At 30.1% G+C, this 72,089-nt stretch overlaps 2 protein-coding genes and 1 pseudogene across 2 annotated transcripts; 1 reads left to right on the forward strand and 2 right to left on the reverse strand.

Moving 5' to 3' along the window:
- Positions 1-30,455: 30,455 nt before the first annotated feature.
- LOC101204947 (extensin-1) lies at positions 30,456-32,371 on the forward strand. Its single transcript, XM_031889571.1, is given in 7 exon segments — positions 30,456-30,665; positions 30,668-30,885; positions 30,887-30,944; positions 30,947-30,989; positions 30,992-31,080; positions 31,484-31,701; positions 32,012-32,371. Coding segments are annotated over 7 exon segments (906 nt in total). The 5' UTR covers positions 30,456-30,485; the 3' UTR covers positions 32,112-32,371.
- An 8,909-nt stretch (positions 32,372-41,280) lies between these two features.
- On the reverse strand, positions 41,281-55,641 carry LOC116405788 (annotated as a pseudogene).
- A 1,654-nt stretch (positions 55,642-57,295) lies between these two features.
- On the reverse strand, positions 57,296-58,732 carry LOC116405797 (probable carbohydrate esterase At4g34215). Its single transcript, XM_031889577.1, has 2 exons — positions 58,163-58,732; positions 57,296-57,547 (listed from the first exon to the last, which is right to left on the reverse strand). Exons 1-2 carry the CDS (start codon positions 58,730-58,732, stop codon positions 57,296-57,298), a joined length of 822 nt encoding a protein of 273 aa, XP_031745437.1.
- Between the last annotated feature and the right edge of the window lie 13,357 nt (positions 58,733-72,089).

The following is a 72,089-nucleotide window of genomic DNA, read 5'->3' on the forward strand; positions in this document are numbered from 1 at the left end:
ATTTTTTCGTAAATTATCTATATTTTAATGTATATAATTACTTTTAGTTTTATACTAAAAAAAGGGCCAAAGAGGATGACAGAGAGATTAATTAGTTGGAGACAAATGCAAGTGTGTGAGAGAGAATAATTTTATATGAAAAATACTAAGAAAGAGATGTTTAATTAATTGACCATTTCCCTTCATTTAGTTATACATACATATTTCTTTAATAAGATAATAACAACTTACGTTATTGATAGGTTAATTTTGGAGGATTGAACGATTCAAACTTGTAATTGTTTTATTCGGAATATTTGTTTGTGCACTCTATAGTTTAAAATATTTGTACTATTACAAATATAATTAAAATAGATGTCCATAGTCAAGTGTCAGTGTTCTCCGCATCAAATTTTTTTGGCATATGTTTTGAAGATATTAATTCTCAGTGGTCATTTAATCCATCTCATGTTTTGTTAAATGGCCAATAAATAATGGCATTTGATGGATTTTGTTAGACAAATATGGATGAAATTTCCAAAAAAATTGGGAGGAAGTGGAATATATTAGTGGGACTTTTACGGAATTTGAACTTTTTTCTTAAATTTTTTATTTTATTTCCTCTAAAATTATATTTTTTTAGATTTTCTTATTGTTGTTGTGCCACATTTTTACATTATCGGCAAGAGCTCTTATAATTTTTTCTACTAAAGTTAGGTCCTAAAGGTATGCCGTATTTTTCCTACACGTTATAATTAATAAATATTATTTTTCTTTTTAGTATGCATTAAAATTCTAATATAAATACAATATTATTTTATAATAGTGTTACCTTGAAAATAAATAAAAAATTAAAATTTCTACTATTTGATACTAATAGTAATAATTTTTTTTATCATGAATACTTAATACCAAAATACGTCGAGATGCCATTAAAAATATGAACATAAAAAAAAAAAAATTATTCTTTCTAAAGCTCGTTATAAAGGGATGTACTTAAGGCTCCAAAATTTTAAATCAATATTTTAGAGAGATTTTCTATGTATCAGATATGCTCTTGTAGTAGCAATATTGAGAGAAATATTTTCAAAACTATTATGCACTATTTATCTAATGTGTTCACATTGATGAATGAAATAACAAGTTATTGATTGAGAAATTATGAATATAATATCAGTCAAGTAAAGAACCTAGATTTTCTAAAGTGAATGTTGTAAATTTTAATAATGGTAGATGAAGAATTACGAATCTTCACCAATCAAAACAATCAAATTTCCTGAGGTGGATGTTGTAATTTGACAATGGTCCATGATCAAGGTTGTGAGCGCATTGAAGGAAAAAATAATTATTTTTTATGGTTGGTTGTTGTCATCATCTAATGTTCAAAATTAAAGAACCATATGAAAGGATGATCATAAAAGAAAAGCTCTAGAGGAAAAAGAGAAAAAATGTGAAAGTAAATTTTGCATATCAGATTATAATATATTTGGATTGTCCAACATGACAAATTCGGATGTGGTATAATTTGGAAAGAAAATTGACATATTTGAAAAAATAGCAAGTGTTTCTTTTGTGATTATATTTTGTTTAATATATATATATATATATATATATATATATATATATTTATTTATTTATTTATCTCTTCTTTTTTTTTTATATTCTAAGATTTATTTCTCTCGTTGTAATTATTTTATTTAATAAAGAAGCATGGATAGTTTTCTTATGCTAAACAACTAAAAAACGAGCAATGAATTAAGATATATGTCTGTTAGACAATGTCAACTACCCACACAATACTGATAAGTAAAATGTGTTACACTACAAGAATCAAGATCTTTCGCGACGCAAAAAACGTCGACAAAAACACATTCTGCGTCAGAGAAGGTATTTTCGACATCAGACGCGACGTCGACATTGACGTCGGGACACTTTCCCTAATGCATGACACGTCAACGTCAGTGTCACGTTCACTGAGCGATGTAAAAAAAATCCTTATCCCCGACGTGCTGACAACATGTCGAAAAAAGGCTTTCTCAACGTCAATGCTCAACGTCAGGTTTGTCTCTTTCCCTGACATGTGATATACGTCGGAGTACATTTTAATTTTTAAAATTATTTTGTTAGTTATTTAACTATTAATTTTTTTTTCTTTTTGTAATTATTGTTTTCGGTTTCGCTTCGCAAGACAATAAAAAAAAATTGTGGTAAATTATGAAAATTATAATATTTCAATTTATAATAAACAAGGTACACGAAAGATGTTCAATACAAAAAATTACATATAATATAAAACAATTACACGAACATTAAAAAATCCTACACCTATCTACTATGCTCTAGTCATGGACGCTAAACCTATAAATGACATAAAAGTAGAGTTAGAACATCACATATACAAAATTAAACAAATTAAATATTGAAATTAAAGTACGTACCCCAAGTGTTCACGGTCCTTTTTGTGTCCGACTCATCTCCTCGATCATTTGCTTCATCCGCTCCATTTGTCGTGCATGGTATGCTATTTGTCGGTCTCGCTCCTCCTCCCTCAGGTGCTGCTCTTCAATCATGTGGTTAGCATTTTCAAGGCTTGCCTTTAGTTCGCTAACCTCTGCCATGTGTGCCTTGTAGACATAAATATTGGAGGAAGAAGCAGAAACAGAGCTATTCTTGGACTTGTGTTTTGAGCCCTAACCAAGACTTTTTTAGTAGCCCGATCATCTACTCAAAACAGTCTCGCATATCTTATCCTCAAATAGTGGTTGAGAACCCTCTGGGACAGCTGAGACTGAAGTTCCAACATTTGATTATGCACAATAGAAGCTTGTAAGTTTGAGAGATGATCAAACATAAAACTAAAATTGAAAGTAAAACAAAAAGTTTTCATAAACTTACAAAAGCGTCATCTGCTATAAATATGAACATTGTAGAACTTAAGAGAATCAGTTCGATATTTAGAAAACTTTGTGCATTGAACATTTTGAGCTTATGGTTTGTCTAAGCCTCAATCTTCATGTATTGGTATTGAAAATCTTTATACACTTGTCCTGTTGAGACTTTTAGTTCTGTAGTCTTTATAGAACTTAAGAGGAGTTCGATATTGATATTGTATTTAAAGGGGAGTCTGAATATAGAGAATATGAGGGATCTCACTCTCAAAGGGACCCTAACATATTGTATCGAAGGGATCTCATACTAAGCTTGAAGAATGATTTTTGTGGAAGTGAGAGGTTGAGAGCTCAAACTTACGGGGAGCCTAAGCTGAAATGTTGAAGAGCAAGCTATACGAGAGTCACTAAGAAAAAGGTGTATGTCAGATAAAATAGTTTCGCTGTAATTGCTAAACTTTTTATATAGTGAAGTTTCGTTCCACTGGACACACTACCCCAAGATGTAGGTGATTTTGCACTGAACTGAGTTATCAATCTTGATGTCATTATTTTTTCTTCTTGTTTTCGTAATAGATCTCTTATCATATATTTTGTAAGGGACATCATGCTTAACCTTGTGTCCTTCATTAAACGTGTCATTTTTTTTAAATAGATTATATATTGAGAAAGCCCTATTTACATTTGTATATCAGTTTCGTTGGTTGAAGCACGATGTGCCGAAAACAAAATATAAGGAAAATAACGTGTGGTTTTTTTCTCTCTCAAGTTTGAGAGTTTTGAATTATTGTTACTTTCATGCTATCAAGTTGTAGCACTACTTGAAAGCAAATAGTTTGTGTTGGTTATTTGATGGGGATTTGTAGCCTTTTATAATCTCTACTATTGTAGTAGAACTTGATGTAGTTCCAAGTCTGAACTCAAACAATATATTTTTATAAATTTCAAATTCTATCAGTAATAAATATTGACTATAAATTACATTGATACACAACGATAGAAGTCTATCAAGTTTCTATTATTATTGATAAAATCCAAAATTTTAATTTGTTATAAGTTGTAAATATTTTAATTTATTTTACTATTTTTAAAAATGTTCATTTTATTTTTCATATTTATTGACTTCAGCAAATATATGTTTAAGATACAACTAAAATTCTATTTTTCAGAAAATTGTTGTCGGATTATATGAATTATTAAAAACACATATTTTCTTGGTTAACTTCCATAAATAGAACAAACAGCTAAAATATTTACGACGTATAAAACAAATTAAAAAGTCCATCAAATTTACCATTTTTTAAAAAAACTATAGTTTGTCATTTCTTATCATCATCTTTCTTCTCTTATGTTCTATGATTTTTTTCTTTTCCTCTTCTCACATTTTTTCTTTTCTTTTTCTGCGATATTTGTTTTCTGTGTTTTTTCTCTTCTTCTACAATTTTTTTAAAGTATTTCCATTTGCTCTTTCTTTTCATATTCTTTTTCCTCCAATTTTTCTTTTCTTTTCCATCGTTTTTTTCTCTTCTTATGTAATTTTTATTTCTTTTCATTTTCATCATCTTTTTCTTTCTTTGATAAATTTTTTATTTTTTTTCAAACTGTTATTTGGTTCAAGATCGTGTGTCAAACATAAAACATCATGAAAAAAAATCGTTGGAATATTGGATTGTCAAATGTAAACGATCGTGTACAAAAATAGTCAAATCTAAATGATCATGTTCCAAATCTAAACGATAATGTACCAAAAATTCTTGAGAAAAAATCGTTGAGATTTAGCTACCCTAATTTAAATGATCAAATGTAAACGATCATATGTCAAACGTAAACGATTGTGTGCCAAATATAAATGATCGCGTCAAAAAGTTATTCAATAAAATCGTTTAGATTTGGCTACCAAAATTTAAACGATTAAATAAATGATCATGAAAAATCTAAACGATCACGTACCAAAAAAATCTTGAAAACATAGTTTAGATTTCGCTACCAAAATCTAAACGATCGTATAGGAAAGATTAGTCAAATCTAAATGATCGTTTCTCAAATATATTATGCGCGCTAGATGCAAATTAATCGCATGGACATTTTGAAATTTTCCATTGTGGACCGGTGGGCTTTTTCAATTTCCGAAATTGTCCTATAAGATTTAAATATTTTGCCGCTTTGTTCTATTTTTCAAATGACCTCTATTTTTTTTGTATCCAAAATTTCAACTTTAAGTTTTAAAATGCATAATTATATTAAATAAAGATAAAAACATTGTAAAAAGGTTAATTGTTTTATAAATATAATAAACCGGCAAAATATTTACAACATGTGTAACAAAATGAAAAAGTCCATGAAACTGACCATTTTTTAAAAATATTTCAGGTTTGTCATTTATTTTCATCGTTTTTCATCTCTTCCTCTTCTATGAATTTTTTCTTTCCATCGTCTTTTTCTCTTCTTTTTTTGTCATTTTTCTTTTATTATTTTTTCAAACAGTTATTTGGTTCAAGGTCATGTATCAAATATAAAATATCTTATTTAAAAATTTTTTTAAACGGTTATTTGGTTATTGCAAATATAAATGATCATGAAAACATTATTAGATACTGGATAGCCAAATCTAAACAATCGTGTACCAAAATAGTCAAATGTAAACGATCATGTACAAAGAATTTTAAAAAATTATTTAGATTTGGGTAGGAAAATTGAAATGATAGTCTTCCAACTATATATCAAATCTAAACGGAAAATATAACCGACCGTGGTCCAAATATAACGATCGTGTACCAAAAATCTTGAACAAAATCGTTGATATTTGGGTAGACAAATTTAAACGATCAAATCTAAACTATTGTATTCAAAATATAAACAATCATGTACCAAATCTAAATGATCATTTACAAAAAAAAAAAAAAAAAAAAATCTTTGATATTTGGCAAATTTAAACGATCAAATCAAAACGATCTGGTACCAAAAAAAATTATGAAAAAATGGTTTAGATTTGTCAACCCAAATTTTAATGATCAAACTTAAATGATCGTGTACCAAAAAACATTGAAAAAAACATTGTTTAGAAATCTAAACGATCGTGTAAGAAATAATAGTAAAATCTAAATGATTATTTTTCAAATATATGACGCGTTAGATGTAATTAATCACGGGATATTTTCTATATTTTTCATTACAAACTTTTTCGGCCGTTTTTTAAATTGTTTTATATCGTGTAAATATTTTATCTTTTTGTTATATTTTTAAAAAGACTCATTTCTAAAAATATAGTATGTCATGTTACAAAGTTAATCCAATTTGTAAATTTTAAAAATACATATTATAATGTCGTTGTAGACCATTTTGATTGTAGTGTATAACTTCAATTCAATTAAAATCTAAGTTTAGTCGTAATGGTTTGGATAAATTTAAAAATTAATCTATTTAATTTTAAGATTTAGAATTTAGTTCTATAGAAATTGATATAACCTCATGTATAGTTTCTATAGTTTATTAAATTCTCTTAAATAATATCTGCTATGAAAGTTAAAATAAAGTTTTACTTACTACAGGGAGAGGGACGAAAGAAGGTTTGGCATCTAAAAGATATTGATCTGCTTGGTAAATAGATTTAAAGATACTTGAATAGAAAGAACAGCATGTGGATGCCGGTGATCCATGGACTCCAAATATGCACCCATTTGTCCTCTCTCCATCCCAATCGTTTGGCAACACAATAGCTCAAAATCACATGGTTTCACATTGCCAAACTTCAAGCCAATAATATATTCTTGAACATACTGCTTGGCATCTCAACAGTGGCGAAAAGACGTACATTTTATTTTATTGGTTCCACAATTGGTCCTCTATGAATGTTCTAAACAAGAAAGCACCCCGATCCATTATTTGCGTTGACCAACAATCCTCCATTGACTGTATTAATATTTGTGTGCAAATTCTCTAGCTATGATACTGAATGATGTCTGCTGATATGTTGAGTTCTAAATTTAATTTGCGTGTTGTAACTATGATGCATGTGTATATTTTCCATCTCTCTTAACCAGAAAGGCTTTTCTGTAGTCCCTGTATTCTCGTTCGAACTGCTCTCTACCTCTCTATGTATATAATTCTTATTTTGTTTGAATGCATCATCTGAATGAGGGTATGGTAATGTTCTACTAATACGAATCCCAGTTTCTAGTTTTCTTTTAATAATAATAATCGTTTAGTTACCAAATTAGAAAAGACTCAAACAAACTTTTGGTTTTGTTTAGAGAACTATGTTGAGTAATTCTCAAGTCAATTGACTCGTACATACATAATATTCAATTATACTTTTTCTCTAATTAATTATTTCCATTGACCTTAAGATTTAAAAAATATCCCTGTATATTATACTTGGAGACCAGAATGTTTCTTCAAAAAAACTTGGAGGCCAAGAAAACCACATGTCAGAAAACCACATGTCAATGTGTTAGACAAGTAAGAAAAACTAATAATTTTTCTTTTAAAAAAAATATGGAAATACTTGCAAAAATAGCAAAAATATTTATAATAAATATGGCTCATGTCACTATATTTTCTAAATTGCAAAAGTAACAAATTTAAAATCAATAACTCTCTAATAGCTTCTGATCATAGCCCTCTGATAGCTGTCTGATAACCTTTGATATCATTAATTATTTGTCATATTCACAATATGCAAGAAGGAGGTATTATGAGCTGTTTTTTTTTAAGTATTTTGGTCATATCATGCAATTTCTCAAAAATATACTTAGATTGAATTAGTGCATCCATCGTGTATTCCACTAAATTGTCCAAGGAAACTTTATGAAATATTTTAATTATTTGTTTGACATAAGTGATGAAATAGTGATGCATCTACGACTCTACATAACTGCTCCTTAAAAAAACTAAATATTTATGAAATATAGCAACATTTTAAAATTAACGTGACTAAATTTTTCATAATTTATAGATGGTTTGAATAGTTCTATATTTACAATCATTTCTCATTTATTAACCCACACACACCCATATATATCAACAATATATATATGAAATTAGTCCACTTTTATTTGGAAAGAAAAAACTAGTTTACTTTAATAATATTTATTAACACTATCAATCAAATTACTAATAAAAGGGTTGCTCAGATTTGTGGTTCAAATCTCGACGGTCCAATTTATTATGAATTCAATCCTTTTACTTGATAAAGAGGTAAATTATTGTAAAAATAGGAAGAATACGTTTAATTTTTAAAAATGAAATCGCTACCTAAGATGTCCCAATTGATAGTTCTATTTAATGATACGAATAGAGATTTGGTTCAAACAAAAACCAAAAACCCACACTCCATGGCGCCACCATTGGCTTATCTATTTCTTGCAATTTTGTTGGCAGTGGCATCCTTCTCTCCGAGCTCACTGTCGATAGCCGCCACCGCCGCCCCAAGCTACGGGATTCCTTACCCTCCTCCACTGCCACGCCCACTCTTGTTCCATAACGACCACAGCTCTCTTCCACCGTCGCCAGCGGCGGAGGAGTATCCGGCGAAATCCCCCCGGCGTGTAAATGGTGAACGTAAAGATAAGTGCAGTGAAGCTCCAAGAAATGGAAATAAAGATGCAAAGCCAAATAAGGATCCTTGGCCGAAGTGCCCCGTCCCCAAATCGCCACCTCCTCCATTCTAAGGAATTTGAAGACTTTTTTAGCAGTGGAAATTTGAACAAAAAAATCATGTATAATGTAATTTAAGAATCAATATTGAATACATTTATCGGGAATTCCTTGTATTATATTTGTAAATAATACTAGTAAACGATTGCATTTGTTGTATATTATATAATGCATGTGTACCTTCAAATTTTTTAGATGATGTTATATATTTTCAAATTTAATACTAATGTCAAGATATATTTATGCTTAACTTGACTCTTCAATATTTCCGCAGGGAATAAAATGAATTAAAGTTTACTAGTAAAATTTTAAATTCTATTAATAACAAACATTTGAATATCCTCTCTATCATTGACATTAATAGAGAGAGAGAGGTAGAAGTCTATTAATTTCTATAATGGATAGAATCCAAACATTTTGCTATAGTTTGTAAATATTTTAATTTACTTTGTTATCTTTAAAAATGACCCCTCACAATATATGTCAATTTTACCTAATGAAAAGTATCTTATATCATATTTAAATGACTTTGTTTTAGGGGCATTTATAAAAATAGCAAAAAAGAAGAAAAAAAGATAATATGACTCATGTCACTCTATTTTCTAAATTGTAAAATTATAAAATTTAAAAGCTGATAATCTCTGATAACTATCTTATATGACTCCCTGAAATCATTAATTATTTATCTTATTTAGTAAATTTACCATATGAAAAAGAAAAAAAAAGATATCATTAACTATGTTTTTCTAAATTTTTTTTTCATCTACGTGTATTCAAAATGTATTTACTACGTACAATTTTCAACAATATCAATGTAACTAATTGTTAGACTTTTTCTTTAATATATATGATTTGACTTCTTTTTAATGTAATTCATAAATTTGAACTGATGACTTTTTTTTTTTTTAATTTAGAAAAAGGAGCCAGATTATTTATTTGAGACAAAATCTTCAACATGTCTACGGATAAAAGTATATAAGTTTTCTTAGAAATGGTATCAAATATTTCATTTATACTGTTAATACTAGAATCATATATAAATTGATACTATTATTAGTAGAAAACTAAATCAAAGTTTATCTTTCATACTATCATTGATAGAACTGAATCAAGTATATTATTGATAGATGTTAGTAGAAGTTTATGGATATCTATTTTTTTTTCAATTTATATAAACAATTCATTAGAAGAAATTTGGTCTTTAATGTCGATTTAAAATCGACACTAAAGGTATTTAATGTTGGTTGGCAACCAACATCTTTGCTAGCTTTATTAACGTTCTTTTAATGTCGATTTAGAAACGACATTAAAGGTCTTTTTATATCAGTTTTAAACCGACATCTTTGATGGTGTTATTGAAGCCAAGGTCTTTAATCTCAGTTAGCCTTTAATGTCGGTTTTAAACTGACATTAAAGAGCCCAACAAAATCGTTTTAAGTCTTGTTTCTTGATCTATTTTTACAAATTTATTTGTATTAACTTGTTGCATTATTATCCATTTTTTTAATTCACCAAATAGTGAAAATATTATTTTATAAACTATAATATTTATGTTTTACATAGGTTTGTACAAAATGAAATCTTAGTATTGTGTTTATATATACATTCTACAATAATACATGAAACAATATCCTAATACAAGACTTAAATAAGAAATCTTAATCGTCTTCTCAGTCATTAGTTTTCAACCTTCAACGATCACTTGACTATCTACACAATCGCTTAGCTTTTAATCTGATATGACATCAATCATTCTACAAACAATATCTAAATCAATCATTTAATCTTTAAAATTTTAACAGGGCAACTTTTAAAAAAAATGTAAAATAAATATGTTTCTAAACACTATCATATAATTCAAATAAAAGATAAAAACGTATGTTTGAAACTAAATCGATTAGTCAAGTATAGTCCAAGATCATGACATTTTCAAGGTCATGAAAATGGTTCTTCAAACAATTATTAATATTCGAAACAACCAACAAAATTAAACAGAATAAGTATCTCGAAGATTAAGCTCCACAGCAAAAGGTTTTTTCATTGAGTTTCACTAAATATACGTTTGGCACTCGAGCAATACCTTTTAGAAAAATAAACAACAATAGAATATGAGTCAACTCAACTCAAACATTCAAAAATCTGACAAATATTATAAACTCATTGATCAATGCATCTTTGTACCAAACAATCCATATATTTTCTATCAAAACTATGATTTCAACTTGCTCTTATTCATAAGTTCAGCCATATACACCAAACAAAAAAGAGCTATTTATATGCCCTTTATAGTTTATTTACATTCTCTTTTAATACGGTAGAAAGATAAACAATTACGCAAGATCAAATCTCTTAAAAAACAATTTTTCAATACCTCAACCAAAAAATCTTACCTTTCATGGAAAAACTCCAGGTGAAAAATCACCTCATTCAAATGAAGAAATCCATTTGTGAGGATTAAACTAGCAAATCAGTTGTTCTCAAAACAAAAACTAGAAAATTTTGGAGCTAAAGAAGTCGTCCTCATCATCTTCAACATCGCCAAAACCTCTCTTACTCCCTACATTATTTTTCATAAACATAGCATTAAATGAGTAAACACAAGCCAATCTCATACCAACTATTCATTTCAAATAACGTAAAATTTGACCGGACTGCCTATTGTTATGCGTTCCATTAAAATCGTCTCACAACAAAATACCATTAAGAAGATTTCATTGCTACAACAACAAAATATCATGAAGAAGCTTCACAAGAAAATATTGGTATCAAATTTTTCAAAAGATTGTTTTTGTTGATATCAAATTTGTTATCCGATCCATGGATATTTTAAATCAAAGGAGGAACAAAAGAACACTAAGAACAAAATACCTTTGATGAACCACAAGAAAATAGTGCAAAAGGGAGATATAATCTCTAAGTTTATCAGCTGAAGTTCCAAAAGCCTACATCTAGTAGTTTTGTAGTTGGAATTTGTGTACTTTCCAGCATACACAAAACTTAAATAAAATCCATATTAATTCGTTGACTATTGAACAATCTATATACATATTGCAAAATGAGATTAAAATAGATACAACTTATGTAACAGGTAAACTGATAATATCCAAGATTGTCATAAGAAAAATGAAATACCTGACACAATATCCAAGATGGAAGTTATAAAATGAGTAGGTCAACAAAAATATTATGAATAAGCTTCACATTATGATTTTCTTCCCCATCAAAGAAAGAAAGTGATCCATCTGTCCTCACCTTAGGAAAACATTAAGATAAAATATTTAGAAATGGAAAAAAAAGATCAAGTTTATTTAATAACCAACTAAAGAAAACAAAGTATTTCTTTCAATATACGTACCACATACTTTCTCAATAAGTCATCTTCTTTCTTTAAATTTGGTAAACTCTTTGCATGCTCCTACGATGTTTTTGCCTTATGCACTTCATTTATTGACATCTGATAAAAGAGTTCAACAATATTTGACATAAAAAGAACTCAAAGAAAATTTCATAAATTCGTCTTGTCTATTTCTTGAATTCATTGTTGAAAGTTGCCATAAATCATTAGCTATCACAATTACTCTTCTCCCCCTCGAGAGAAGCTTCATTGTTTAAGTTTAGAGTGCGTTTGATTATTTGGAAAAAAAATTGTTTTTAATAATACATTTTCTTTTAAACACTCTCGAGTTTAAAATTTAAACACTTACATATTTGGTTAGATATTGTTGTAGTTAGTGTTTTCTTTATATATTTTTGTTAGATCTTCCATATATATTTTCTCAAATTTTGATTTTGAGTGTTTTATTTTTAAATAGATTATAGTTTAATCTCATTTTAAAAAATGCTTCTTAAAAAGTTATCAAACGCCTTTAAAAAAATTTAAATTATTTTTTTTTCAAATTTAAACACTTTAAAAGGTAATACAAACATATTCTTACTCTATTAACTCACCACAGTTGTCCCGTTTGCGGTCGTAAAAAAACACACTTCGATTTGATACTTGTATGTTAATGAAGAAAATATGCTTTGAAAAAATATTCTAAAATCAACTTTAGTTTATATCAAATATCATGATCATTTTCAAGATTAGGATTGGAAGTGATTTTCGCCGAGATAAATTTAAATGATTTGGATTCAAATACGTCCTCTGTGAAGGGCAACGTAATCATTGCTTCTCTTAAACGCTTATTAGAGTGAAGTTGTTACTACAAGAAATTTGGATTTCTGACATTAGATGACTGTGTCACACCCTGCCTCACAGACGTCTTTGATCGTCTTGCGAGACACGACATGACTTGAGCATTTTGACGCGTTCAATGACAAAACACTCATCTTGAAGTCCTTAAGCTTTGCTTAGATTAAGCAATTTTGTTAAGAAATCATAGTTTAGGAAATATTATCAACTTAACAAACAAAAATAAGCCAACACCTTACAATTTTGTTACATACGCATACACATAAAAACAACAAATTTAAACTTAAGCTAAAACGCCTTGGCCTTCTCCCTAGCAAGCCCTTCAAACTTTTCTTACTTGTTTTAACGTCTGCTTTGTAGAAGATGATTTTTAAAAAAAGAAAAGTATACATACTTAGTGCAGTTTTAATAAATCTTTTTCGCAAATACCTTTTATAAACATCATTTCGCCAAACCTATCAAAACATATAAAATCATCTTTACATAAAACATAACAATTTTGTATGTAAACATTTCATTTCGCATAACACCGCTATATTAAATTCAAGTTGTACATTCAGAAATTGCATCAAATGACAAAAAACATTTAGAACAAATAACTAATGACACCAATTTTTTGCATATTGCAAATATGAAAAATTTAGTGATATCAGACAGCTATCAGACGGTAATCATAGGACTATCAAACGGTAAACATAGGGTTATCAGAGGGTCATCACTTTTAAATTTGTTATTTTAGTAAATTTAGAAAATGTTAGTAACATACGTTTTATTATCAACTTTTTTTCAATAACTATTAAAGGATATCTCTAATTTACCATTTTAGGTTATCCAAATTCAAAATTAAAATAATAATAAAAAATTGGTTCAAAAACACTTTGAGATTCTAAACTTCTATAGAAATCACAATTTAGTGTTTGAATTTTAGTTTGTAACAATTTTGTATTTAAATTTTTAATTTTATAATAATTTAATTTTAAACTTTATTACGTAACATTTTAGTTCTTAGAATCTGTAAAAATTTGAGTGCGAAAATTGAATGAGCTTTCTTGCCTAAGAAAATAATAGACCTTAGGTACTTGATAATTTTTATATATCTACGTCAAAGAATATTGAAAAACATATATCATCACGTTTTGATAAATTGTTATAAATTTAAAAGGTACCAAACTAAATTGTGACATAATAAAAAGTAATTGTAATTGATAGTCATTTTAGCAATAATAATTAAGGATGTAGTAACATTTAAAAACAATTGCAAACATAGCAAAACTATAAGTGACAAACTTGTGTCGCTGATAGACTCGTATGAGTTTATCAGTGATAGACCAAGATAGACCAATATTTGCAATATAATCTATCGGTGATAGACTCCTATCATTGATAGAATTTGACAAATTTTGTTATATTTACAAAAAAAATTAAGTGTTGTTATATACTTAATTATTTTGAATCTAACTGATAAATTTAGAACTATCATACACTAATTCATATAAAATTAAAAATACACATATTAAATTGTTATAAACTAAATTGTAGGATTAAATTATAACTTTTACAAGAGTAAAAATTTTTAATCTAAAACATAATATAAATAAATAAAGGGGAAATTTTTATGTATAAAAAAGAAAAAAAAAAGACTCTGGTGGTCTATGGAGACTTTGATAAATTTTTTTTTAGAGTACGTTTGCCACCCAATTTAATTAGGATTGCATCCAAAATTTCAAAACAACAGATAGATAAACGCATCATTAGTAATTTAATTGGAAGTAAAAAACTATTTTCTTGACAAGTTTTGGTTCAAATTTCCTTTGTCAAAAAGTAAAACATCACATCTACTCTCAAAATCTATTCAATTTTGGTCATATATCTTTATTTATTTATTTAAACACTTATAAAGTCATAATCCAAACATACACTCAACTATAATGTATTTTGAAATTTTCATAACTTCAATCAGACAATCAAAGGAAATTGCACAAAAACATTTAGAAAAACAGTTCATGACACCTCTTTTTAGCATATTGCGAATATTATAAGTATAACAAGTAATTTCCAACAATATTTTACTTTTATTTAGGCAAAATGGCAAAATGGTGAAGCATAAGTTAAACACAAAAGAATGTAAATTAAACGGAAATTCCGCAACACTAAATGGACCTATATTACGACGGATTTGACTCATTTGGCATCTAATACACCAACCCCATCATACACTCAACACATTCCCTTCTTCTTCTTTTAATTTTTTTTTACTATACTAAAACCATAATACATATATAGATATATATATATATTTAAATATAACAAAATGTTTTGACCTATTAATGATAAATATCGCTATACACGTGCGAATCATAGATAATAATATAGAGTATCACTATTTGTCCCTAAATTTTGAATTTAGCTTATTTCACTATTTTTTTAAACAAATTTAATATTATTATTTTATTTTATTTTTGTGTAAATTTCTTCTGCTCTTTCTCTATCTTACTTTACCAAACTACACAAAAGACTCATTCAACACTCTACTTCACTTTCACTTTGCACTAATTAGGGTTGAAAAATACTGTGAATTAATTCAATACCTAATTTCTTTTCCACATAGTCAATTAATCTATCCTTTCATCTTCATTTAAAAAGAGAGAAAAAGAAAAGTAAAAGACGAACCTACTCTTTCATCCAACGCCACATTTTTGTTCTTTCATAAAATATCGTCAAATTTGAAATTAGTACTAATATTAATGAATATTAAAAAGAATAATAGGATTTCCACAATAATAAATTTTAGTGTAAGTCTTACTTTGAAAACTATTTAGGTTCTGTTCATTTTTCTCTTTCCTACTCACATATATAAGTTTTCTTTAGATTATAATTTCCTTTTTTTTAAAAAAAAGAAAGAAAATCTAAAAAATTTAAATGTTTTCTTAAAAGATTAGATGAAATTAACAACGAAAAAAATTGGGAAGAAAAAATATAAATTAAAATGACTAACCATGGATAACAAATTCAATATAAAAAAAAACAGTTAATTTATGGATTTGGTTTTTATGAAAATTCTCATCGTTTATTTACAACATTTTCATCTTTCGTGGTAAAAGAATTGAAGTTTTAGCTAAATCTGAGAAATATTTTATTTATTTATTTATTAAAACTTGGGTTTAATTTCATAATATTTGAAAAGTCATATAACAAAACCAAACAAAAAGTCATATACAAAAAGTTGAGTTATTAAATGTCCTCGAACAGTTATTATTTATAGTTTCTTACTTTTCCTGAGTATATAAGCTTTTTGCGAAGCATCAAAGTCTATGGCGGCGAGCACCAAAAATTAATTAATATGGAAGTATATATTATTTTCGAAATTATAAATTTATCAATGTACTATAGAGGGTTTGAAAACCTAGTTTGAGATATACAGTTTCACACAGTTGAATAGATGATTCTAGTCTCTACTGGACCATTCTCATATACAAAAGAAAATTAAATGATCCAATTATAAATGTCGTTTTCAAATAAACATTATTCAATTCGGGCGGCATCTTCAATATAGCATATACCAAACCCAATTTGCATATATGAAAATTCCATCTTTTCAATCATTTCAATTAGTTTTTCCAAATTATATTAGATTACTGTTCCTTTATAAAGGAGACTTATGAAGATTATAACTTCATTATAATAATGTTAAACTTTTACCTCCTACACCACAGAAATGGCTGCCACCTGTGTTGACATATTAAAAGTTTATAAAGACGTGTGTAGATATTGAGATGCATGATTTAAAATATATAGAAAATTTTGATAATTAGAAAGGTATTGTAAAGATTTGGTCACCTACCGCATAATTATATGATTCTTCTCCCTATATGTCAGTTCATGGATTTCAATTATATTTACTCCTTCTTCGTCTTTCTTTTGAATGAAATTCAATATTAATCTAAAAAAACAAAATATGATTTTTATTTTGTAGGAGTTTAGAGAGTTAGAACACTGGGATTTGTTGTATTTAAATGAGAGAGGTCCTAAACATATATAAAAACATGATAAAAAAGAGTTAAAAGAATTGATGGTTAATTTTTGCTACTCATGTCAAGTATTTTTCAATTCTCAACAACAGAAACTTCAAAATATATACTAATTATGTTTAGATTACTTGGATGACCTGATCTTGGAAAGTTTATTAAAAAAGTGTCCCTTTGTATTCAATGTCAGCTTGGACTTCACCATGTTAAATTATCTATCAATAAAAAGCTTACCAATTAAGATAATTGATTCAATATCGATGCTCTAACACACACCCTTCACTAGCTCCAAATTTTACATCTTGGGTTGGATGAAAATTTGAGAAATTTTTACAAAGTAAGTTGTTTGAAATGGATTGTTTGATATATATGGTTTAATTTTAATGATATATATTTGATTATTTGGAAGTGGGGTAGTAAAGATTTTCTTTGTTTGGTTTCTTTTACTTTATGTGTATTTTAAGCATCAAAAATAGAGAATATCTTTCGTACTTGCACGATTTTATTTTTGGGATTTTTGAAATTTTCATATTTAGATTGATTGTTTATATTCTATATCTGTTTGAAGGTTTATGATAAGATGTAGGTTCAAAACAAGTTTTGTTAGAATTTATTTTCAAAAATAGCTAGGGAGTTTCTTCTACAAATATGGCGAACCCAACGAACTATAGTGTGTAACGATAATTAAACTTAAAATTTTTACTGCATAATTATTAGGATTTTTAGTTCCTTGATATTTTTAAGTATATTGTTTAAAATTTCCTACTTTGACTCTTGGGTTGCTACGGTTGTTCCATAAATTGTTTTAGAGTTGCCTTGTCTCTGCGATTGCTTTGTTGTTTGTGGATTCTGTCAAATGTGTTTCCTTCCATATTTATATTGTTATGCAGAGTTTATTTGTTGGGATGAACCGATTCGTTTGGAGGATATTTTTCTTTGTTCCGTTGTGATACTTAAGCCTAAGGAAAATTTTACATACTAAGGAGCCTAAGGAAAACTTTTCATATTAATTAAGCTAGGGTTGTTGCACATGTTGTTTTGCTTGTTTGTTCAACAAAAGCTTGAGAGAATATCGTCTTTCGTAGAAAACAATTTTTTTACTTTGGCGACATAAAGCTGTGAATAGTTTTGGAGAGTTCATCGGTTCCAAGGTATACTTCTGACTACGAGTTTGGTCTTGCAAGCTCGTGTCAAATAAATAACTTAATCCATTCACCAAGCACTAGTCTTAATGGCATGCTCGAGTCGATCACAAGGAGTATACTAATTCTCAAACAAACTAATTTTTATCCACATGTGACCGAACGGGGTTTTGAGTAGAAATTGTTGCAAGGAAGTAAATTTTAGTGAAAGAAAGCAAACCAAAGAAAATTGTATTGTCAAAGAATCTAACTTGGATTGTGATATCTTTCTCCCTTATTCAAAGAATTCATTCATCGAACTATCATAATTACTTAAATACATGGAATCTTCACCTAAACAATTCAATTACTTCATATAACTAAATTGTCCCAAAGTTCTTATTGTTTTAATCAATACGATTAAGCATGCAATATTGAATTTTCCAAAAAGCATTAAATTCTAGAGATCCTTACGTGACATGCCTAATTTTTTTTTGTATCTAATTGACACTCAATAAGCTCAAAGAGGGCATTATTGGAAATTTACACAAGATATAAATAAACAAGAAACAAACCAAATTATATATCAAATTTCCACTTCACAAATTAGAACTAAATAAGCAATAGATCATAAAATTGCAAATAATAAAGCATAGGGGAAAAAGATAACACCGAAAATTATATCAGATCGCCCTCGAGTTGAAATAATATGAAGACGTGTATACATATTCAATGTGAAATTCAAAACCAAGAAGGATAAATTTAAAATTTATTTAAATACAATAATATGATGACTTCATCAACTTTTATTCATGGTACATAGGTAGTAAATACTTTTTAGTTAACCCTAATATTATTTCTTTTGGAAAGAATTCACCTCCAAATTAGCCAATCAAAAATAGACTTATGAATTAAGGAAATCAATGGGTTGAGACAAAATTTAGGCTTTGGAGTTTTGGCTCCACATTTCCTAACATGCATATATCACATCTATAAACAATGATTTATCAGGTTAATTTTCTAAAAATATATATGTTATAGTTGAGTAGTAGCAATATGAAACCATGATCAAAGAGTTATTATTGGCGTAGCCATTAATGTATAATAAATATGAGAAATATTTTGAGATTGTTATAATTGTGATTGTTCTATAAAATTATATGAATGCTATAATTTATTTACAAACAAAAGTAAATGAATGATATATATGAACACATAACCACTAGTTCGATCTTTATTAAAATTTGTAAACACGTTTGCGTTTTTTTTTTTCAATTTGTTAATCCTTTTTAAGATTCTCATGTCTTAATGCTTTAAAATTAAAACGTGCATGTCTAAAGTTATGAAAAAGTAAAATAGATTATATATTTTACTTTTGAATCGTTACTTTAATTAAAATGCTAGATTATTAGTTAAGGAAATCGAAAGTAAAAAGAACACCGCAAATTTGACCATGTTTGATGAATATTACCTATTTATAGAGACTAGATAAAGAGATTTGTTGATCGAGACTCAAATTAGTATAACATTGCAAGAAAGCTACGTTAATTTAGATGACTTCCTCTAGATTTTATTGGTACTATTTACCAAAGATCAGACTCCCTTGACTTTGATATTTGAACCTATAGAAGATTATCAGTTTTCATTGATTTAGATCATTGAAAACAAGCAATTATTAAGGTCTTACCTTCTGATTAGGGTTTTTCTATAGTTCTTTGTTCGATGTGCCTAATTTCATTCCTCGAAAGATAAAGAAAATTTCTTTTAATAGATAGAGTTTGATGAACTTAAAATCGGAATTGGAAAAGTAATCTTCAAGGATTTTACACTTACCATCGATCTTTAAAGATTTTGGTAAAAGATCTTGAAGAATCTTGTTGATAAAGTAATTAAAATATCTTATTGAAAAATTCTTCGTGTGAGAGAAAAGTCCATCGCCATAAGATAGATCAACAAAAATTCCTAAAAGTTTTGAATGATATTTTTTAAAAATAATTCATAACGATTTAATTATATGAAAATAAAAAACTATCCTTTCCTAATTTGGAATGATTTTTTTTTACTTGAAGACAGAAGATTTCACTCTCAAGACCTAAGTGTGATGAGTGAAAAGGTTTTTTCTCTTATTTTAAAAAGAAGTTTAACTGGTATAGGATGATCTCAACACTAAGTAGAATACTAATTAAAATGTATTTACACACACAAAAAGTAGAAAATTAAACCAACTAAAATATTAAAAAAAGGTCATGCATTATATTTTTTTGGAAAATCAAAATATTAAAAGATTCGAATCTCTATTTTACGTACGTACTATTTAGACTAAAAAGTGTAGCATTCGAGTGATTGCGTAGAAAAAATCTTATTAAGTCTAAAACCAAGTGTAAAATCTTATAAAGTCACTACAAGGTAGGAAGGACGGATCAAAGCAATGACAAACGAGGTGAACCAAGCTACGATAAACAAAGGAAATGTAGCATTCAAAAATTTTAAGTAATTTTGTTACTTAATTTAATTGTGTTGAATAGTTTAATATTTGATTATTGGATGTTAGATTAATTGGAATTAAAAGTTAAAGGAATTTATTTTGGTTATGTGTTGGATTGATTAAGTATAAATACATGAGTATGTTATTTAATTAAAGATTTTGGAATTTGGTGGTGTATGTTATTAATTATATAGTTTTGGTTTTATAATTAATTAGTGGAAATTTTTTAATTATATATTGAAATATAATTTTTGTAAAAAGATGGAATTAATTATGGAAGAGAAGGGAATGTAGATAAATATGTATATTTCAAGAAAAAGAATTAAATAATAATAAAGTATTATTGATTTTATTATTATTTCGTTATAAATTAGGGTTCATGCGTTAATTATCTATGAAAGCACAAAATATATTCATCTTTTTCCCCAACGTACTCGAGTTGCTAACTCTCTCCCTTAATTCTTCTTCGTTGTTCTTCGATATCGCTTTCTTCTTCGTCCAACCTCATCTGGATGAGTTGTGTGTTGTCTGTCATCATGCTCACCGATTTGGTTTAAGATTGGTGAGTTGCTTGAGTGTTTTTTGTCTTTGTGTAGGATTTTAATACCCAATAAAAGTGAATTGAGAAACTCTAAATTAAGTTTATTATTAAAATTGATTTTGGTTGCATACGTTTGGAAGGTCCCTTTGAAAAAACATGGATTTAAGTGATGAATTTTTCCATCAAGATTGAGAGCATTTTCAACTTCCATTTGGTAAGCTAAGGTAATTAAATTAGTAATTTGTTGAAAATCGTTAATTTAATTTTGGTTATGCATAAGTAAAATTGTGGTTTTCATTTGCAACAAAGGAACTTAGCATAACCTAAGGTAAGAGTTATTCTACTACTGGATACTCGATTAAGGGTTCAGTTACGCTGTGATAATTAATGGTGATACGACTTTATGCATAGTCTGTGATATGTTTGTAATGGTGAATTATCTGTATAACCTAAGGTTAGCTTTAATTAAATTGTGAAGGGTAGTCATTGAATTAGGTTAAGGTGTACAAGATAATTATTTGCGTATGCTTACAATGGAAATTGTCTATGCTTGTTGTGAAGTATGATAATTATTTACATGTCTATTATGAATTACTGATATAGTATGTTGTGAATTAGACTCTGATGGTTGTGAAGTATGATGATTGTTTACATGCTACTATGGATTACTAATATGGTATGTTGTCAATTAGTTTACTGCAAGTCCATTGTTGATGAATTGTTTATTTGGCTTATGGGGTACTTTGATAACTGTTATGGAGAGTTATTTGCATATCCTATGTGTTACTGTAATAATTGATGGATAACTATTGACTTAATTATGAGTTACTGATAGTTTATTAAGGGTAGTAATTGGTTTGGTCTAAGGCTATCGTGGAATGTGTAAAGTGCAATGAATTTGAGTAACCTGTGGTAACTTAGGAATGCTTACGGTAAAAAGTACGATGCTTTTTGCATGCCTATCAAGGATTACTATTTGACCATAATTGATAATTTTGTAAGTAAAATTATTAATTTTTTATGTTTAGGTTAATTTGTGGTTTGATTTGCATCAAGGAACTTTGCAAAGGAGTTTAATTCTATTTTGAGGTAAGAGATTTCTACTACCGAACCTTCGATTTAAGATTTAAGTTGTATTGTATGGATTGACTAACATGCACATAATTAAAATGCATTGATAGTCTTATGTGAGAGTTTGACAAAAATTGTATTGATTTATTTATTTTACTGAATACGTAACTATGAAGTTTGTTGGTTGATATTGCATGTTATGTTTATGCCTATTATTAGACTAAGTTTGATTGCAATATGCCTATTTGGTCTAATGGTAGTTGTTACCTTTAGTTCTTAGGCTAGTGTACTCTGCACATGTACGAAGTCCCTCGAGATCACTACCTTTAGACTGATATTGATGACTGATTGACTGTTAAGTGTACGTTTAGGTTCACTTGATGCCTGATTTGTGTTCCTACGAGATCACTAGACTGATATGACGACTCAGGGTACCTCCTAATAGGAAGTTATCGGTTTACCTAGCAAGACCAGTAGTGAATCCCTTACTGTGTGTACTATATTTATACTCACCATTTTCATGTTTAACTTTTCAGACAAAGGTAAGAGGAAAGGCAAGCTAACGAGCGACAAGAAGAAGAACCTGTGACTAGCCATATAGGAACTACTTGGTTTATGCTTCCGTTATTGTTTTTAGAAAGTTAAAGATAATTAGATTAGTAATGACTCCAGCTTGGTTATTAAAAATTTGGGTCATTACAGGAAATTAACCGACACCTATAATGGAAGGCTCAACTTTGGGTCAAGGAGGGTCCAGATCTCGAAAGCTAACATGGATGACGATTGAAGAAAACCTACTGTGAAAAGAAAAGATAGGACCTTATAAATAGAAGGATGATGGAAGCACAAAGAAGGTACGTTGTCTTATGTGCATTTGATTATACTTTCATTACAGATTTTCTTGTAAACTTACTAAGTACCGAAACCAGTGTAGTTTACACCACATCAGTGTGCCCAACCTTATTCGGATTTTTGCAGATCAACTTATCCCAAAATTACAAATTCACCATTGTTGCCAAACTAAGGTCACACCAATATTGTTGACGAAATTTTGACATCAACATTGCTATGTATCGCTAAGTGGAGAATAGTGTTTCCTTGGTATATCCAATTAAAAAGTATTTCTAATACCTAACAAATTATTCATTTAAGAAAATAGAGAATGTTGTTTTTTACCTGAATAATATTTCAATATGACATAAGATAAGAAGAATGACTACATTTTTAAATATTGCGAAAAAATTATCAAATTAAAGACTATACTTTGTAGTTATAATTCTTTTCTACTATCCATAACAATTTTTTATTTTAAATAATTTTCAAATTCAATCACATATATATTTGACACCTCCCATGAAAGTCTTGGCAGCCTCCACAACTTGGAGTTATTTAGTTTGTAATTTGTTTGTATTTGAAAACAATTATTGAGTGTCTTTCTCACATAAAAATTGAAAAAATAAAAAAATCAAAGCTGGATAAATGATGAGATCTAAAATAAAGTCAAAAGGGAAATGGTTTTTAACAAATAGTTTAATTTCATTTTTTATCACATCTTGAATCTTTCTTTTAATATTAAGTTAGGCAGATCCAGTAAAATTTATTTTAATGATGATTTTGGAAACAACTTTGGTGGATATTTTATTCGGTGCCCAAACTTTATTTTAATATCTGCCTAACTTAATTAGATCTAATGTCTTGTTTAATTAATAGGAAACTGAACTTTTAGATGATTTATAATTTATCTGATAGAAATATTCTAAAAGTTTATAAATTTTGAAATTTTGTTAGAGTTTGATTCATTTTGTTCATTTGAAAACCATCTTATTTTTATTTATTAAGTATTTGATTTTCTTTTAATTTTTGAAAATTAAAGTTAATAAACCCTCTTTTAATTTTTTCTTTTTTTCTCTTTTTGAAACATAGTTAGTGTACACCTAATTTACTACTTTTATATATAACAGATTTACTTTCTATTCATATTTTCAAAAGTTAAACTAAAGTATAAATCTATCATTAGAAAACTTGAAAACCATAGATTGAAAGATTGGTTAAAAACCTAAAAGTTTTAGTTTCATTTAAATAACATACATCAACTTGAACTTGAAAAATAAATGTTGTAAGTTCGAATATTTCTTTCAAAACAAATATATATGGGTAATAGTTGCTAAGAAGTCTAACCATAAATCTTGAGATACAATTGATAATATTTGAAATGTACACATTTGAGAGTTATGCTCACATTAATACGAAAAAACCTATTATTGCAAAGTTCCAAATATTTTTATATATATCATTTTCGATAACTTCATATTTTTAAACAATATTTGTTTGCTATTTCATCTTAATGGCTATTTTCGAAGGTGATGTTTAGAGAATTTCATCTCACTACTTCCACTTTTTAAATAACTAAAAGAAGATTGAATATACAAAATTAAATTAATATAAGTGGGAGAAGAAGTAATTAAAACTTCAAACCCAGTTGTGTGAGCAATGATCCATCTCATAATGATCTCACACTAAATTTAATTATATTTGTATCTACCTCATATTAATTAATAATATTATCGCCTTTATAAAAAAGAAAAAGAATATATTACATTTATTGGCCAATTTGACCCTGAGTCACCATTGGACCTAATTTTGGATAAGAGATTGAACAAGTAGTAAACAATAAATTTGACAGCTATTTTCAAACAATACAATTTTGGTAGCAAAGATAATACCAATTCTTACATTAACATATATTCATTTTTAAATATTTACGGCTATATATTATCATTCACTAATAAATTTTTTACTATATTTTAAAATATTCTTAACCATTTTTTCATTTAATACAATTTTTATATAGAATTATTGCTTCTAAAAAAATAATATAGTACATGTCCTCAAGAATCAAATATATGGTGACCAAACATGTCAATTTTTTAAAATATTAAATGTGATACACATTTGACAAATTCATTAATTAACAACTCCTTTTATCATTATTTTTTTTCAACTTTCTACGCTATTATCTTTTTTTTTTATTGGTTTTATTTTTTAATAAATTAACTATTGCTCATTATATATTATAACTTAAGGGCCAAAATGTCATACGTTCATATTGAGGGTCAGAAAACAATTTGGATTTCATTGACTAACAGGTTCCTGTGATATATATTAATTAATTGAGAGTTAATCACAACAATATCGTATGCATATTATTTTTTTTATCTTCCATATTCCAATCCGATCAAGAAGTTTAATTGTTAGTGCACATTCCAATCTTCATTTCTTCATTTAAATTTTCCTTTTAAAAGATTTTTTTCTCTTTTGGTTTGTGTCTTTTTAATTTTGTGAGTTGTGATATGATTGCTTTTTCATGCATTTCTCTGTCTTCATATATGTTTTATATTAAATTACATACCTTTATTTATATATTTTGAATGTTATATATATCTCTAATCTCTAAATTTTTCAAAATTTTTCAATTAAGTTTTTCAATTTGGATAATACTAGACTAACAATTTATTTTTCAATCTTCCTGCAATTTAATAGATTAAAATTATATTATATTTTTCCACAAAATTTAAAGAATTCATTTTTAAATGTAATATTATAATTATAAACTAAAATATCTACTAATATAGTAAAATTTATCACGATATATTTAATTTTTTTAGCAATTTTCGTTTAAAACAAATTTATAAAGTTTGGCATTTTCGCCCTCCACTTTTAAAATGAAGTTGATAGCTAAGTAGAGAGATGAAAAAAAAAAAAAGCGTAGGCGAATAATAGTTTGATTAAATTAAACCAAATAGCATTGTTTTTGGTTTTTTAAAAGCGGAAATCCGTCCAACTAGGCGCCAAGTCACAGGTTTGACCGAAACATCCGAGAATGGATAGATAAACCAATTGTGCATTAATATTCCTCCCAAAGAACACTTGTGTTCATGTACATGTATCCATCCATGTGTCGTTTATCTCTCTATCGCACATAAATCAGATTAAAATGTTCATTTTATTTTAATTTTTATGGACAGATGGAGATTATATAAACAGGTGTATCTTATAATACTTATTCATTTTAGATATGAAAAAGTGTGATAGTAAATAAATCAATAAGTTCAAACAAATGAATAAATAAGCTTATTCATTTGTAGTTTGTACTGCTTTTATCACGATAATATTATTATTTTGATATTTATATTTGTAGTTTCATCGTCTTCGTTTTATCATTTCACAATTTTTAAAATATCTACTAAATATATTATCTATATTTACTAGTTGAGTTATTTGTGAATTTAGAATGTTCGTTTTCTAAGTGAAAAGTTGAATTGAATTCGAAAACCTATAAAAAAAATGTTAAATAAATTGAGTTATCGTAAATATATCGTTTATTTGCTTTTACTAATCTTTTAAATATTCGATTGAATTGTCTTACATCTCACATTGTGATTTTTAAAATTTAGAGCTTAGGCATATTGTGGGCAGTATGTCCTAAACCCTAACTTTCCATTTGACAAAAGTTATAATTAAACAAAGAAAAATTGTTTTAATATATTGCGTTTCTCATACATACATCGATTTAAAAATATATTGTAAGTTCGTTTATCATACAACAAATCGTATTATATCTAGCTAACTCCGATAAGATAAGATTGTTATAGTTTCTATTGTGTTTGATTTCTAGCACACTGTTATAGAATCCTCCAATAATATTGAACACATATGAATGGCTAAAAATGATTTGATTAGCTAACAACTTTTCCTAACCCAAACCCAACATATCTTTTACTTACGTATCTGAACTATTTCTCACCTACTCCCACTTTAAACAACTCACACCCAACACAAAAATATTCAATGTCAAAATACCATATGATTCTTACGTGCATACGTACACTCCCCACAAAAATTTAATTAATTAATCTATTCTCTTATATATATATAGTTGATGGCTCATATGTAACCTTGATTATAGTTTAACTAGAAAAAAATACAGAAACTCTAGAAAAAAATGTTGGAAGTTTGAAATTTCATCTATATTTATAGGCCTGGATCATAATTTGGTTAGTATCTTCACATACAATTTTCTTTTATGATCTAACCATTAACCCTAACAATTATTGTTAGGTTATGTAATAATATTATTTAAATAACTGTTTTGATCTTAAATTGTAAGGATGTAGATAATTTAGTTTCTATACTTACCAATTTGTATAAATTTAGTTTAATCTTTAATGTGTAGTATTATAACGATCCTTTGTAGTTTAAAAGTGGTAATGATTTAAGTCCTAAACAAAGCTTCCTGCTTCTGTAACTAAAATTGAGTGAAAATCAATTAAATATCAATGAGTATATAGTTAAGTGATTAATATCTATATTTCATTTTGATAAAATATTTCACCATCAAAACTAAAATACTAATGTATGACATATAAAAAATAAATGGTTACAAATTTGCTATTAAGATGTATACATAAAGTGGACAATATCATACTATACACGGTAGAAATATTTAAAAAATTTGTTGTCCTAATACAACATATATCATTACATCATTGTCGTTTCAATTATGAAAGAAAAGTGTATAAAAGTATTGCTTACACAATAAACTATATATGACTTACACAATCCAAAGGAAAGGAAAGAAAAAACATGAAATGCTTTTAAAAATAGATATTTTCCAATGATACAATTTTAATTTTAATTTGAGCATATTGTAGGTTTGAATCTGTTCTCACTCTAATGTTATAACTTATAGTCTATCGAAAAAAAAATTCAAAAATTTGAATAAAGCTATTGATCCAAGTAAATTGAATCAAGACTTGATCATAAAAAGCAACATTCATTCGCAAATTAATTTGCACACTGTATGCTGAGACGTTCATTCCACTTTCACCATTGAGATTTGATTTTCGAAAATTAAACTAATAATTTTTCGTTTTTTTTCTTTCATTTTTAATTTCTTTTTATTTAAGAGTTTTGATTTATAATAATAAGTGGCTAATAAAATTACCCTCATTAATATTAATATATAGTCTAGATCATATATATGTATATGAATGTCACCTAATCAGATCAACTTGTCTATCAACCTTATTAAATGTAAGTGTAGACTTATTAGGAAGAAAATTTCCATTTTGTGATGCCTCAATTGGAATTAATTTTGACTAGGATAAACTATTAAATTATCTCCAAAATTTTATATTACATTAATGATAAACACCTAATAGACAATTTATATCCATGTCTATCAATATCAACTATAATGATATATAATTTTTTTTTATATTTTGTAAATATTTTGATTTATTTCGTTATATTTGAAAATATATGTTATCTTTTTCTTTCAAAAATATGGTTGAGGATATCACAATCACAACAAATAAAAAATGTATATATAAATTTACGGTCAAATTCTTACCTTGATAACTCATATTTTGATGGAATCCATATATATTAATTAACAACATAACATTTTATTAATTTCCTTGGGGAAAAAGAATAGAAAAAGTATTTGTGGGCACCATTATGTAATTGGAGTTGATAGGTAAATTAAATTGAGAAAGTAGGAAGAGGAAATAAAAGTTGAGCTTAGAGTAGTTGGAATGAAGCAAACAAAAAAATCAGAGGTTTTTAATGCATATATTGGAAAAATAGGTTTTATTTTTCTATTTGATATGAACATAAATAATCAATTCAAATTAAATTAAACATTAAATTAAATCATTTATTGTAATAGATTATTCCAAAAAGGAAGAACCAATCTACCATAAAGACAAAAAGATTTATAGTCTCTTAGGTTAACATAAGAAAAAAATATTTTGTAAGAAACTTATGTTTGTTTAAATTTATTTTTAAAAATGCTTAAAATATATTTAAAAAACTGTTTTTAGTAGCTTCCAAATAATAATCTAATTTTCTTCCAAATAATTTATTTTTTAAATTAAACATTTGAAAGTTAGAATGACTCCAACCTCAATAATTCACCTTTGGGTATGTAAATGAATCTAGACCCTCTTAAAATCTAATTACATTCTATTTCTTTCATTCACGAATTTATTTTAGAAAAATATATCAATTATGTTTAAAAATTTATTATAAATAACAAAAATATTTATAAAATATAAATTTACATTATTTCTATCCATATAACTTATAAATACTAATAATTTCCGGTAGATTTGAGTTTTATTATATTTTGTAAAAGAAAAAAATTGTTCATTTTGTTATTTTAAAAATGTTCCATCATATTTCTTAGATTAAAGTTAGAATATGTTACTAAGTTTTAATTTGTATTGAAAAGATTAACAATGTCTTATATTAGTAACTTTAAATTTTGTTTATAATATATTAGTAAATTCTTAAGAAACATAATATAACGAATTGTTTTGTAGCATGATTAAAAAGACTCATTATATATGTTTTAAAATCCAAAAAACTAAATTTGTAATTTATAGTCTATATTCAAGTTCTCAAATTATTATTTAAATATTTCTAACACAATTTAACAAAAAAATATAATTTTGACACATACATGTTCAAGTGGTTAATGCATAGTATATGTAAGTTATAAATTGTGTAAACGATAGCACGTAGATTAAATAGAATAAGATATAGATGCTTTTTACATATTCAGACTAAGAACTTATTTGTCTGGTTGAATTATGGTCTCATTCACGTAGTATACATTACAAAAGGAAAGGAATTTGAGAAGAGAAGTGATTCAAAAAGAAGAAAAAAGGAAAATGAAAAGAACAAAAGAAAAAAGAAAAAGTATAGATAGGAAGTATTTGAATAGGAACCCAGTGGTCGCCCACAGAAAAACGTAGGAGTAAACGCCAAGGCCATGCAAATTGTGTAACAGTGAAAGCAACCCTACAAAATGGACCATCGCTCCCATTCTCAAAGCTTAAAAATTAGATGAAGAATAAGTCAAGCCGCCGGTCCCACTCCATCAACCCCTCCTCCTAATTCCAACACTAATTCACCAAATTATATTTTCAATTTAATTATTTCTTTCTCTTTCTAGCTAATTACTTTTTATATTACACCAATTATTAACATCATTTTGAGATTTGAGTAACTTTAATTATATAAATTTATTTACATATCTAACTAGTAACACTGTTGGTGTATGTAAGATTAATTTAACTATATATGTGTTTATTATCAGCTTAAGCAACCCTGATGAACAAAAATATCTCACATCTTTAATGTCAGATATACACACATATATGTATATATTGAAAAGGTAAAATCCTTGGTGGAAGGTTATATAAAATTAGTCCAAACATGATGACAACACATAATATTATTTTAACTATCTTGTCATCTACCGACAATAATATGTGTGCATGTCTATATGATTTCATGGTTTTTAATTAAAAAAAAATTAGGTGGAGTAATTAAATTAGATTTCACCGGTGATCATTATGTTAAGACTTGAGAGGGGGGTTTGAGTGAGTGAAGTGGGTAAAAGGACAAAGCTATATAAAGGGAGGAAAGGCAGTGTTAAAAACCCACCAATCCATTCAAGGATGGGAAAAATGGGATCTTCAATGGCTCCTATTCTTTTTGCTGCCTTTGTTGCTCTCCTTTCCCTAACTCTGCCGTCCACTACCAATGCTAATTATATCTACGCTTCTCCTCCTCCACCTAAGAAGGTATATTACCCGCCTCCAGTATACCATTCTCCTCCACCACCCAAGAAATCATACTATCCACTCCAGTGTATCACTCTCCACCACCACCCAAGAAGGTTTACTATCCACCACCAGTTTACTCTCCACCACCACCAAAGAAGGTGTATTACCCACCTCCTGTCTACAAGTCTCCTCCGCCACCCAAGAAGGTTTATTACCCACCTCCCGTCTACAAGTCTCCTCCGCCACCTAAGAAGGTGTACCCACCTCCCGTCTACAAGTCTCCCCCGCCCCAAGAAGGTGTACTACCCACCTCCCGTCTACAAGTCTCCCCCACCTCCCAAGAAGGTGTACTACCCACCTCCGTCTACAAGTCTCCCCCACCTCCCAAGAAGGTATACTACCTCCTCCCGTCTATAAGTCTCCTCCACCACCAAAGAAGGTATACTACCCACCTCCAGTCTACAAGTCTCCCCCACCTCCCAAGAAGGTATACTATCCACCACGTCTATAAGTCTCCTCCACCACCAAAGAAAGTATACTACCCACCACCAGTCTACTCACCACCACCGCCAAAGAAGGTATACTACCCACCTCCCGTCTACTCACCACCACCACCGAAGAAGGTGTACTACCCACCTCCCGTCTACTCACCACCACCACCGAAGAAGGTGTACTACCCACCTCCCGTCTACTCACCACCACCACCGAAGAAGTATACTACCCACCCCCGTCTACTCACCACCACCACCGAAGAAGGTATACTACCCACCACCCGTCTACTCTCCACCACCACCGAAGAAGGTATACTACCCACCACCCGTCTACTCTCCACCACCACCGAAGAAGGTATACTACCACCACCCGTCTACTCTCCACCACCACCGAAGAAGGTATACTACCCTCCTCCCGTCTACTCTCCACCACCACCAAAGAAAGTATACTATCCACCTCCCGTCTACTCTCCACCACCACCAGTATACCACTCCCCCACCTCCGGTCTATCATTCTCCACCACCACCAGTATACCATTCCCCACCACCTCCCGTTTATTACTACTCATCGCCACCGCCACCTCCACACTACTAGGAATTAAATGTCCTAGGTCAAGGTAATTTTAAATCTCCCACCAAATTGCGTTGTCTTTTCTCCACGTATATAACAGTAAACATAACTAATAATATATGTTACTTTCAAAGGACAGAGAAATGTGGATGAAAATGAAAACAAACAAATAATAATTCTGTGGATTTTTAACATCATAAAAATTTGGTTGGCCGTCACTAAAATTTGGACTACTGTTTATGATTTATATCCAAAATTCAGTGGTAGGGACCCCAATAGATAGAGAAAATTCAAAAATAAAAAACAAAAACTTGGGTCCAAATAATTAATTTTGGTTAATTTGTTGTGTTGTGCAGGGATCTGAAGATGAGAATATATATATGTGGAAGTCAAAATAAGAGGGTTTTGTTTGAAAGATTTGAAGCACACAGTGTGAATTTTAGTTTGGTTCAATAGGGGAAATGAAAGGAATCAATCTCTATAGTATATTTGGTGTTTCTTTTTCATATATTACTATTGATATTATTATATTACAGCTTTCCAATATTATTATTGCAGGTTTTAAATCAAATCACATGTATTTGCTTTGTAAAACGGCTTTACTTCTCATGTACTGTCTTTATCTGTAATGAATCTTAGCTCATCCTTTTTTGCTCAAAGCAGAGGTTGTGCTATACTTAATAGCTTAATAAATGCATTTTCATCACTTTTAATTTCTCATTACACAAATATAACAACAGTTAGTTCTATTTTCTATGTTCCACTTAATTATTCAACTACATAATTTTTCTTTTTTGTGACGAGAGAGTAGATCGTAGTTAAGTGTTGCTCTCTTTTCATTATCAAATCTTTCAATTCCTTCTCTTTGTTTAGTCGTTTGATAAGACCTCCATTCAAAATTAACCTAATTATTAACCTAATTATTAACCTAATCACTTTTCAAAATCTAAGACTTCTTTTAGTTGAAACAAAGGGTGTGTATAGTAAATATTTGAAGTTAAACATTTCAAACTATTAGAGACAATAGACATTCAAATATCCAATAATAATTACCTTTATTAAAAACTTGACTAATGTTCAACTATATATGTATATTGCATCATGATTAAATAATTAAATGTTTTTTTTATTAAATGTTAGTATTTCTATATATTTTTAAAGTAGAGATTAATTGTGAGAAGAAAAGTATAAGAAATTTATAAGCACATGGAGATCATATTATCTCAATCTCATTAAAATGGAAGTCTTATATATGGTATGCTCCCAACCAAAAAATACTCAATTTTGACGAACAATCAATAACGATTTTGTGTAGGAAGGATGCTCAATACAATTATGGTTGATAATTACATGAAAATATTATAATATATGTAAAATAAAATCAATGGAAGAAGTATGAAAATGTCATATTTGCTATTATCGTTATTGAATGATCTAAACGATAACGACAAAGGTAATGCAAAATATTTAGATAGATTCGTGGATAGAAAATGAGGATGATAATACAACTTTTGATTATAGATTGGGTAAAACGTGATGTTAAAGAGGTAAAGTATGTTTAAATAATTGATATGTGTGAAAAGAAAATTTTAACAAAAAGTATACTAATTAAGTTGAATAGAGCGACAAATATAGGTGTAAGGCTGGTGAGGCCTATTTATCAAAGTTTGCATGGGTCAATGTGTTAGGAAAAATAATATAATGTTTCTTCTTATGACATAAATTAAACACACTTCTAATTCTATTTTAATATATGGTCGATCCAATCATAAGAGACCCACCCACAATAATTGCAATGAAGTTTGGGACTCATTGATTAATCATTATTCTATTGCAAACCCAAACGTCACTATACTAATTCCTAATTTTCTACCAAATTCAAAAAGTTTAAATAAATAACCCCGTAATTAATTCCTTTTTATAGTTTTAAATTTTCAAGTTAAATTACCATTTTAAACTTTATATTACCTTTGTTTTTAGCTCAACATTAGATGAAAGCATTCATTCTTATTGATTCCTAATTTTTTAGATTAAATTTTAAATTTTATTCAACATCTACATTTATAGATTATAATTAAAATTTAGTCCTAATAATAATTTGATGTCTTACACTAGGGGTTTTATTTCACTATAATAACTAGATATTTATGATCTATTTTTTATTATAAATTTATGCATTAGTTAAACCCTCTTAAACATGTCATGTATTTATAAAATGTTAGAAGATTTCTTACATTTTTTCACCAATATGGTAGAGATAGGCAATAAGTATTTTAGTGACATGTGACAATTAAAATAGAATTGACTATTGAAGATGTGAATGGAAATAAAAATAATAGTAACAAAAAAAAAGGAAAGAAACAATAAGAGAATCCAATTTTTGATAATTGATGATGTGCACTAGTGAGTTAGATTCTTTATATTATAAAATTTGAAGGGAGTGATTAAATTTATGGTTGTTCTCACCTATTAGTTTAAACACCGATAGAATCACTTAGTCTTCAAACTTCATACTATTTCTATCAAATACATGGAGATACTAAATAAATAATTGTATAAATTTTTTTGATACAAAGTTGTCTGCAAACAAAATTTGTAGATTGACAAATATTTTGAACTTGCATTTATTTTTTCTGAAAGAAAAACACTTGTTAGAGATGAATGAAACATTCCCCATGTGAGAAGAATAAAATAATGTAATTATTAATCTTCCTCCAAATTAATTTTCTAGCAACCTTATAATTTCAAAGTCAACTTTATATAAAATTATGAGACAATTTTGTGGCATTATTTCAAAGTCTCTTCTCAAAAGTAAATAAATGAATAAAAAATTGATTGATTAAAAGCTTATTACATCAAAGCATGCACTATTTTTTTCTTTCTTTCTTCTTTTTTTTTATTTTTTTGTCATTGGAATGTTCTTATATTTTAGTAATATCTTACAACAACTATGCTTTTGTTAGATCTCAAAAACATGAAGCAATTAATTAATTGATTATTTAAACTAAGGTTGCTAATGTCCTCATTAATAAGCTGGCATGCATTTTCCCTTGTTTTATTTTACTTTCTCAAATTGGTCGTCTTGCTTTTTCTTTACTAAAAAATGATTCTAATGTGCAATTAATGATATTTGTGAGATCAATTTGAGTTTATTTATTGGGGTGGTTAATGAATGCATAAGGTTAGTGAGATTTTTCTATAAAAAAAAATTAGATTTTTTCTATTCAACATGTATCTACATCTTCACTAGTTGTATTACCATATGTAAACAAAAATGAAATTTTATTATATTATTATTTAATTAAATATTTCTATTTTTTTTATAATATATATCTTTTGTAAATGTTTTCCAAATACCTTTAAACAGTAATTTTTTAAAATTCTAAATATAAATTTGGGATTTTAAATAATATGGTGGTGATCTAGAAGACTAGAACTAGTGAGAATTTCAATGGTATTGAAGTTAATTTAAGAAGAAAATAAATATTCATTTTTCTTCCAAATGAGAAAGTTAAAGGAAGTACTTTTGTAATTTAACAAAAAGAAAAATCATGAGTGTATAACTTGAAGTTATTCATGACAATTCAGTCAAACGTATAATCATCTGTTTTTAAAACAAACTCTACATATTTTATGTTGAGTTGAAACTTTCAAGAGAATGAATCAAACCTGTTTAGTAATAATTAGAAAACGATAAATAAAAATGATCTAGAAAAAGAAAAAAATGAAAATAAGAAAACTAAGTTTGAAATATTTTTTTGTTTGTCATCTTTGTTATAATATTTTAATTATACCATTATGAGTTAACTAAAGTATCTCCATAAATGGCAAAACAATACATAATTTTTTTTAACATAAATTAAAATTCAATTAATTTGGTATAAAGAACTATAGTTTTAATTATATTTTGAAAAAATAATATTTCACATACATAATTATTTGTATGATAAAAAAATCATACAAAAATTATACATGATCTAAAATAACTTACATTTAATTTACATACCGTTATGTTTCTGGCTATAGTAATATGCAATCAATATACATAGTATTATAAAATATATTAAAATAATCAACACCTCAAATATGTATACTATTATAAATCAAACTCTATAAGGATCTGCATCTACACATAGATTGTAGTAACACACAAATTATTATAACACATATCGACAATAAGAATCTACTTTGCACCTTAAATGATTATATTAGCAAGTGTGAATTTTTCACCTGTGTACTTTTGCTGACTCCACTGGGAACAAAACAAAAAAGGAAATATTATGAGAAAACAAAGTTAATTAGAATGAATTCAAATTTTGTTTGATCTTCAACAAGTCTTCACCTATCATGGGACAAATAAATCCATCATGGTAAGGAGTAAACCTTTTTCTTCTTCTTCTCTTGTCTTACTCTGTTTGGATGTATATTTGATAGGACCGTCCATTGACATAGCGACTTATAGTTATAACTTAGTATTTCAATGGATTGAACATGAAAAAATATCTTATAATATGGGAGAATGAAAACATTTTAGTCATGTTAATATGCTTTTAAGAATGAGGTGAGACTTGGTGGTGTTGCAAGCTAGATCGTTCATACGGCGAGAATTCAAAGCATTTCAATAAATCTCCGACCTTTGAATATATAAAATATTTTTAAAAATTTAGAATCAAATAGACTTAAATGAAAATAATAATAATAATAATAAAAATGGATGGTTATTGTTGTAATTGAAAGCTTAATAATGCAAGGAAAAAGTATGAGAATTCATGGAAAATGGAATCAAATCTTTTAGAATAATGGACAAAGAAGATGGACAGAAAGATGTGTTGTGTTCTTCCTTTTACACCCAATAAAAAAGGATTATTCTAAAAACTTTTGAATAATAAGAAAACAAAAATGTCAAAGTAATTGAAGATATACAAAAAGGGTAAAGATGAATCTAAAGTTAGGTGAATGCGCGTAGAAGCCACCAACTTAATCATACCATACCCTCAATTAATTTCAACTCTAAACAAAAATTAAAAGATAATTTAACATTTTATTGGTGTAGAATATTTTTAAATATAATAAATAAAAATTTTATTTTAAAGGTCAAGATGCTTAAAATATATTTACTATTGTAGCAAAAAAAATCACAGTTTATCAAATCACGATAGACATTGATACATTTCCATCCGTGTATAGATTTTAAAAGGTTGCTATATTTGTAAATATTTTTAACGGTATTATCGTTTACAGTAGTTTTCATTTTAAAATCTACGGAGCAAGTTGAAAACTAAACCCAAATTTTAAAGACAAAATAGTATCTTTTATAGAAAAATAATCTTAACCTTAGTATCAAGGTTTTATCAAAGAATGCATTATTGTTTTGGAGGTCGATGTTAACATTAGTGTAATGTTCCTCTAAATCTACTTTGTTTTGAAATTAGATTACGATAATAATAAAAAGGAAAGAGTAGGGATGTGATATAGATATAGCAAAATGGAAGAAATGAACACAATGTCCAGCATATGAGTATTAGTAAGAGTACCAAGTTGTGTGTAGACTTTGCTTCTTTTTTCTTCATTTTAAAAAAGCCATCTTTTTGGATTCTCTCTTCATAAAAAAATGAGTTTGAATTTGTAGTAAAAATCTACTCTCTCTCCCAACCCCACACGTTTTCATCAAAATCATCTCTTGTCGTATTTAATAAACTCTTTCTCTTCTATCTTTTTATATATAGTCAAATTTGACACTCTCTATAATCTTACTCAACTTTTCTAAACTTAACATCCTTTCCTCGTCAATCTTTCATAAATGCATTCCCAAAAAATATGAAGTCTTTCAAGATGTGTTGCTCAAATTCTTTTTCATTCACTGTATTTCAAAAGTGTTTGGTGCATTGTTTAAACTTCTAACCTTTCTCTATCATTTACTATCTATTATAGTTAATCATTGATTTTCTTTTATGTTAAGGGTTTTAGTTAGGTTTTTTCTTTTATAAAAAAGTAGGTTGCATTTTGTTTTTCACTCTCTAAACATAGTACATTTTATCTTACACCATCTTCCTAACTTAACATAAATGAAGATTAGGAGACACAAAAGGGATATTTTTTTTAAAAAAAATTAACACTGAATTATTTTTACCCAAAGGGGTTATGTTTAGGCACACATGAAATGGAATGAGATGATGAAGATTCTTTTAAGAGAGAGGACATATTGATTCATCTAAACGTTAAGTTGTCACAATCGTGTATATATTTGTGAGCAATAGTTGAAAAGTGGGGTTAGGTTCACATACATATATATGCTATCAAGGGTTGTGTGAACAGTACTAGAGGACGTTGTTCAATTGAGGTTATATATATAGGAATAAATAGAAAAGAGAAAAGAGAAAATTGTTACTATGAAACAAGAAGAAGAATCCAAGTTGGATAATATTAAGAAAGTTGGCAAGACGCGTTGGAGTATATATAATTCTTCAAAATTTTGGAAACACAGTATGTCTATTGAAAAAGTTGTTATTGTTTTACTACATTTGAATATTGTTTACTTTGTAGAGTAAAAGAGAAAACAAAAGAAAACACAACATTGAGATGCTAATCTTTGATAGTTTTCCATGTTTTCTAAAATTGTTCCTTTTTTTCTTCTTTCTCTTCTTGCATGAAATAGAGATGTAACATCTCTACTTTTTTTTTCAATCAAAGTATTCTCAAAATGGTGTTTAGGGGAGATTTTTTATTCGAATTTTTTATGCATCTTTTCTGTAAGTTTCCATAGCTTTGCTTTTGATTTTAATTAGGTCCACAAAATCATGTTTTTGTTTGGCCTTTAACGATTTCATTGACACACAAATAAATGATTATAATAATAGGTTAGAGAATGAGATCAAAGTAAAGTCTTGTATTCGATTAGATAAGAAGATGTACGTGATGTTATGAATTTATAAGGATAAACAACTAGCACGGATGATATGTGATCTATTCGGTGATAAAAATTAGAACTATGCAGAGTTTTTGTGAAAAAAGAAAGACTATCATATTATATGATAGAGATTTCTTTAGGTAATTCGTTGTCTTTAAACATCTATTAATAAAACGATTTATTATTTTGTATAGGGATCATGCATGTTAATTGTGTTTATTTATATATGAATGATTGATTTATTTTGTGACTAACTAATTTGAGATTTTGGTATAGTAAATTGTTATTTTTGTTGATATCTAGTGAAGCTTAATTTTTTAAGTTCTATATCACATCTTCTTGTGCTATGAATGCCAATTCTAGCCATGTTGCTAAAACTAAATTCATAAGAATAATAATAATAATTCGCCATTGATGGTAAACTGAGTTTTTTTCTCCCTCAAAATTAGATGACTTAAAAGATTTCTTGAGAAAAAATAAAGTAATAGAAAGGAAATGTCATTTTTTTCAAAATTGTTTCTCTAAGATTGCTAAAATTTGACCATTGATCAACTTTTAAGTGATGAAAGTGGGAATACATATTTTTCTTAGAAATTCATTTTTGTGATTTTGTTTTGAGGTTAACAAAGTACTAATTAAAAGTGGAGTTGGAAATATGGAAATAATAAACTTTAATTGGTTAAAGCCAATTTGCATTATTAGTTACGCCAAATCATGAAAAATAAAAAGTGATTTTTGGAAAACATGTCAGTCTAGTTCATTCACAATTTCAAAGTTTATACCACCAATAATAGCACAAACTTAGATGTATCCAAAAATCATGAAAATATTGATAAAATAAATTGTTAAAGTTCATTAACATATTATGAAACCAATTGTTTGGCAGATTAAGAATACATCAAATTTAATGATATTAATAGAACTACTACTTTTAATTTAAAAAATGTTGTAATATGGATTCTATTATCGTAAGTTTCAAATATGAGATTAACAAAAGCATCGATACCTTTTGGTAAGTATAGTTGGTGTGATTCAAAAGTTTGCAACCTCAGGGAAAGTTTAGTGGTTGAATTATGAAGTAATGAATGAAATATATAATCCTACAATTACCACAATTGTCATAAAAATCATTTGCAATCTCTTAGAAGTTGAAACTGGAAACCTTGCACAACAAGGCTGCAACAGAACCAAGTGGACCATTTATATTATCAAAGAGAAGTTTGTTTACTTTCCCTTAGATTTTCAAAGAACCAATCTCATATTTTCAATTAAACCTTTCCCATTTCCCTTTCTACATGCAAAGTTTTTCCATTTTGATATTGCTCCAACAATAACCAAAAGTTTGATTGGCTAATTAAGATGGAAAACTTTTGATTAGAAAGCATCAAGTATTAATCATAATAATTTAAACTGCAAAATGTCTTTTTAAGTTTTTCTAATGTTGACTGTTAATCATCTAACTATTGTTCTGCAACATACTAGGACTTTTAGTTACAGAAATATAATCAATAAAGATCTAGATTATCTTTCATTAACTGCCACCAAAATATAGAAATACAACTAAAATCGAGCTTGTCTTGGTTGGCTTGAAAATTTTCTTTTATTAATTGTATTTTCGTTTTTGGATGGTTGGGATTTTCCTTTTGTTGTGGGATTTTATCCTTATTTGCTTTTGGTCTACCCTAGTAAAGCTTGCTGAATATTCATATATCTGTGGAATTGTTCTGTATTGTGGGGCTTCCTTTTGAACAAAAAAAACTACCAGTATTTTCACTGTGATAATTGGTGTTTGATGTTATGTTCGACATTATTGAAGATGTGGTATAATTGTTAGTGGAAGTCTAACGTTAAAGCCTAGCTGGAGTAAACTTATTCAAGGGGAGTCTGAATTCAGAAGAGATAGTAAACCAAGTTTCAAACTTAGCAAGAGGCTAAACAATTTGCTTCCGTAGATTTGTTATAATTGAAGACGGTGCATCAATAAGATTATAAGTTGTAGAATACTTCTCCTTAGGTAATACTAGGTTTCTATCATCGACAAATTTTGCTATATCGTTATATGTTACATATCCGAATATTTTAAATTTAATTACTATATTTACAACTATTTATTTCAGTAATCTAATATTGATAGAAACTAACTCTCGATGAAGTGAAAAATGGTTGTCTTTCCTTTTTGCAATCTAAACGAGGAATTTTAGGATGATATGTTAGTGAATGCTTGGTTAGGAAGTCAAATCCAATTGCAGTAATGGTGATAAATATAGTGTAAAAATTGAAACAAAGTATGCATTATTTTTAAAGTTAAATTTTTTATAATTAATAGTAAATAAAAAAATAAATATGACCTTCGTATAAAAGCATGAAAACTCAAAGCTTCTTTTGCAAGCCAGCCAGCCAGCTTTTTCCTAGGCCCCTTTGCTTTATACCAAAGAATGCCAGCCAAATTGTAAACTACCATATGAAATTCATACTACTTTCCCTGCTATTCTTTTTCTACTAAACAATAGTTTACTCAAATTCCTGCATGTATAATAATACTTTAAACATACACACAATTAAAGCTCCTTATATATAAAGGCACAAAGAAATCGGAAAGAATCCGTAAACCTCATAATAGTTATAAGCTTTTCAGCAATGATTATATGAGGCTGCCAATTTTCTATAATGGCCTCTAAATGAAGTGGTAGAATAAGCATTATTGGGTGAGGCACCAAATTTGTAATACCAAACTCATCTTGTTATCACAAATTTCAACCAAAGTCTCTTTTTGACTGTTTTTCATATTTCACTGTCTCATTTTCATTTTACACACTTGATTCCTTGCTCATTCCAACACTCTGTCAGATATACAGTAGACCTCCTAAACAACCTCTAAATAACTATGCATGTAATATACACAGACACAGGAAAGAAAGAGACTCATTGAACAACTCGAAAGGCTAACAACAGATAATTTTACTATATTTTCTGAAAACACCCTCGTGGTCAAGTATTTTTGTAATGAGAACATGCTATTTCTTCTCTCTTTTCGCACTGAGCAGCCTCTATACTCTTTTTTCTCTCTCAGATGTACAATATTTGTGTAACTATATGAAGAACCGAAAGTGGAAAACAAAATAAATATCCTCACGGAAAATACAGGGTAAAGCCGAATTGAATATTGCACCTTCTACACAGCTACATTAGCTCCCATTAACTGCTGCACAATTTTCTTCATATTTTGTACACATCTAAGCACACATGGGATTTAGAAGTTAGAAGGTTTGCATTTAGCATATAATTCATGCCGTTCAAAAGACATGGGGAAGAGGTATACCTCTACTTCTTCTAGGAGACTTTTGAGTTCAACTTTTATCTCGGTAAATGGAGGCCGATTTACAGGTTCTGCATCCCAACATCTTTGCATCATATCCAACAATTTAGGGTGAACATTTTTGGGAAGATCTGGACGTAGTCCCTGAAAACAGATTACGAAGTCATAAGTCTTGACTCTTGAGAATACTGTGTTTTTTAGTCCTTAAAGGGGGAATTAAAGCAATGCTTTGGACTCCTCCTAGATACCACGCAAATTTGGAATCCTAAAGAAAAGTAAAATAAACAGAGCATTCTTCTTAATATACTCGATTCATCTTATTTATATTGATGTTGCTTTTACACTTAACAGCAATCTTTTCCAATTGCCCCCATCTTTCCTCCTTTTTTTTCTCATCGAACTAAGATCCATATAGCAGCATTATAAGTTCCATCATTTTTCATTGGTCCATAGGTGCTACTACAGATTGGAAGAAAGAGATTGTTCTTCTCATACAACTTTAGCTTATCTTTGGCTTCAAATGGCAATAGGTAGAAGGAACAAATTTTAGTGGCAACCTAGCTTACCTTAAGAGGATGTTGGCACATAGAGTTGAGTTGATAAAAATTATCTGAGAAATTAGATTATCTGGAGAGTTAGATTATCTGTATTTTGAGCTGAGTTGAATCATAAAGTTTAAATTTTGGGTGCAAAGCAGAGTGAGAAATTTAGTACAGTTTTTGAAAACAAAATTGATTTTGTATTTTTTTTTAATCTCCTAACTCTACATATACTTTTCAAAAAATTAGCACTAAAAAATGCTTCATTTTTTCTATTCTTAAAACATAACAAATTCGTGAACACAAATCTTGAATTCAATTTTTGAAATTTGAATAGTCAATTACATGATATAAATATTTTTCTCCAATCTGTAGCCCTCAATTTTTAACCCTCTACAAATATTCCATTTTCCAATTTTTTTTTTTTTTCCTTTTTTTTTTGATCCAACTGAGATTTTCAGGAGGGAAAACAAAAAACTTTGTGATCAGCACAGATACAGCCAAATGCTAGAAGATATATCCAAACCTTAGAATAGAAACTCCAAAAATGTAAATCTAAACAAAAAGAATGTGGAAAAGAAAAGTAGTCAAATCTACAAAAACTACTTATCTAGTAAATCTGATAAAAAAAAAAAAAAGCATCGACACAACTCTAGAAAAATAGACAAAGTAGATAAAAGAGGGATTCAACATGAAAAGACAAAAATAACTCATATGAGCAAAAGGGGGAAATCTGAGGAAAGCAAACAAGAGGAGATGGAGGACGAGCTAAATGGACAAAGAAAGAGAAGATGAGAGAGATCAAAAGAGGAGTAATATGAAGAGACGGGTGAGTCAGTGAGAGAAACAACAGAGTAAATGAGAGAGTTGGAGGAGAGTAAAGAAAACACGTGAAATGAGAGGTGTATTGAGAGAATAAAACAGTGGGCCAATAAACCAATCGTTTTTGTTTTTTTTTTTCTTTTGCAATGGGCCAAATGGTGGGTGAGATTTTTTTGCCACCCAATTCAACTCAACGGAGGTTGCCAAACAGCCCCTTGCTATTTTATGGAAAGAAGAGGTTCAATGTGGAGAGGTGGAGAGGTCATGTGATGAAGGTTTGAGAGATGGCAGGCAAGGTACAATGTGGGCACTAGTCTGTCTTTTGTAACTATGACCTTACTTTAGTTTTGTTGGATGGGAGTTCCTTTTTTTTGGTAATTTCTTGGAGTCTCCTGTTGTGCTGGATTTTTTCCTATGCCCTTGTATATTCTTTCAATTCTTTCCATGAAAGCTTTGGTTTCTTAATTTTTAAAATAACAATCATAATAATAATCATAAATAGTAATGCACCAAAAACTAGCACACAAACCTGTCTTACTCCAAGGGCAGCTTGTAATGGTGTCATGGAATCATAAGGAACCTGAAATGCCAAAAGCTTGCGTGAAAAGAATAACCACATGTAGTGGTTAATGGTTATCATATACTATTAAGCAATCAACAAAATGATAAAGGTATGTACTCATCTTATACATAAGGTTGCTCAATAATAGCTTTCTGAAATACAGGCAAGCAAACAAAAAGAAAAAGACGTTGCATTGTAGTAGATTGTAGTCAACTTGAGATATACCTTTGCTGTTACTAGTTCCCACAACACAATCGCAAAACTGAAAATATCTGCTTTCTGATCATATGGCAGATGATTTATTACCTGAAGATGAAAAGTAAAATCAACGCAAAAAGATTGAAGTCAGTTAAAATGCTGCCAACACTCTAGAATACAATCTCTAAATTCGTCAGAAAATCGCCAACATCCTCCGACTGATTCATCACCTCAGGAGCCATCCATCTGTATGTTCCAGTTTCTGCTGTCATTACTCCTTGACTCTGGTATCGTGCAACTCCAAAATCTGCCACCTTTACAACCTTAAACGCAAAAGAATACGTCTTTTAGTCATAAATGGGTTTAAATTGTTTTTTAGTGCAAGCTCATAAAAGCGCATCGCTAAGTGACGTGTGGATTGTATCCTTGGTCTCCATTGATTGTCCATAAAATGAAAGCATAGGAAACACTCGGATGAAACTAGCTAAGTCAACAAGAAGTAATTGTGGGATTTACCACTGAACAAAATTTATGATGAAGAACATAATGTGGAAGTGTTGGAGAAAAAGACTTCCTAATTTCGGCTCCCTTTAGATGTTGACAGTAACATCTTTTAACAAGAGAATAAATGAACTCAGAAAACACATACAAATCCTACTTCAAAAATCCAACATTGACTATTTTGAAGTAACAAGTGTATTCAACCACTGTAATAGTGAAAGAAATTATCAGAACAGCCAGAGGATCCACTACTAAAAAAGTCCATCACACATGTTATGTATCTAATTAGGTACAAAACACCAATTCAAAAGAACAGGAGCATGACCACGAGAGCTATACCTGACTAGAAATCCTATCATCTCTTTTGTACTGTGAACTTTACTAGGGACTAACTGCTCAATATTTTTTTCATCATATAACTTGGCCAGTTCACACTCCAAAGAAACAGGTAGATATGAAGACAGCTTCACATATATTTCATAGAGAACAACATCACACCAAATTAATATATTGACTTCTTCAGTCAGCACAGGGCAACAGTGACTATTAATTGTTGATAGTAGAGTGAATTGGTACATCCCATGGGCTAAATGATCACATTAGAGTTTAGTGTTATATCTCGTTTGCATAGCTATTTCAGTATGGTTAATTTTATTTCTTTTTCCCTTTATCTAAGGTATGGAATGACTCCTTCCAACCCCAAAACAACTTTCCAATATATTTTCTGTTATCTTCCAAAACCTAATTCATATAAAAGTAGTTTGATGTAAAAATAATCGTTTAAGATACCTACACTACTACACTTCACCAGCTGATTCCAGTAATATAATGTTCCAATCTTACCTGTTGAGTGTCCATTAGCAGATTTGCTGTCTTCAAGTCCCTATGAATAATGTTATTTAAATGTAAGTACTCCATTCCTTCACAAACATCAATAGAAAACTTCAGCAGTTGCAAGAGCTTCAGCACGCAATGATTCTTGTGCAAGTAATCATAAAGACTCCCTCCTGGCATATACTCTGCAAGAAACAACTAAACTTAAATTTTGTACTTGAACAATATAGATGGAACATAAATCCAAAAAACAGGACTACAGAAGAAAGTGAATTTAATGACCAAATTCTAATCCAAAATGCATATCAAATAAGGCATTTCTGGTATAAATGCAGATGGAGATATAGAAATGCAATAAAGCTTCGATAAGTTTGCATTATTGCTAGAAACTACCCCCAAACTTTGCCCTGAATAAAAAAAAAAAAATTCAATGTCACTTGGTTTAAATTTAAAAAATAAAAATAAAAAATTACTCCAAAATTGTGACTCCTACTCCACACACTACTTTTGATCGATCTACGCCAAACTCAGTTTGCTAAACAGATTAGTGATCTTTCATCATAGTCATTGAGTATTTTCTTTGTTTCTGTAATTCAATTAGTTGGGAAGTGGATCCCTATAAATTAATCTAATTAGTTTTGGGAAACTAATTCAATTGATTATGAATTACTTTATGGTGTGGGGGGATTAATTTATTTTATTTTATCTTGTATTCCAAAAATCGGGTCAGTAACATTTTCACCAGAAAAGAGGGGGGAAATCCTATATCAACCTCACCACCTTCGCTTGTTATTTATATCTAGAAACACTACGACTCTGGCTATCCCACATAATAGCCCATACTAAATAACTCAAATCTAAAGAGAAACTCATTACCTTCATGTCTTTATCGCAGTCTTTATCTTTATATTTTCGTAACTACCCACCCTTACCATAATCATTCCTACAAGATACCTTCTATTTAACTTGTTTAGCTTTTTGGGTTTTGCCCTTTTGTATGTTTCATTTATCAACAAAAACATTTTTTTATACAAAAAAAACTAACTTTTATTGAAAAGAAAAATGAAAAATATAAGGACATACAAAAAAACAAAGCCCACAAAAGGGGAGCACCCTAAAGAAACAGCCGCCAATCTAACTGAATGTGAACTATAGAATAAAGGGGCTCGTTCAATCACACCAAAACCCAGAGAAACATTATAAATTAAAATTCACAAGGGACCAAACATCAACCAGATCCCTTTCAATCCCTCTGAAACATGTTATCTACAGGCTTATCTTCATCCTAAAACAAATTTTAAAAGACTTATTATCTTATCCGAAACCAACAATTTGTGGTAAAACAAATTTCTTTTTTCTTTTAAGAAAAAGTCATGAAAATTCACATTACGTCATGCATGAGGAAGAGTTAGTATTTGTATCTATTGACGAAAAAAATGTCCGGAAAAGGTCAGACAACAGCCAACTAAGTCTCAGGAACGTAACTATTTCTGGTAACAAAGTTGACCTCCATCAAAACCTTACACTAGAACATAAAGTTAAAAAGCTTCACTTGACTGTCAATCTTTTATTGATGCGGAATTGTGTTATTCTGCACACAACTCTTGTTCGAACCAAGCAACATCTATCAGGATATATATGTAAACTACAGAAGAAGATCCTACAAGAAACTAACCAAGAACTGATGAAGGAAAAGGAGACAAAATTAAAGATGAAAGTAGAGATTTATGTACCTGTTACAATACACAAATGTGGGGAGCTTGTACAAGCACCTAAAAAAACTATATTTTTGTGCTGGACCTTCCTGCATTTCAGATTAATTAAGATCCCTTCACAAAGGATGTATGGCGGTAGATACACCTATAACAAATTGATTATAAAACATAAACTCTGGAAATTATTCCTTCACAAATGTGGAAATAAAAGAAAATCATTATCGATGGAGTGGGAAAATGTGAAGTATCGAAACAGTTCCAGGAAATTGAAGATTTCGAATCTGCAGCTACTAAACACCGTTGTTTGCCAGAAGATCCTTTTGGTAAGAATGTATTTTAATCTATGACGATGTTTGGATCAAGGAAATTGGTAAGCATAATATTTGTACTTTCACTTTCAGGCGTGTAGGTTCATTTTTTATTAATGAATTGAACATGGACTAATTTCCAGAACTCCTTCTCAATTGAAGGTCCCCTATATGTAAAGTATCCAAACACAATCTCCTATAGAATCAAAAAAAAAGAAAGATATTTCATATGATCTACCCGCAAGATCACAGTTAAAAATGTGCAATTCTTAGCAAGTACATTTTCAAGCTGAAACTGTGCAGGTGTTCTGCATGATTACATTAAATAAACTATCAAGAGTAGAAGTTTGTGAGAAAAACTTAGCCATAAATAAACAATAAAAATGATTGTCGTCTGTACACGGCATCCTCCGGAAAAATGATCAGTGGATTCCTTAACTTACAGTATGATAATGGAAAGATAAATATCAATATTTTACATTTTCCACCCCCTAATCCCTATGGGTTATTTTTTCTTTTTTTTTTTTTAACGATGATAGGAAACAGTGTTCCCTGCTTTCATACCCCAAACTCAATATAATTGTTTTATGAAGAAGTAATTTTATCACATATCAAAATTACCTGAGAATAGTCACTTCTTGATTGAACTCATCCTCTAAATCAGCATTTAGATCTTCAGACCTTAATATCTTGACAGCTACATCTTGACCAAGATAAAATCCATGGTACCTGGGGATGAGAAAGAAAAATGAATCACATGGTAACATGCATAGTTGCAATATTAAAGAAGGGACTGTAGTATTCAGAGAACAAATAAATAACGAGCGATCAAACATATCATATTGTGAACGACATTGCTATGAATGGCAAAGGTCACTTGATTTTATTGCTCGGTTGGGGACAATATGAAACTTCAACTCAGAATATATCAACGAGAAGCTAATGTAACAAGTTCAGATGCTATATCTGTAAGCTTCCTAATAAGATCCAGATGCTATACCGTTCAAGACATGGTCAAAGAAAAGTGTACTTTCAGTTGAAACTTACAAATCACCACAAGATCCTGATGCAATTCTTTCACCTATCTTCAGTAACCGTCTATCTATTTCCCAATCTGCTGATTTTACCTGGGCGTCTAATGTCTTCTTGACCACTGGATGAGAATGTGAAGACCCAGACCACGATCCCTGCATTCCATGAAAGAAGTTGCATTGTTTCCTTCATATTCTATCACTTTGCAAAGGGAGAAGGGGGTGAACATGAGAATTTAAAACGTCTTCAACCATAGACAATTGAAAACAAAGGACTCAAATTTGTTTATGACAAAGAAAACAAAATAATAACAATTAGTAAATGCTGCAAAATTATCTGGGAATTATAAATTAGGTAATGACATTTCATTCAATATCTTTCATAAAGAATCGTGTCAAAAAAACGCAATTTACCTCATATCTAGCCATGCTTTTTCCATAGCTTCGTACAAGCCATCAGTTTCCTGGTCACCAGATTGCAAAATCAGCAACATATAGACTTAACACAATCCTGATACAAAAGATACATAATACAGATCCCTCCTTATAAATTAGAAGGTTGCTGACCTGGGATAATACATAATTTCTTATAAGTAACCCAACTGATACAATTTTCCATTTAAAATCCTTAGATACAGATGCAAAATGTGAAGAATCTTTGCTAAACGTCATAACGAAAATCTCGTACAGGTTTCTATGTCTTGATTTAAAATAGACAGGTTGGAAGACAAGAGAACCAGTTGAGCAAGCAGTAGCACTCCAATCCCAACATTCAAATGTGGATTACTTTTGGGGTGGATGCTGCATACATATGCAACTTGAAAGGCCAACTAAATAATAGAGAGAATTCAGAGTAAATTTACAGTTCATCAAACTACCTTTATTGTTATGAACAGAGAGTGACATAACATGAAGTTAGGAACATGCAATAAGCAAACGAAGAGGGAAATTTTGAGCCAAATGGCAAAGATATTTTAGATCTTCCAATCATTTCATAAGATAATTGTATATAATACCAGTTCAATGGTAGGCCCTAAACCCTAAAAAAATTAATAACTAATCTAACAAGAACAGAAAATATGAAAAACAGGGCAGCACAGCAGTAGAAACAGCAAAATATATATTTAGCATATATCACAATACAGTACCTCAATAGGCCATCCATCCACCACAAATACATCCAAGGAGTAACCATCAGTTGTTGAAAATACATGTGCTTCTCGAATGTTAAGTCCTATATCAGAAAGCAAAGCAGAAAGCTAGGAAAAAAACTGATAAGTCGTTAGAAAAGCCAGTGTGAATTTTTTATCAATGAAATATCTCTAATCTACACAAACAAAAAGCCAGTGTGAATTCTCCCATACTGATACTTTCATAATAATGACCAACTGACATGAGCAAATGAAAAGGAAAGATGATCAATTATTCTCAACACCTAGTATGAGTATTAATTGCCCACGATAGGTTGTCATTAACTGTCTTATCCCTGATACAAACTTCTAGCTCTCAGTTTGTGTACAGTTAATTTTCAAGATCAATTCAATGCATTTACTGATGTTTTCTATGTTTGTTAGAATAACTCCTTGTCTGTGGTTAACTGCTGTAAGGGGCACTTTTATGAGAATTTTTAATTATACAGGAATAGAAATCTTTCAGCACAGTAAGAAAGGGTCCCATGAAATTTAGGTCACTATTATCTTTTTGTTACTTCTTTTCCTAGGATCAACGGATTTTTATAACTACTCCCCTTCCTGTCTATACATATATACAAATGGTATTCCCCTTCTTATATTATATTGCTTTTTCAATATATATATTTCATTATCTAACCCCTTCAGTTGAACAAAGGACTTCAACTGGTGTATTTCATTCTTTAAATAAAAAGGTTTCTTACTGAAATAAAAATGATGTATTCAATTTGCCAAAAGATCAATTAGACTCTACTTGCTCAAAAGAGAGAATAATACATCAAATTAATGCAGCGACTAAAACTGATAAAAAAAGAAAAAAATACTATCAAACAATCCAAAAGTTTCTGCCCTCATTAAACGTTCTGTTGTTCCTTTAAAGCCATCTTCTAAGAATTGTTGATTACCATAAACTAGTGAGAATGCTAAACATACAATAGAATGCTGGCCTTTGTATACATAAGTTCCATTAGATAGAAGCATAAGAACAAGACTTCAATGAGCATGCTAGACTATGAACGTTTTGGCAACTTTTGCCTTCCCAAGACATTCATGTAGATACTATCAAATATAAAAAAAAATAACCATTCCAGCCTACCTGGCTAAGAAGCTTTGGCTTGTCAACCGTTGAAATATCACTTCGTGTATCAGAACATGTCCAATATTACCAGGCCTGCATTGTACTTTTAGAAACATCTTAGTACCTAGTTATAGCCAGCCAACATGTCAAAAATTTGAACCCTGACGGGAACTACAATAATTTGTAAAGCCACAAAAATAGTCTATGCAAATACACGTGTTAATCATAACTTTCGAAAAAAAATTCCAAATAATACATCCCCGTCCACAAAAATAGTCAATGCAAATACATGTGTTAATCATAGCTTTCGAAAAAAATCTCCAAATCGTACCTCCTATCCATGGGCTTCGAGTTTTTCTAACATCCAAATTTAAGCCCTCAAGCTTGGAACAAGCCTCAAAGTCAATTATATTTCCTCGAGTTCTACAACCCAATGATTAAGAAATCAATTACCACAAATCAACTATGTGCAGAAAGAAACCTAAGGGGTTAGGCTAATAATGAAAATGCAATAGGCCCAATAATTACCTTTTGTGTGACAATGGAAGCCTTCTATCGGCTGCTTCATTAGATGAACCACTTAAAAGAATACTATCAAGAAAAACGTGATCATCATTGCCATCTGACTTAGTACTTATGTGCTACAAAATCAACAAGAAAAATGTAGAGCAATAAAACCTCCGCCACTAAAACAAGTTTATACAAACAACATAGAACTCTATTTAATACAATTGAATAATCTTCTGATAAGAGAGAAGTCATAGACTTACAGAGTTATAAGCAATCATTACGAAATGTTGCACAACAATTGTGTATCTAACTACAACGAGACATATGAAGAAGCAAAATACAAAAACTTCCTATCAATATTTCAAACCACAAACTATTAAAATCACAACTATCCTCAACATCCTCATTTCTATTTCAAAAATTCTCTAGCTCCTCCCAAGTCAAATGGCATAACATAATACAAGATTACTTTTTTTTTTTAACAGAAACAAGCCTCCTTGTTAAAGATACTAACCTCAAAGTACAAGAGTATTATACTAATAGCAAAAGAAACTAAGGGAAAATAAAGACGAAAACTAAAACAAAGACTATACTCAGACAACATAAATATGAAGGCAACCTAAAAACGAACATAAAAAGAAAAATAACGATCTCAACAAAGCCACTCAAAGACATTACGGCAGCAGAAAGCTGAAGCCGAAGCAGAACTTAATTGCTCTCTCAAAGATCCCACTCAAATCTAAAATCTTGAACACCCAAATCTTCAAGATGAAAGGAGAAAGAGAACCCCAAGAAGATGCAAACAGCTGCTATTTTTCTAATGCAAAGATTTCAAGATCCCAAAAAATTATTTTCATTGTCCTTGGGCAAAAATTATTGTTAGATCTATTTTACCACATGAGGAAAAAGAACAAAGGCAAAAAGCCATTGAAAGAGAAAAAATTATTAAGTACATTAATGCAAGCACTAATTAATAAAGCTGCTTATAACAATCAATAACAGGAAATTATATAAACTATTGTCAAATAATATATTGTCTCGATTGCTTTAGTATACCATCTGACTTTCTTTGTGCAACCATATTGCTATAAATCCATACAAACACATTCTAAATTCATTTTTTATCGGCCATTCGAAAAGATTCAGGGGCTGGGGAGGACTATATTTAACAAGCAGAATATCATTCCTACCCTCCAGGTGCCACCCATGGCAATTTGATGCAGTTTGTAGCAATGCGCCGTCCTCAGTTTTTTCCCTCTGATATTAGGAAGTTCTACCTTCAGCACTGATGGTTATGACCTCATATACAGTAATTCCAAATTGTCACCCTCTCTAACTAGTCATCAATAGGAAACTGATAATATCTCTCTCTTTCAGCAAGCCATTTTTCTAATTTTTGCCTCAGGTTATATGTTTCCACCATAGTTGGCATAATCACACTCTAAGCAAAAAACTATAAGAATGTTTAGAACCAAGCAACATTGCCCATTAGTTACCTCTAAAAATTGTACAAATGAAATACAAAAAATACCTCAAGAAAACGAATGTGGTAAACAGGGCACTTCTCTGGATCCTTTGCTAGGGAAAGAAGCTTTTGATGTAACAAAACATCTTCCACCTTCTCCATGTTAACATCAAGTCCGTAACTGACAGAATAATTATCAAGAACCAAAAAGTTAATAAATCAAGAAGAATGAGTAGACCATCCCTAGCTGATGATATAGTCTAGCTATGTGAGTTTAACATGCTATACTACTTAGACACTCACCCACCATTAAGAAATCCATCTTTTATTTTCCTATTAAAAACACAATCTAAAATAGATACACCAAATAGGAGGTAAAGGTAAAGGTAAAGGTAAAGGTAAAGGCAACAACCAAACCCAAGTTACATGATTAAAATTTAAAACTACATAACTACAAGAAAAAAAAAGAACTTCAAGTGGTCATTGATAAAGTTAGTAGATTTCCTTTTTTTTTCTCGACAGAAAAAAAAAAGATTAGTAGATTTCTTATCCAAAAAAACCTGAGATGACACAATGAAACTGACTTAATTCTACAATACGACCAAGTCCTGATACTTATGTACAGTGATTCTATCATTCCTTTTAAGCCACAAGTACTACAAAAAAGTTTGCAGGTATTTAACAGGGATATGATAGCAAAGAAGCTGACCATCAACTTTTTATTTTTCCTTAATCTGTTCCCTATGTCTCCAATCAAATACTTGATAAGATACTTTACACAGACGTGCATCACTTTCTAAAGAAAAGCTGTAACATCAATCTGAAAAGTATTTGACCTTTAGTTATCATAGATTTTTTTTTAATAACAGCAATAGAACAAAATCCGTTGGATGAATAGGACGATCAAGCAGATGGCAGCACCTCTTTACCTAACGTTCTTTCATGGCCCAAGCAAGAGTTCAGTGATCCTTACAAAGATTCCTTTAGGTTGTTCCTTGCTCATAGAGTGAGCTTTTTTCTAAGCCTAGTAGTTAAGTAGCTTCCGTATGTTTGTCTATCTAGGTGTTAGGATAAGCCTAAGTACTTCCTTTTCAAGTCAAGAAGTGACACCATTTTAAAATCAAATGTCTCTCCGTGACCACTGAATAGGTAGGAAGGAAGAACGCTATCTCACCATTTATGAAAACAAAACCACTCAAGCATGCAACTCCATTTGAGAACTATTGAGAAGATTTATGTATAAGAATCCTGATTGATACTCGTTGGTTCAGATAAATATAGATTAAACGTTTTTTTATAAAAACAATAACTTCCATTGGAAAAAACTGAAAGAATGCACTGGGCATACAAGAAACTCAACCCACAAAAAGGCATCTATCCTCTCCAAGAAGGGACTTCAACTATCCAAAATAACTCCTATAGAAGAGTTACAAAAGATATTCAAAACCAAAATCCACAAAGAAACATTAAAGCGGACAAGGGACCAAAACTCACTAGGTCCTTATCCACCCCTCTAAAAATCCTACTACTCTGCTCACCCCACAAAACCCACAAGATCACACACACGCAGCTAACCATAAAAAGTAGCCCTTCTCCCCATGAGGCGGAATGAGGAGAAACTCATACATCATTGCACTAAAGTTATGTTGATATGAACCCATTTTACATAGTTCTAAATTCTAAATTCTGCAGTTCAACTTTTAGCATCTCCCACTTCATAGCATTCATGTAAGATAAGAAGATTTTGTTAACTTGAATATCAATAGATTTGTAATTCATTTTCAATAATATTCTATTCTACAGCCAGCAGTTGAAGCATGTTTTGAGAATATTGTTTCCCACTAGCCATATCAATTATCAGCCTTTAATCAAATCATGCATAAACTCTTGCTTCCAAACATATCACTACGCCATTGTTCGTTCCTTCTAAGAGCTGGTAGTATTCTTTTTTTATTTGAATATTTGCTATAAGTAGGTAGTATTTAAACAGTGAGTTGTTAAACTGGTAAGTTCAACCTTACTCCCAACAAGTTTAGTCAATCCAAAATTAACAAATGCTGTCTAACAATGATTTCTTAAAAAAGAAATTAAGTCATTTCCTTTCTGAACACAATTTTCAAATTTGACCTAAATTTTAAAACTAAAAAATAGAAAATAAAAAAGAATATGTTCTTCGTTCTCAAAACGTGATGACCAATACTCAAAAAGTATTTTCTATTTAAAAAAAAAAAAAACAGAAAAACAAAACAAACAAAAGATTAAACATACAGAGACCCAACTAAATTTCAAAAACAGAAAAATGAAAAGGAACCCGTTACCAAATGAACTTTCCCAACATTAGAAAACAACATATAGATTAAGCAGAAGCAATAGGATTATGACAGACAAGTAATAGAAAGGAAAATTCCCCATAAAAGTAATCCACCAAAATCAGCTTCCTAATACAGTTAGACAAACACTACCCACTACAAAATCCCAGGAAAAGATCGAAAATCAAATAAAGCAAGGATGCAAAATGCATATACCCTCACTCGATTACACAGCAGCTCAAAATGAAACACAAAAGCACAATAGAAAAGTAGCAAAAAAAAAAAAAGAAAAGAATGAAAAAGCCCAAAATCCAAATTACAATAAAAGAAAGCAGAATAAACTACCTCGGAGGCAAACGATTGAAGTGAGCATCCAAGTTCTCGCGAAATTGAGGATTAGAAACAGCCTCCTCATGTCCACACTCAACCAACCTAATAAACATCGTTCCGAACATCGTGGGCAGGACAGAATCCAGCAGCAAAGCTTCGAGGCGGCGAAGAACTCTCACCAACGCCTTCAACAAAATCCATATCCGCCATGGAATCAAGGAAGACGAGGGAAGGCCATGGGAAAGAGAGCGAGAGAGGGAAAATTGGAGGAGAAAGGAAGTAGAGAAATGAGATTAGGAATATTTATTGATCAGTAGAGAGGATCTTTGACTGTTGATAGAATCTTGAGGAAGAAGATGGAGTGGTTGGGTATTTGGGGTGAAGATAGAGGGTAATGTGGTCATTAAGGTTTGAAATTTAAGGGCGAAACCAAATTAACGAATTCAGATGAAGTTTTTTTAATAAAATATTTCTATTTTTGGAATTTAATATTTAAAGGCTTCCATAATGGAAATGGATAGGGTCCGGAAAGGCCTGAGGTGTGAAAAGGAGAATGTTTATTCAATTTACGTAAATACCCTTCCCTTTCCTTTTAATTACGATATCAATTTTTTTAATTCCAACTCCCTCTTTCATTTTAGCTGTAATCCTAGAAAGTAATAATGATTGCTGTTTCTTTTCTTTTTAGATAAATATTAATATTGTTTCTTTTAAGAATAACAATTAATATTATTTGTTTTTCCACTCTCAACTTTTTCAATTCTCTCCTCTAATCACATCATCACATTTTAACATGTGATGGATTCTTTTTCAAAATAATATGGTTTTTTTCCAACATGTGATTATGCTAATTGTACCTAACATACATGCATAAGGTGGATATGTGAATAACAATATATACAAACAACCAACTAACTTACACGTACACTTTGATGTTTCAATTAGAAAGTCTAAAGATAAATTTTGTTATCGATCTCCCGTGGACTCAACTTATCTCTTAAGTCATTTTACTTGCATTTTTACAAGGTTGGATCACCTATATTTTCTCCAGTTAGATTTTATTGATGTTCACACATCCATCCTTTTTTTTTTTTTGTTGTTGGATTATAATCACATGAGAACAAGATTTGGTGGACTCATCGAAGTGGAGTGGATTAATTTGGCTTTGGGCCGAGTTAAAGATCTCTTCTAAATTTTTGTTGAGTCGAATCATGAATGAGTTACATGATATGGTAGATTAGGTCTAGATTTTAGTAGAGGGTGGGATCAATGGTAACTTCATCTTGGATCAAGTCAATCATTCTCTCCAAGCTTATTTCATCTCTAGGCATTGTTGCTTGCCCATTTATCAATATTTTATTGACTCAACTCCCGTTGTTAACTTTATTCCAAAATTATTATAAAAACCAAATATTACTCTAGTTATTGTGATTTTTCACATTTGATTTTTTTTTTTTTTTTTGAATTATAAAATTCATTTAGTAAAATGAAATGTGCTAAAAAGTTCTAGAAATTTTAATTGTGTATCAAATAATATAGGTCAAACTTTGAAATATTAATTGGTCTTTACAAATTTAATTTAGGTGTGTATCCAGGCATTGCACTAAACTTTCAATTTTCTAAAATATAGATAACCAATATAAACTTGCACATACCAGTTTCAACCAACAAAACTATACACTAAGCCATAAAAATGTTGAAAAAACCCCAATTGCTAACTTAACTACAACATATATCCATTTATATCATATTGGTATATGTTGGTATAGATTAAATTTCACTGCATGCTACAAATATAAGAATATAAAATTTTAATATTAAAATTAACTTTTTATGATTACATAAATGAAAAATCAAACTTTCACCTTTAAGTCGAGTCAGATATACATCCGCATCCACATCATTTCTGTTGGAAGGATGAAATAAATTCACTCCACCAAATACAATGATTAAAAGAGATATTGTTTTAGAGTAGCATTATGAATTGATTGAATTAGTGTGAGCATTTCATTGGTACATAATTAATTAGGAAAGGAAGTTGTGGGCAAAGTTTGAATAAAAGGAATGAGCAAACATTTTGCCTAATTTGACTTCAGATTTAACATTGAGATGACCTTTATCTTCATTCAGCCCATCGTCAAAGTTGCCCACTGCCATGGGACCGTCCACCATTGTTACGTTTGGTAGTCTGTGTGTGACTGCCTCCAAAGCATTACATACTTCTTCCTTGAAGCTTATATTTGGACTTAAGAAAAAATCATGAGTTACTAGCTTCACCTGTATCCAATTTTTTTAGCATTCAAATCAATATAAGATATCGCAAAAATATATATCAAGTTTAAATTTAGTAGCATTTTATAATCGAAGTTTTCAAATTTAATATCGTAATCACTTAAGTTTTGGTTTGGCTAAATTTCGACTCATGTCTTTCATTTTTTATTCTTTTATTAAAAATAACTTTTTATTTTATATATATATATCTCAACCTTATAGGAAGACAATTTTTCATAGCATAATTTTTAATGCTATAAAAACTTTTCAATTCTTTAGCTAGTAAAAATTGAATGATCAAATTATCGGTTCAAACCTCAAGTAATATTTTTAAAACTCATTACAAGAATGTTATTGTAAACTCAATCTCCATCTATCAAAATTGCATTTTGTTTTCTAAAGATATTGTTTTTAAACATTAAAAATAGAAAAGTACAACATGGTTCCACCCTTGTGTAATCCACCTATGTTGTTGCACTCTTAAAATTTATCAAATCATGTAAAACAATTTTAGTTTTCTTAAAATAATGGAATTGTTATTTTCCTAAAATCTATATAGCAAATGATGTGTAATCATGACTATATTTAATCAATATTAGTTAAAGAAAAACAATAACAAACCAAGATGATGGGTAGTTCAGGATGGTTCGTGTCAGCACGCAAGTCGATGAAGAACTTAGTGAGCTCTCTTTCATAACACATAGCTTCTTCTTCAACAGCAGCATCAGACTCTCCTTGATACCACAAAATTCCTTGAACTGTCCCTCCATTTTTTTCTGAAGCCCTAATCCTTTCAACCAAATTATCATACCTATTAGTCCCTTTAACCCATTCTTTCAAATGGGATCCTCCAATGGCACATGGAACAAGGCCAATGGCACCAATCCTCTTCCCACCTATAGCCAAAAGCTCATTGGCAAAGGCCATGCCGGGTCCAATCCCATTGGTCTTTACAACATCAATGTCCCAATGGAGTGGTTCATGGGCTTGTTCCCATACCATATCAGCATTCAATCGAAATATTGAGTCGTTGGATTCGCATTCAAGCGGTATATATCCATCCCATACCATTTTATCTGTGGTTGGATCTAGTGAAACCCCTCCTCGACCAGCCATGTTGCTCTGCCCGGCGAGTATGAAAATGTTGTTGGGAGAAGTTGTGGCTTTTGGACTAAGAATTGAATCCGTCATTTTTTTTTTCTCTGCTAGAAAATGTTTGTTTGTTTAATTTGCTTCACCCTTTGCCTTAATTTACCTTCTTTGCTTTGGTCTCTTATTAATTTTATATGCAAAGACATAGCATGTTTTTGGGCTCTTTTTTTAGTATTTTGTGAGGTTTTGTTGGGAATGACATAAGGTTGTTTTAATTCAATGGTGTATGGCTGTGAGTTGCAACCTTTTCTATAGATTGTCAAGATTGTTCAATACAATCTATAGATTTCCAGGTCGAAAGTATTGAAAAGTAGAAAGGGCAAATATAATCACCCCATATTTGGATAGTTGCAAATATATTTTAAACTATTAATGGTAAAAATTGTATTCTCAAACTTATATAAATGTACAAATTGTATCCTAAAACTTATATAATTTTAAAAGTTATAACAATGGTATATGTTTGAAGACCCAATTTCTATTGTTATTGTCCAAAACAAAATAATACTTAAATATAGCACAAACTACTCCATCCTCAATTTCAATATAAACTTATATTGGAAGCAAAAAAAATTAATAGATTTTGATATATTCGCTTTTAATCTTTTAAGAAAATAGATTTTTAAAATTGATATATTTTAAAATATTCACTTTTAGATAAAAGGGAAAAAGATGTAAAAGAATTCTTTTTAAGTTTTCAGATTATTAGATATATATATAAAAGTTTTTTATTAGTAAATATGTACTTGTGTAGCATTTTTGGTGGAGCTATTGTCAACATAGGGTTGTATTTGCTGCTATGGGGCAAACAAGATGATGATCAAAAGCTTCAAAATAAGTCATATTCCGTCCATCACACTTCCAACCAAAATTCACCAAGATAGAACCAGATAGAAAGTTGAGGAACTAAGGCTACTTTCAGCACCCTCACAATCTCATTCAGCGTGGACAATAGATGAGTAGAATCATTATACTTATGATTTGACATATATAATACATAATTCAACAATTATATTGAAAGAAAAACAATTTCGTAATTAGCATATAGTAGAATCATGATACTTATGAAACATTTGTGTTACGAAACACATTGTTTAAACACTTCTTCGAAACTGTAATAAAAGATGAAAATAATTAAAAAGAAATCTTAAAGTATCTCATGATTTATTTAACAATCATTTTCAAATATAGCAACAAACTTAAAGTAGTATAATGAATACAACAATTTTTATATAATTGATTAAAGTGAACTTGATTAAATTGAATCAATTAAATTGACACCAATTCTATCTTTAGATGTCTTAATTTTAATCTCCCACCTATAATTGATTGTCATACTTTAGTAAAACAAAAAATATTTAATCTGAATAATTGATTATTTGTATCTCATAGTTCATATCATTCCTAAATAATTTATTAGTAGTTAATTGAGGAACCTCACTTGCATAGGTAGAGTTAGGGTTCGGCGTGGGAAGAATTAATTATTCTAAAAAAAAAGAAATTCGAAAAAAAGGGGTTTGTTGGAATGTATTTAAACTATCATTTATAAGAATTTACTGGTGTTTGTAAATTTGGTATCGAGGTTTTGCTCTCTTTAGCCTTACATAATAATGAACTAAATAATTAATTGTTGTATATAAAAGGAAAGCAAGGTTTTTGTTCACATCTCTAGTCATAGAAGTAGCCAAGTAGGAATGGAAATTAATTTTGGAGTGGTTTTTGGTTTAGTACTATTAATGTAAATAAAGTAGGCTTAGTTATTCAGAATGTGGCCATGTTTATGGCAGTACCTGCACTCTATTTTAGGACAGTTACTAAATTGTGACCAGAGAGCTTACAATTCTTACAAAACATATTTGCGGCTCTGTTGGGAGTGTATGTGCTAGCAAGGACAACATTAGATTGTTTAGTAGAGTTGATGCCAAGACGCTTTTCTTCAAACAGAATTTCTTGAATAGCTGCATCTAATGAGGGTAAGGGATTCCGGTGTAGTAAAGCAGCTCTAACAGATTCATATTCTGGACGTAATCCCATAAGGACTTTAATAAGGCGAAGATGATCTTTGCTGATGTTCGCTTGGTCAAGTTGAGTCCAAATGGGTTGAAGAACTGCCAAATATTCATTAACAGACTGACCAGAATCTTGATTTAGATTTACAAGTGTACTGTGCAGTTGGTAATAATGGGCTAAACCAATAGACTTGAAGCGTGTAGACAAAAATCCCATAATATTTTAGCATCATCAAAGGTATCAAACTGTGCATGTATAGCGGGAATAGAGGTGTTATCAAGCCAGGTGATAATTTGATGATTTTTACTGTCCCAATCTTCGAGACGTTCAATGAATGTGTTATCCCCTTCCTTTGCAGTTGGTTTGGTGATGTCGCCAGTTACAATGCGCCATAGTTTTCTTCCAATAAGAAAACTTTTCATTTGATTTGCCCATGTGATATAATTTGTACCATCAAGTATGGTAGAAATGGGTCTAAAATATGGTCTCTCTCCATTTTGATTTGGTTAACAATGCGGATTTTCGGCCGAGTTTTGACTGATTCGTGACTGGATTTGTCAGATCTGGGTTTCACTGTATTTGGCGACTGGATTCAGGGTGCACGGCTGGGAACGGAGACAAACAAAAAACTTGAAGACAAACGGCTGAAAGATTCGTCAGATCTGAAGACAAACGACTGAAGGATTCGTCAGATCTTGTGGGCGCGTCGGACGGTAGACGTCGTCTTGCACTCACGGCTGGAAGAGAAGTCGCGTGCGGTTTGGAAACCATCGCGAACAGACAGCAAATCTGAACGGTTACTGGTTCACGTGCCGGCCGCAAGTATGACGCGTACGGCTGCCTCGCGGATGGAGACGAATCGGAGCGGAAACGGCCACCTGCGATGCGACGGCGGCTGCTGACTATCGGCTGCGACGCCGATGTGTGTGAAGGCTGGAGACAGATCGGAGCTGTCTGCGAGCGCGGAGGGCTGGAGACAGATCGGAGCTGTCTGCGAGACGGAGGCGCGTGAGGATGACGATGACGGAACGGCTGCGAGGCGCGATGAGGTTGACGGAGACGGAGACTTTCACGGGTGGGCGCGGCGGCGGCGGCGGCTAAGATGAAAACCTAGCTCTGATACCATGTGAAAGTATATTCTGAAGAATATTCTCTTAATATTTTTATTGACCAAAGGGAGTGTATTTATACCAGGGTAATTACCCAAATAAACTAAGCCTACTTTATTTACATTAACATCATTACCCAAAATAACTAAGCCTACTTTATTTACATTAACATCTTTCACAAGTACGGTTTAAAAAAGAGAATGCATCTTAATTAAGGGTTGAGATGGATTCAATTTGATTAAATGATTTGCATGATCAAGTTACGATAGCTGCATTTGTAATTTATTTATTTGATTCTATCATAGAGAAATGAATTTTTATTCACGACTTGAAATTCTCTTCAGCATGTTTGGAAGCTACAAGTGCAACAAGTTCAGAAGCTTCAGATAGAACAAACAAGAAGAAGCTTTATTGTGCGGCGTGGAGTTGAAAAGGGGGGGAATAGTGCAGCGTGGAGAGTTCAAATGACAATGCAGCGAATATTTCATTCTATCTTTTATTGTTGTTGGCATTGGGAGACACATGAAATAATTTGATTGAGACAAAAGACAAAAAGAAGCACAGTGTGGAGGCTAGAGAATATTAATATTTATTAATACTGATCAACGAAATATTACAAAGAAATAGGATAAACATAACTCAGAGTTAATTGAAGCAAGCTAGAAACCATAATGGGTTATATTTCGTTCAAGGTGAAGAGCTCGATCCAACAATGTTGAGGCTTATCTACTACTTCAAACTAAATTTTATATAAGCCTTGGCCAGCATTATTCCTATTTTTACCTCAGTGTGTACACTGAGATGTCCATCGTGATTATAAGGTTCTTGGCCGAATTCAGAACATGTTGGACTGCTTTTTTAGCATCCACAGTTGTTACGTCAAGCAACTCATGATCGACTGCCTCTTCCGCCTTTCTTACGTCCTCTACATAACTTATAAATGGGCTAATGTTGAGATCGTGGTTAGCTATCTTCACCTACAAATTTAAAAAAATCCACAAGTGAAAATTTTAAGTAACTAAAATAAAAAATGAAAGATAGATAGAGATCACAAACCAGTAGGATGGGCAAAGTCGGTTGGTTCAGGTCGTCACGAAGATCCTTAAAAAAGTTTATCAAATTTTTGTGGTAGACTTGTGATTCTACCTCTAATGCAGCATCAGATTCTCCTTGAAACCATACAAACCCTTGTAGGCGGCCACCAGACTCCAAAGAAGCATTGATCCGTCGGATCAAGCTTGTATACCTACCAGTCCCTTTAATCCATTCACTTATACGAGAACAATCTAGCTAACCCAGTTAAAGATGTAGAAAACAATGTAAATAAAGATGAAAAAAATGGAATAAAACAACAAAAAGTCTAGAGAAAGAAACCTAAATATATATGATCATTCTAAGAAGAATGAAGAAACTCCATTTGGAATTTAAGCAGATTGAGCCAAAAATATATCCGATCATTCTAGAGTTAATTGTCCACTTTTCTGTGCCAACATTTTCGCTAGCTTTTGCAAGGAGATGATCTGCAAAAGCCATTCCTGGACCGACACCGTTGGTCTTGGTAGGGTCAATGTCCCAATGAAGGGGCTCCCGACCTTGCTCCCAGGTGTAGTTTAAAGCAAATCGAAGAGTGGAGGGTTGGGGTATCGATCCTGGAGGAATATGTTTATCCCAAACACAAATGTTGGCACAGAAGAGTGGATAATTAACTCCACCAGGATCACCCATGTTGCTTTGGCCGGCTAAAATTAAAATGCTATTAGGGGGAGGAACATGAGGGTTTCATCAAGAACAAAAACGCAACAATGAAAAGTATTGATGAAGTCATATCTAAGATTGAGAAGGGTTGGAGACGAAAGAAGAAGATGATATGAAAAGAGTGGTGATTGTGTATTTATAAGGGAGTGGTGAGAGAGGAGGATTTGGAGACCATGGAAGAAGAAGATGAAGATGAAAAGATTGGTGATTCTTGTGTATTTAATTTATGGGGAGTATGATTGTGTGTAAGATGGATCAATGCTTCTTTAATTTGTTGTTAATTATAGTTCTCCAAATTAAAAGCCCCAGCCTCCAAACGAGTTTAATTCAACATAATTCACCCAACCTAACTCACTTCTACTCTTCTTTTATGGACACACACTCTCCCTCTTTTTTATATCTTCAATGCTATGCTTTTTTACCAACACCCCGATATTAAATAAAAGTTAACGGCAACTAATTAATAGAGAGGAACAAAAGAAATACTTATCATTATAGTCTATGTTGCTTTTAGTTTTGAAACTTATCCTTTTTTCTCTCTCAAATTCCATATTATAGTCTTTGACTCCTTTCAATAAAGATTTAAATTCTTAATCAAATATGTTAGAAACAATCTTTTTTTAAAAAGATAATTTTAAAAGTTGGAGAAATTTATTAGATATATAAAAAAAAGTTTTGTATTAGTAAATATGTATTTGTGTAGCATTGTTGGTAGAGGTATCGTCATCATAGGGCGGCTGTATTTGATGTTAGGGGGCAAACAAGATGATGATCAAAAGCTTCAAAATAAGTCACACTTGGAACTTGATTCCGTCCATCAAACTTCCAACCAACCTGATTTCCAAATTAGCTATCAATTCCCATTATAATTTTGCATAACAATCCCAAAAAAAGTTTTAAAAATTTACAAAAAGAACTAGAGAAAAAGACGAAAAAAATTGGAGAAAGGAAGAAAAGAAGAAAGACGATGAAAAGAAAAAACAAACGTGAAATATTTTTAAAAAATAGACAACTTAATGGACTTTTTCATTTTGTTAAACCAATGATAGATATTTTGCTCGTTTATTATATTTATAAAAATTAAACTTTAAAAATTATCATATAAATTCTTCAAGTCCGAAACATTCTACATTTTTCTGCCAAAACTGTGTTTTTTTTTTCCATTTATGACATTGTCATTGAAACTCATATTTCTTAGAGCGAAAGAAATTAATATTCCAAATTTTAAGAATTTTTTTAATTATCTTAAATTATTTAGTCAAAATTCGGTCGGGACACGCTTCGTCAACTGGAACACTTAAAAAGGCTCTCATGTCAACAACTTTCATTCTCTCATTAGACCATCTGTAGCACTAATAGCTACAATTTATTCTGATTATAGGAGCTAAATTGAATTATTGGGTTAAAATAATTAGGTTGGAAATCATAAAATTTTAAAATAAGTAATTTATTGGACAAGATCTTCGTTAATTTAAAATTTTAAAGAATTTTAAGTTGATTTGAGATTTCGAAATGGAAAGTTAATCAAAAGAATGAGTATTTTTAAAAATAGCAAAATAAAAATAAATATTTAGAAGTTATAGTAAAATTTTGGATTCTATCAATAACAGAAATCGATAGATTTTTATCATTGTCTATCAATGTTACTAATAGAAGCAGATTGATGTCTATCAATATCTATTATTGATAAAATATTAAATTTTGTTATATGTTGTAAATATTTTGTCAAATTTGCTATTTTTTACAATTCTCTTTAAAAGAATAGAGGATAATTAATGAGGAGAGATAGTTTATTTGATTGGATTAGAAAACATTTTGGATTTAATTAGGAGGGGAAGATGAGTTTAAATAAACATAAATGTTTATGGAACATTTTTAAAAATAGTAAAATACATTAAAATATTTACAAACAATAACAAAATTTTAGATTTTATCATTAATATTCTTCTATCATTACACTATATCAATAACTATAGTGATAGAATTTGCTAGGCTGTAAATTTTTTTGTAAAGTTTGCTATTTTTGAAAAAATTTCTTTGTTTATTATATCTTTTAGTGAGAGAAAAATAAATTATTATTATGGTTGTTATTAATAATAGTTATAAATGTTTAAAATTTTGTGCCTTCGAAGAAATAAATATAAAGAAAAGGTTCATCTTCTTCCCTAACAAATGTTTAGTCGTCACTCTTTATTGTGCAACCTGTTTGATTGCAGCTATCCTTACTACCAATTCGTTGTTGTTCTCTGTTACTGTCGCTCACGATCTTGGTTGTGGTGAGTTTAGGTGAGAATTGAAACAAGAAACAAGTATAAATTAACTTAGCTTCTTCTTGTTCAATTCTTAGTTTTATGGGTGACTGAAATGGGCAGAGAAAGCTAGAACCCAAGGGAGTAGGACTATTGGGATATGAGAGTACGTAACATAAGAAGAAGATAAATATTCTCACTGGCCTATACTCTACTTCTTGTCTCAATCAATTTAATTACTTGCAACACCTTAGTGTAAATAACTTTTACTTGTGTGACTACTAAAATAATAATAAATAAAATGTTACAAGTATTATAAATATTACAACAACTATTGCAACTATATTACATTAATCATATAATTATTTAATTAAATTGAGTTGATCTCAACTGTAACTAACATACATTTTCTTTACGAAACAAAAAATCACCACATTCATACAACAACTATTTTGTTTATTATTATCGTGTAAGGCCAAATAGAGCAATATAACACCACACTTACTTACACCAATAAATCCTTATAAATGATGGGTTAAATACACTATGACAAAGCCCTCTTTTCAAATTTCTTTTCTTTTAAAAAAATTAATTCATCCCACACCAAACCCTAACTCTAGCCATTCTATGGAGTTCATTTAATTCACTACTAATAAGTTATCTACTAGGATACGGGACTAATCCAAATAATCAATTGATATAAATCATTTTTATTTATTATGTGACATAAATTGCGGATGAAAAATTGAATTTCAAACTTATAGAGAGGAATGTCATGTCAATATTCTAAGTCTAAAGCAAAAAATTTCTAAATAATTACTTTTTTTAAATTAAAAAAGACTTCAAATTACTTGTGATTTAAGTTAAAATATTTTAAAGCTTTGAAAATTTTGAAATAGAGGTCAAATAGGGAATGACAAACAAACAAAATCAAATATGCCACACAACAAATTAAGCAAATAACATAAGATTTTGTTTTTTTTTTTTTTTAAGTATTGGAGATCGATCAAGGTCTCCCAAAGAATCGATCCCCTCACCTAAAAAATTTAGAAATTACGAACTCCCAAATATTTCTAAATTTCGTCGTTGGAGTTTTTCTTTTAAGGATAAAATGTAAAGAGAATAATAACGTGAAGAAAGAAAAATCAAACTAATTAACTAATACTAAATAACATTGTAGTATTGTCAAAATAAATTCAAAGTAAAATGTCGAAGAAAGAATGCAAACATATATTATTATTATTATACTACCACCACCACTACCACTACCAAATAATAATAATAATAATTATTATATAATAATAATAATAATTAATAACTAAATTAAATATCGTGTATTTAAGGTAAATTAAATTCGAATCATATTCAAATATAAGTTTCTCTCGTAACCATTAATTTTGATATGAATCCAATTTACATTAAATTAATATTTAAACTTATTCAAATATTTAATCTCTCATAAATTAATTTTGAATCATATCCAAAATTAAATTTATATAATAAAGTTTCACAAACTTTATATTATAATGTATCACTTTACATCATTAATTCCCTAAGTAAATTTGAACATTTCAAATTACAACCAATTTAACTAAATCTAATTACCTTTTATGAACTAGGAAGGGACCTAATGGACCTATAGATCAGAAGCTACAACGATCTGAGATTAATTAGCTAAACTCATTAACCTCATTAATCAATATTCGTTAACTGTGTGTACACTCCACTAAAGACTCACAGCTGAACTCTTCTCATTGTAAATATATTTATGTGTTCACGGATATAGACCAATAACAGTAAGTTAGTCCTTCACGAGTGTTCGTAACACCAACTGGGTCAATTTACCGTTTTACCCATAGGTTACCTCTAATCCTTAAATATCAGTGCTCCTACAATGAACAACTTGTTTATGGTCCTACTAATAAACAAAAACCTCTCTTGTGCCATAGAGAGGGTAGGACCCTCTGTTCAAAACCTGGAGATACAATTTAAGGGAATACTTATCTACTTACCCTAAAGTAGGGAATGAGTGAATTTCATCGTGTGTAATTATGTTCTCAGCTCCCAGCTCGGTCTTGTCCCCAAAATGATAAGCTTATTAAGTCGGCGATCTGGTCAGTCTCACTCGTACAATTCAAAGGACAATCCCTCGCAAACAGGAGTTCATAACACACTCAAAATTAAGACTAAGTTACTTAGGTCATCCTAGTCAAATAGAAACCTAACTAATTAACGGAGTTACATATAGTGGTTACTATTTCGCGGTTCGATCTTATGCAAACTCATTGCATAGGATACACTCACTCGCATGTCAACTACACAAACACGTTGGATCATTGCGTTTGTATCAAATACAAAGTGAGTCGTATCAATAGTGTTACGATCCCTGTATGTCTCTACATACTGTTCAAGACTGTTTAATTTAAGATGTTAGTTTATTGGATTTGGATTATTAAGACAAAAAAATAATTTAATCAATAACAATTATTACAATAATAACACTTTATTAATAATGGTCAATGAATTATATTTACAATTTACGAGTTTTAGGACATAAATCCCAACAATAACTTCATCATCATTTTTCACTAAATCTGAAGCGTTAGCCAAGAACTATCGAGAGAACAAAGAAGGATCCATGTTTTCTTCAGTCCAACTAAGCAAGAAAAAATTCAAGAACAGCCATAATTAAACAAGATATTAATTGGGTATACTACTCTCCAATATTTCTCAATCTCATATTCTCAAACCATACTCAGAGACACCATCAGCAACAGTAATAACTCCTCTAGATCAATAGCTACCGACAACGAAAGCATCCTCCTTCCAGCATGTGACTTGAAGCACACCAGAAAGATAAGAAAGTCAATAGTGGGCATTTTATTTGGTTGAAGAAAGTCAATGAAAGGTTGTTGCAGCCTACACTCACCTTGTTGGTGTGTGGAGTGAGATGAGTTTCAGCACACAACATCTCTGATCTAAAATAAAGAATATTAATAGAAATGGCTTAGGAATTGGTACTAGGTAGAACTTGGAAGATAGAACTAGAAATAGAAAAGGTACGTTATAATAAGAAAGCAATTGGCAACTGGCACCACAGTTGATAATACATCCACGTAAATCTGAATTTACACAACAATAAAGGGAGAAAGAGGATTAAGGCTTCAATTTGGATAGATATGAATTCCAATAGAGAAAAAGAAGTAGAAAAACATATCAAACATGGTGTGTGTTGCCATTTTCGGTTTCAACCTCTCCACATCTCATCCTCACAACAACAATAGCAAAATCTATCCTTGTTATTCCGTGTGGTCGTTCAAATGGGTTTCGTGGAGACGAAGATAAGAGGTAGAATTGGGTTTCGTGGAGATGAAGGTAGAAAATAAAAGAGAAAGGAGTGAGATGGAGAGAGGGAAACAAAGAAAAGGGTTCTTTTCTAATTTTTTAGTGAAAAAGTTTAGGAGGGAAAGTAAAATTAGAGAAAATTTAGAATAAAATAATGCTACCAATCTGAATTCGACACGTAGCCTATTTGTCAACGATGATTTGATTTTTCCTTTGAGACACACATCTTATCTCATTGGGAAGTCAAACTCTTAATTGTCTAACTGTCTCCGTTCTCTTTCCGAAGAAGCTACCGTCGTTTTTTTTTTTCATAGCGAGTTGTCATGTCGTTTGACAAGACGTTTAATTCTTTGCCTCAATCTCGTAGGTACAGATACTTCTTGTGGTATCCTTTCAATGCCTCACTCAACATATTGCCTTTCTTGTCTGCTATTCTTATCACCTTACTCACCTTCATGTGATAGGACATTTGGCTTACACTCTTCTCTTCGCATTCTTCCTTGTGGTATATCTCCACACTTACCCAAAACAACTTTCGAACAAGGGTTCTTCTTAATGAGACATCTTTTTCGAATCAGAGTTTTACACCTAATTTCACTTAAACAATTAAAGCAATGACAATAAAATACAAATTGGAAGATCGTTGAATTAAATTTATCAATGAGATAAATACCTAGGCCAAGACTTATGTAGGTTACTTTAGATTCTATCGTGCATATTAGATTCCTTGCAATATATGAACAAAATCTTAGTTGACCACGTCTTGAGAAACTAGTGTGATGTTCTATAAATCAAATCAATCCTTATGTTTAGATTAAAAACATCCTAAATATGCAAATCAATTGACATTAAGATTTGGATCTAAAGCGAAGTCGATCAAACAATTTAAAATTGTTCAATTGATTATTGGATGGTATACATGTTGGAATTTTTTGTCCTAAAACTCGTAGTTTGTAAATCATATTCTATTCAATAAAGTTGTTATTGAGAAATTAAATATTATAATCTTAAATCCAATAAATCAAAGTTCCAAGGCTATTTTTTTTGAATAAACTTGAACTTTATGTGTAAACATAAACGTGGATCAAGTTCGAGTATATAGCCTAAATAGTCTATAGTATATGAAATAAAGGTTGGGCGCCTTATTTTGAAAGACTATGGATGCGGTCCACTTTGTAGTACAAACGATGTGATCCTAATCGTTCATGTAGAGACATGAAAGTGGGGGCATCCTATGTAAAATGTTTACATAAGACTGAACCATGAATTAGTCATTTTTACGTTATAACACCGTTTACTGTTTAAAACTGACTATCTCAATTATTGATGACCTAGGTAACTTAGTCTTAATCCTGAGTTAACTATGAACTCCTGTTCATACGAGATTATCCTTAGATCTGCATAGGTGAGGGCAGCTCATCAGCGTTGGCCCAATAAGCCTCCCATTTCAGGGGTAAGATCGGGTGGATAGCTGGGAACATAGGGTACAAGATGGAATTCACTCCTACCCGCTTTAGGGTTAGTAGATAGGTTGCTCTCTTAAGCACTGAATCCAAGTCTTGAACAAGGGGCCCCACCCTCTCATTGGCCCGAGAGGGATTAAGTTTATAGGTTGAACCTTAAACCAATTGTTCAATAGTGGATTAGTGGGACTTAAGGAGCAAGATGTAATCTTGGGGGTAAAACGGTATTTTGACCCAGCCAAGGTTACGAGCAACCTGTGAAGGATTAACTTACTGATTATGGTTTTATCAAATGGACACAAATATATCTATAGTGAGGGGAGTGCAACTACGGGACTTTAGTGGAATGACCCGTTAGTTAACGAATGTTGATTAACTCGGTTTAAAAGAGTTTAGCTAGTTAATCTTGAATCGTTGGAGCCCATGATCTATAGGTCCATTAGGTTCCTCTGCTAGCTCATATGGATTAAACTTAGAACAGTGTGATGAAATAAGTCGAATTGTTCGAATAGGGAGAAGAAAGGAAAACCGACATATACAGTGATATAATCGTCGGTCTTCTAATTAGAAATAGAGCTTTATGTTTTACATACTATAAGTATGAATGCGGATTCATACTAAGAAGCTCGGAATTGGTCAAAAATAGTAAAAAGTCAAAATGTTGACTTTTGACTTTGAAAAGTCAAACTTTGACCGGCCTTATATTCAAATGTGATTTGAATTTTGGAAAAATGAATGCGGATTCATGCTCGGGAGGTTGGAATTAGTCAAGACGGACAAAATGGTAAAAAGTCAAAATATTGACTTTTGACTTAGAAAAGTCAAAGTTTGACTTTTGACTAGAAAAATCTAATGACCATTTTACCCTTGGACTAAGTTAGTGGGAAAATCCAACATTTTGTTGGATAATCCCACTAACTCTTAGTGGGATATGTGGCTATATGAGATATAGACACCTAGCCCACTAAGTTCCACTAATTGTTAGTGGAATATTAGGTGTTGAGATTTGGCAATTGAATTGCATGCATTTTTGCATGTAATTAGGCTATAAATAGAGATGTTTTCAAATGTTGAAGGACTTTTGCCTCTTTTATCATTTTCATAATCTCAACAAAAGAAAAAAGAAAGCTTCCAATCTCATTTTATCTCCATTACTTTCTACACCAAAATTGGGTCCCACAACCCGGTTCTTTGTCTAGAGGATAGCAGTTGAGTACTAGTGGTGGTCTCGGGTAGAATTGGTAAGAAGACATCAAACCTTTTGAAAGCTTCAAAGGTAATACTTCTTAAAACCCTAATTTGATTAGTTTATGGTTACATGTTAATTGTGGCAATTAGGGTAGAAATTCGATTCTTTTTCCGCTGTGCATGACTTAGTTCTATCATGTGGTATCAGAGCATGCTTCATTTTTACCCAATTGCATGTGGTGGGTTCATATTTATTAGATAAATTTTGGTTTGAACT

Source organism: Cucumis sativus, unplaced genomic scaffold, assembly GCF_000004075.3.
Source record: "Cucumis sativus cultivar 9930 unplaced genomic scaffold, Cucumber_9930_V3 scaffold31, whole genome shotgun sequence".
Classification (NCBI taxonomy): Eukaryota; Viridiplantae; Streptophyta; class Magnoliopsida; order Cucurbitales; family Cucurbitaceae; genus Cucumis; species Cucumis sativus.

Coding starts and splice junctions, on each gene's coding strand:
- LOC116405797 (XM_031889577.1), bottom strand. CDS start 58,732: ATGACGGATTCAATTCTTAGTCCAAAAGCCACAACTTCTCCCAACAAC. Junction 57,548..58,162: donor CTGAACTACCCATCATCTTG/GTTTGTTATTGT, acceptor AATTGGATACAG/GTGAAGCTAGTAACTCATGA.